The sequence below is a fragment of the Hylobates moloch genome, unplaced genomic scaffold (genome assembly GCF_009828535.3).
Source record: "Hylobates moloch isolate HMO894 unplaced genomic scaffold, HMol_V3 SCAFFOLD_21, whole genome shotgun sequence".
Classification (NCBI taxonomy): Eukaryota; Metazoa; Chordata; class Mammalia; order Primates; family Hylobatidae; genus Hylobates; species Hylobates moloch.
The window spans coordinates 39,736,954-39,808,680 of NW_026652296.1; the positions used below are offsets into that span (position 1 = coordinate 39,736,954).

The following is a 71,727-nucleotide window of genomic DNA, read 5'->3' on the forward strand; positions in this document are numbered from 1 at the left end:
GGTGGGTTCATCTTAGGTTGGGTCCCCAGCACAATGCTGGCACCTCCATGAACATAGAAGCCTCATAAGGCCCCAAAGGGGGCTGCAAGAGTAAACAGAATATTCAACCTTAAAAAGGAAGGAAATTCTGATGCATGCTACAACACGCATGAACTTTGAACACATGAGTGAAATAAGCCCATGACAAAAGGACAAATCCTGTAGGATCCCACTTATATGAGGTACCTAGAGTGGCCACATTCATGGAGACAGAGCCTCCATTCATAGCATGGAGTTTGCCAAGGGCTGAATGGACCAGCGAATGGGGAGTGATTGTTCAATGCACTCGGAGTTTCCATTCTGGAGGATGAAAGATTCTGGAGATGGACGGTGGCGATGGTTGCACAATATGGATGTGCTTGGTGCCACTAGACTGTACCCTTAGTAATGGTTAAGATGGGAAATTTTATATTATATGTATTCTACCACACACACAAAAAAAATTTTTTGAGCAATCAGGAGTAGCAGACAGCCACTAGGCAGTGTTATCACTGTACTTCCCAAGGCATCTGAATTTCCAACCATGACCATTTGTTCCTGTGGGGTGGCCCATAGATCCAGCTTCAGAAGTCACCCACACCTTTATAGGAGCCAAAGCCTGGAAAATGCCACCTCTGTGGAAGAGGCTGGATGGTGCTGTCTGTCCCACCATGGTCTCTCTCAGCCCTCGATGGCCCCTCCAAGACTCCAAGGGAGACCCTCCTTCCTAGATGTCATTTCAAGCTTCTCTCTGGATCTGCCAAAGCCCACAGCTTCCTTCTCATCCACTCATGAGAACCATGATCCAACAAGTACAAGAAAGAGACAGGACAATATTCTTTTACGCTTGGTTTTGCTGTGGGCGCTTTATACAAAATGCTAATTTAATATGATTATAATAGTAAAATACATTAAGCACATTTTTTAAAAATCCAGTTGCATTAACAACAAAATAAATGAAAATTAAAATAATAAACCAAGACAGCACAAAAATTTCAAATGATGCCCTGTGTTGTCAAAAGGGCAGAAAAACCAACACTTCTCATAAATTATGAAAGAGTAAGCTCTTTCTGGAAAACAATTTGGTTAATACACATAAAAAAATCTTTAAAATTTTCACTTACTTTAACCCAATAACTTTAACTTTTAAATTATTTTATTTTATTTTACTTTAAGTTCTGGGATACACGTGCTGAACATGCAGGCTTATTACATAGGTATACATGTGTCATGGTGGTTTACTGCACCTATCAACCTGTCATCTAGGTTTTAAGTGCTGCATGCATTACATATTTGTCCTAATGCTCTCTCTCCCCTTGCCCCCACCCCCTGACAGGCCCCGGTGTGTGATGTTCCCCTCCCTGTGTCCATGTGTTCTCATTGTTCAACTCCCACTTATGAGTGAGAACATGCGGTGTTTGGTTTTCTGTTCCTGTGTTAGTTTGCTGAGGATGATGGTTTCCAGCTTCACTGGTGTCCCTGCAAAGGACATGAACTCATTTTTTATGGCTGCATAGTATTCCATGTAAACCCAATAATTTTAAAGAAATAACTTTTAGGGGCTGGGCGTGGTGGATCATGCCTGTAATCCCAGCACTTTAGGAGGCCAAGGCAGGTAAATTGCTTGAGCCCAGGAGTTCGAGAGAAGCCTGGGCAACATGGCACAACCACGTCTACAAAAAATGCAAAAATTAGCTTGGCATGGTTGCTACTTGCAGGTGCTGAGAGAAGAGAATCACTTGAGCCCAGGAGGTTGAGGCTTCGGTAAGCTATGATTGCGCCACTGCACTCCAGCCTGGGTGACAGAGTAAGACCCTGTCACAGAAAAAAAGAAGAAAAAAAATGAAAGAAAAGGAAAGAAAGAAAAAGAAAGAAAGAGACAAAAGAAAGAAAGAAAGAAAAAGAAAGAAAGAAGAAAGAAAGAAAGAAAAAAAGAAAGAAAGAAAGAAAGAAAGAAAGAAAGAAAGAAAGAAAGAAGAAAGAAAGAAAGAGAAAGAAAGAAAGAGAAAGAAAGAAAGCAAGCTTGTAGGAATTTACGGTGAGAAAATTATCACTGGATTTATATCTCTGCCACCAAGCACAGTGCATGGCACACAGAGGTGCTCAATAAATGTTTGCACAATGAATATTATTTACAAATAATATAAATTTTATATATGTAACTTACAACTTCTAATAGCTGTGTTAGAAGTTGAAAATGGTTTGCAAAGGAGGAACATCTACTATCTTTACTTAGCAAATATTATTCATCCAAAGAAAAGCAGCTGCATAATGCATCACAGTTTTGTTTTTCTTGTGTTGTTTTTTGAGACAGGGTCTCTCAATGTTGCCCGGGTTGGCCTCAAACTCCTGGACTCAAGCGATCCTCCAGCCTCAGTCTCCCACGTAGCTGAGTACATCACAGTTTTCAAAGCAGTTTCATATGCATCACTTCCTTGGCCCTCACAGCAACAATGAGGATATTACCATCCCATTTTATAGGCAAGGAAACTAAGGCCTCGGAGCGATTAAGTGACTTGTGAAAGACATTTGAAAATGAAGAGTCCTTGAAGGAACGCGTTCATTCAGTCCAAGCTCCCCAGCTTCCTGACAGCCTGGGTGGTAGGTTTTCTCCACCTCTTCCTTAAGTCAGCTGCAGCTCTCTAGATTAAACTAGCAAGCACCTAATTTCCATTCTGACTCCCAGCCATTGTCTCTTCTTTGCTTCTTGTGGAAATAATGTAGGAGTGGCTCCCTTGAGCACTCACTGTAGCTTTAGATGTGCTTCCCCTCTGCAGCACGAGCTGCTCGGCCTTACTATTCCCCATACTTAATTTGAGAATATTTGTTCAATTTGAGTGTGTTTTTGACCTGCCAGGTATCTGTGAAACAAAATAACTCCTACTGATAGCTTCTTATCAAGAGTAATTTAAAACATCCATCATCTACTGCTGAATGTCAAAATAAAGGTTGAGAGAAATTCCCGTTTCCCTAAATATGTTTTCTTTTCACTCTTGTCAGCATCATTGTCAATCCTGAAATTATAGTGTGCCATGGAAGACCTCAGAAATTGAGGCTTCAGAAACTGTTACAATGAGAACATACAAATCAGCCCGTGGTTCCCAGAGGCCCTGGACATAGTCGCCCCGGCAGAGGAGCCTGGGACCCACCTGTGCCAGGATCCGAAAACAAAATGAGCACCCTGGGGGGGCAACTGTCCCTCCTTGTAATCCTGGCTGGAAGTTTATAGCACTCAATTAGTTATTCCAGAGCCTTGTCGGTGTGCAGACTATTCTACTACCACCCTCCTGACAATGATTAAGCAGAAGGAGGGAGAAAAAGACAAATCTCTATTAATAGCCCCCTCTATTTAAACAACCCTGTGATTTTCATCATGTGGAGGTTGGAGATTGTGTTTTTTCAGTTCTTTCTGTCACCAACTCAGCTACTGGATGTACCTGGGTACACACCTGCCAACAGAGACCCAGCAAGAGATGGAGGCTGGAGGGAGAGGCATGAGCTTAAAGCACCAGCCGTAACAGAGAACTTACAGAAAGATAATGTCATTCTGTGTTATCTGGTAGAAAACTCCAATGTTCCTAAGATCCAGCTGAAGTGCTCCCATTCTCCATTCCCAAGGTGCACCCCTGGAACGGTCTGGAATTGTCTTTAGAGGAAAAGAATTCAATCACTTCAGAAAGTCAGTAAATATGTATCAAGCACAAACAAAATTCAAGGTATGGTATATACCTGCAAAAAGATTGAGATATGTGAATTTTCCCATCTTTAAGGAATTTATCGTTGTAAAGGAAGCTATTAGGAGTAGGACCTGGGATGTGGATGGTAGGCATGGGCTGGCTGTTCAGAGGGCTACGCACAAGCATTCTCTGCCACAAGGGTGGAGCTCCATTTCCAGCTTGTGACTGCTGGAGAGACAGTGGTGTGTGGAGGGGGGGCATTAGGTGGATGTGCGCCCCTTTAAGAAGGTTTTGATGGGTGGGGTGTGGTGGCTCACACTTGTAATCCCAGCACTTTGGGAGGCCAAGAAGGGTAGATCACTTGAGGTCAGGAGTTCAAGACCAGCCCGGCAGACATGGTGAAACCCCGTCTCTACTAAAAATACAAAAACTAGCTGGCCGGGGTGGCAGGCGCCTGTAATCCCAGCTACTCGGGAGGCTGAGGCAGGAGAATTGCTTGAACCAGGGAGGCAGAGGTTGCAGTGAGTGGAGATCGCACCACTGCACTCCAGCCTGGGTGACAAAGTGAGAATCTGTCTGAAAAAAAAAAAAAGAAGGTTTTGATGACTAACTGCAGTAGCTTTGTTACCTGCCTGAGCAAGCCCACTCCAAAAATACCCTCTTGTCCCCCTGCAGGGATGGGGGACAGTAGCCATTTAGCCATCACGAGGCAATATGAATGCATTCATATTCCAAAGCCCTAGGGATGGTGGAATTGAAACAGAAGTATCCTCTACCCAACCTCAACTACCTACTCAAGACTTCTTGTTATGCAGGAGGAAAAAAGTCCCTATTAATACCTTCCCCAGCAGTCAGGTGTTTTGTGGTTTGCAGCCGACTTCACCACTAACAGAGATACCAACACGCTTAAGTTCTGCGACCAATAGACACAGAAGAAGAAAGTCGTTGCAAGAAATTTCCACTGTCTTGATCTTGAACTGACCTCATCAAGAATATTATGTATCTCTTCAGCTGTGAAACTTCTGACCAATGCAAGGGGATTTGCAGATTCTCAGGGCAAAACCAGATGAAATGGTTGGCAACTGCAAGGTTTTGATTTTATGGCAGGTGGCATTTAAGGCCCTGAGCTGAGTGGGTGCCTACGCGGCAACGTAGTTGAAACAAATGACATAAAGCAAGTCTTCTGGTCACCGTGGAGTGGCTTACTAACTCAACTGCTCTAACCAACAGGCTGCGTTTGGGCTTTTCTAAGACAGGAACCCTATCATCTCCAGATATTATTTACTTTCCTCCTTTTTTTTTTTTTTTTTTTTTTTTAATGAGACGGAGTCTCACTCTGTCGCCAGGCTGGAGTGCAGTGGCGCGATCTTGGCTCACTGCACCCTCCATCCCCCGAGTTCAAGCGATTCTCCTGCCTCAGCCTCCGTAGTAGCTGGGACTATAGGTGCGTGCCACCACACCCAGCTAATTTTTGTATTTTTAGTAGAGACAGGGTTTCACCACGTTGGCCAGGATGGTCTCGATCTCTTGACCTCATGATCCACCCGCCTCAGCCTCCCAAAGTGCTCAGATTACAGGCGTGAGCCACTGCGCCCGGCCTTACTTTCCTCTTTCAAAGCATCTCCTGATTCTGTTCTCACTAGGAAGCAAGGCTTCCCAAACTAAAGGCACAGAAGTAGACCATGGCTGGGAACCGTACTCTGGGATAAGACCTCTGAATGAATGCACTACGTTTTTTTGTTTTTTTGGTTTTTTTTCTCTTCATCAGGGTTTTTTTTTTTTTTTTAATTTTTAACTGTGGTTTAAAAAAACATAAAAATTTACCATTTTAACCATTTTTAAGTATACAGTTTGTAGGGTTAAGTATATCTACATTATTGTGCAGGTTTCCAGAGATCTTTCATCTTGCAAAGCTGAAACTCTGTGCCCACTGAACAACAGCTCCCCATTCTCCCTCCCCAGCCCCTGGCAACCATGATTCTACCTTCTGTTTTCATGAATTTGTGACTCTAGGTAGCTCGTATAAGCAGAGTCATAGAGTATTTGTCTTTCAGTAACTGATGTATTTCATTTAGCATAATGTCCTCAAGGTTCATCTATGTTGCAGCATGTGACAGAATTTCCTTTCTTCTTTAGGCTGAATCATATTTCACTGTATGTGTCTATATATCACACTTCCTTATCCATTCATCTGTTGGTAAACATTTGGGTTTGCTTCCCTGATCATGTTTTTATTTCTTTTATCTTCCAATCATCAATCCCTCCTGAAAATATCATTTAGAGTGCCTTCACTTGGATAAAAACTATTGGTTTCCATCTATTATTTCTACTTTAGCATAATCACTCAAAATGGAAAAGCCTAGGCATTTGAGTGTTCAGGATTATATTTTAGCCACCACAGGCCAAAAATAGGATGTATACAGAGGTAAGAATACCATGAATAGCAGCTATAAACATTCTAAAGAAATTATCCACAGACCAGCAAAAAATTAATCCAACATTTCAAGATGGTATTTGAGACAATCCCTAGACTATTCTCTGCCCTGTTCTGTGAGGTTAAATGCATGCTTTACAATAAATGGAAGGTTTTTAAAAACATAGCTGTAATGTCCTGCAGCTCCTTCCATCAAAAAGTTAAGTCTATTTCCCCATCCCTCAAGTCAGTTGGCTTTGAGCCACAGAACGTGGCATGGTCCAGAGCTTAGGCTGCAAGGGAACTTACAGCTTTCACCCTTGCCCCTTGGAACACTCTTGAATGATGTTGAAAGCTACTCTGTAAGGAAGTAGGTGAAACATCCTGGAGGGCAAGGGCCACATGAAAAGCCTACCCCAGCTGACAGTTCCAAGTGCCAGCACTGAGTGAGGCCATGTAGACCTTCCAGTCCCACCCACTTCAAGCTGAATACAACTGCAGAGGAAAGCCCTGGAGAAGCCAACAAAGGAAACACCCGGCCAACCCACACCATCACGAGAAGTAATAAACCACTGCTGTTTTAAGTCACTATGTTTTGGGGGTGCATTCTTACGCAGCAACAGTTGATTGATACTCTGTGTAGGCACTAAGTTATCTCAGGGCCCATATTACATTCTTAAGTTGTTTGTTTGTTTTGTTGAGTAAACAACAATTTAAAAAAAAAGGACAAACAGGAAAAAAATACCTTTAATTCTACCAAGAACTATTAACTGATGTTAATGTTTTATTATTAATATCCTTTCTTCTGTACATAATTTATTTTTCCTTTCATTGAGATATAAACCACCCAAAAAAGTGTTTGTTTTTTTAGAAACTAACATGTGCTTGAGGCAATTTGTTCAATCAACTAGTATTTACTGAGCATAATTTTTAAAAATCAAAATTAAATTGTCCCAGTTACAAGCTTTGGAATCTGACAACCTGGATCCATTGATTCACTGCACTTACCGGAACCTGAACAACTTACCTGGCTGAGTCTCAGTTTCCTTATCTGTAAAAAGGGGGATAATATTATCTGACTTGCAGAATTGCAATGAAACGATACATGTGATTGTGCAGGGAAGGCATGGAGCTGCGCCCCTGGAACAGAAGAGGCATGTGATAAAGAACATCTTCCACACCACGGAGAATCCTCCAGAGGAGAAAGGCCAGCCCCAGCAACCATACAGAGCATCTCAGCCAGAAGACCCTGAGCTGAATTCTTAGAGTAACAGGGGATTTACTGCCTGCAGGCGTCTCTGGACAGCTATTTCTGCTCAGAAGTTTTTCCTAATACAAAGTTAAAATCTATTCTGCTCTAATTTTCAGGAATCTATCATCATTATTTCAACCCTCACATCTAAATAAAGCATGGAGATAATGAATTATCTCCCAGGTGGGAGCCTTTCCAGCACTTTCCAGTAGAACTTCCGGTGACGATGGAAATATTCCACATCTGTGCATCCAGTATTAGGCACCTGTGGCAATTGATCACTGAGAATGTGACTACTACAACTAAGAAACTGAATTTTTATTTTATTTTATTTTAATTAGTTTTAAATAGTCCCATATGGCTAGTGGCTGTCAGATTGATCATAAGTATTGGACATAAAAAAAGCAACAAGAGTCCCCTCTCTTTTATTCACTAAATCAAACATCGTCCATTCCTTTACACATCATCTATGTGTGATCATCTGAGTCCTTCACATCCCAGTTCTGTCCTCAGGGATTCACTCTAATTTTCTACATACCTATGCAAGGGTAGCATCAGAACTGAACCCCTCTGCAGGTATCCCACAAAGGAATACCAAATTCTGATTAATAGAGACAGAGCAGCATCCCCGGGGCTGGCCTTGTATCCTTCGTTTCTGTATTCCTAGCATCCACCCCAGGAGATAGCTCATTCATAATTGATGAGTGGATGAATACATTTTCTCAGCAGGGTGGAATACAGTGGAACTCTCACTTCCTTTGTTCCAGATATGAATTTCCATGACCGGAATCTAAGAACACATTCTCTCTTTTTTTAAGTTAATTTGGTGGGGGGAGACATCTTGACCTATATTGACCTTACTGTCAACTAAAGCCCCTCTTTTCCATGTCATCTCTCCTCCAACCTTGTGCTGTTGGGTGTGGCTTTCCAAATGCAAGCCTTTAGGTTTAACTCTGTGATATGGTTTGGATATTTGTCCCTGCCAGAATCTCATGTTGAATTATAATCCCAGTACTGGAGGCAGGGCCTGGTGGGAGGTGATTGGACCATGGTTTAGCACCATCCCCTTGTTGCTGTTCTCACGATAGTGAGTGAGTTCTCCCGAGATCTTGTTGCTCAACAGTGTGTGGCACCTCCCTACTCTCTCTCTTGCTCCTGCTGTCACCATGTGAAGTGCCTGATCCCCCTTTGCCTTCTGCCAAGATTGTAAGCTTCCTGAGGCCTCCCTAGAAGCCAAGCAGATGCCATCACCATGCTTCCTGTAAAGCCTCCAGAACTGTGGGCCAATTAAACCTTTTATGTATACATTACCCAGTCTATAATTGCTCATTATAAAATATATCAACGCAAGAACAGCCTAACACACTCTGAATATCTTTTTCTCTGATGTCCCACTTATGAAGACCATGAGGACTCTGATTCACATGGCCACAAGTATCTTTGGGCCTCCATGCCAACTGGAGATGGCTGCCCCTCTGGCTGGACAGCTCATGGCTTGACCATGGATAGCCATCTCTCTGGGAGGATTTCGAAAAAGCACTTACTCTGCTGGGGAACAGCCATGCAGGTTTGCTGAGCAAATCCCATGTCTGTGAGAATAAACAGTTATCCCTATTCTGAATGGACGCCCAGGTCCTAGACAGCTGGGCTTGGGAATAGGAGCAGGGGCTGAGTCCTGGCTCCCTCCCCACTGCCTCCTGTTCCAATCCATCTGATAGTCCATCCAGTATAGATGGTCCCTGACATATGATCGTTGGACTTATGACTTTTCAACTTTACAATGGGTTTGTTGTGGGGTAGCCCCATGATAAGGGGGGAAGCATGTGTACATTGCTCCCTAATTTAACACTCTTATCTTCTATAATCGCACTATGCAAACTATCTGAGGGTAAGAACCAGGGTTTTCTAAATTTTTTATCATCCTCAGATTCATACTTTTGTAAAATACAATAAAAATAAACTATAAGAAAAATAAAATTTTAAAAATACAAGCCCAAACTTTATTTTTAGGTTAATCAGAAGGAACATTACATTTCAATAAATATAATAAAAACAAACATAATGAGAGAAAAATGTAAAAACTGGACATGCACCTTTGAGAAGTTGTGTATAGGCAATTAACATATACAATTGCAATTACACTCTTAGCTTTTTGCTGCTCAGCAGTTACAATTGTGGGACAGTTAATCTGGGCAATACCTCCTTTAACAGTCCTCCCATGGGAGGTGGGATGTGTCCCCTCCCGTTGAATCTGGACAGGTTCTGTGACCACATTGACCAGTGAAATGTGGGAGAAGTCATGCTTTACCACTTTCTGGACCTGAACCTCAAGAGGCTGGGAATTTCTACTTCCTGTCTCTTGGAACTCTACAACATCAAGTGGAAAATCTAGTGACCTTGTTGGAGGGATCACAAAGAGAAACCCTGATTCTATCTGGGGTATAGCCCAATCTTCCAGCCATCCCCTCCAAGGCCCCAGGCAGGTGAGCAAAAATGTCTTAGACCCTCCAGACCAGAGTAGCCACTGGCTGAATAATACTCAAGGATCCCAGCCAATGCCAGGTAAAGCAGAATTGCCCGTTGAGCCATGTCTGAATTCCTAACATAAAAAATCACTAGATATAATAAAATGGGCCAGGCCTGATGGCTCACATCTGTAATCTCAGCACTTTGGGGGGCCAAGGTGGGAGGATCACTTGAGCCCAGGCATTCAAGACTAGCCTGGGCAACATAGCAAGACCCTGTCTCTACAAAAAGTACAAAAATTAGCCAGGCATGGTGGTATGTGCTTGTAGTTCCAGTTACTCAGGAGGCTGAGGATGGAGGATTGCTTGAGCCCAGGAGGTTGAAGCTGCAGTGAGCCATAAGCCATGATTGCACGACCGTACTAGCTTGGGTAACAAACTGAGACCCTGTATCAAAAAAAAAAAAAAGATAATAAAATGGTTCTTGTATTTAAGCCATTAAGTATTGAGGGTAGTTTGTTCTATAACAATGCATAACTAAAAAGAGAACTAAAGAAAAATATGTAAAGTTTTTAACACAACAAACAAGCATTCTCCTCGCTTGTTAACATATATAACCCAGATTGCACTGACAACAGTTCTGCTCACAGGGCATAATATACAGCTAAACCTTTCTTGTTTGGCTTGAATAACACTCACAGTAGAGAAACCCATTCACAAAGGTACCTTTTTAGGAACCTCTTTAAACAATTTCAAGAAATTTATAATATTCACTTTAAATTTTTTTCCAAGTGAAGTAAGACTGTATTTTCAAATTCATCTTCAACTCTTCATCAGAGGCCAGTTACAAAACTTTATCCTGTAAAGTTACAGGATATAGCAAAGATGATGAGATGCTTCTTCCATGATTAGATTACATAAGGTTGTGACTCCGTTTTGCTAGTAGACTCTTTTCCTTGTCAGTTCTGATGAAGCAAATTGCCATGTTGAGGAGGCCCACATGGTGAGAACTGTGGGTGGCCTCCAGCCAATAGCCAGCTAGGAGCTGGAGCCATCAATTCAACAATCCAGAAGGAACTGAATCCTACTATGTGCCAGGATGTGGACTCTCCCCTGGTAGAACCTTCAGATGAGACCCCAGCCCTGGTCTGCACTTTGATTCAGCTCTGTGAGAAACCTTAGAACAGATAATCCAGCTAGGCCATGCCTGAATTCCCAACCTTCAAAAACTGTGAACAGGCTGGGCATGGTGGCTCATGCCTGTAATTCCAGCATTTTGGGAGGCTGAGGAGTGTGGATTGCTTGAGACCAGAAGTTCGAGACCAGCCTGAGCAACAATGTAATACCCTCCCTATCTTTACAAAAAAAAGAAAATTAGCTGGGTGTGGTGACATGTACCTGTACTGCCAGCTACTTGGGAGGTTGAGGCAGGAGGATTGTTTGAGCCCAGGAGATTGAGACCAGCCTGGGCAACAAAGTGAAACCCTGTCTCCATACAATACGATACTATACTATATGATAATACAATACAATACAATACAGTACAGTACAGTACAGTACAGTACAGTGCAGTGCAGTGCAGAGCAATGCAGTGTAGTGCAGTGCAGTGCAGAGCAATGCAGTGCAGTGCAATGCAGTGCAATGCAATACAAAAAGCAAAAAGCTGTGAGGAAATAAACGTGTGTTCTTTTAGGCTGCTGAGTTTACTATAATTGGTTGTGCAGCAGTGGATAACTAGTATAGATTTTGGTACCTGAAAGTGGGATGCTTCCATAACAAATTAAAATGTGAGAGTGGCTCTGGAACTAGGCAGTGAACAGCAGCGGGAAGGATTTCGAATGGCATCATAGAAAAGTTCTGAAGATTGGTTAGTAGAAATCTGGGCTTTGAGGGTGCCGCCAGTGAGGGCTCAAAAGGAAGTAAGGAGCATGTTCTTAGAAGCTGGAGGAAAGGGATCCTTGTTATGTAGTGGCAGAAAGCTTAGCAAAGTTGTCATCTGCAGTTACATAGAAAGCATAATATGCTTCTGATGAAACTGTTTGTCTAAAGAGATTTCCAAGAAAAGAGCTGAAGGTATCATTTGGTCTCTTCTTGCAATTTACAGTAAAATGTAAGGAGAGAGATAAACTGAGAGAAGGATGATAGCAAAACACACCTAACTTTTATCTCCCACTGGCCCTGTTCACTTTATTCAGTGGGGTGGGGGGATCCTTCCTTGCCGCAGATGGAAACTCCGCCAGAGCCTCTGATTTTTCACTTCATTCCTGGGAAGCAGAAGTCTTATGAACACTTAAGCCAAAGTCTCAGTGTCATAAATCAGGGTGTCCAGTTAGTTATCAAAAGGCTTCCCTCAGTCAAGAGTAAGACTTCTCCCCACCTTTCTCATCTTCGTCTTCATGTCCCCTTCAGGCACAGGTGTGGGTAGCCTCTGCTCTCCACCTGTCTATGCCCACCTCCTCCTCCATTTCCTGGTCGTTGTTTTGGGCCAAGCTTCCTCCCCGGAACACACCTGGGTGAATATGGCTGGCATGTGGGGAAGAGGCCAGGCACTCAGCAATCCTTACTCAGCTAGAAGTTGCTCCCCTCCTTCCGGCAGGTATGCACTGGACATTTTCTCCTGGACACTGCCTTGAGTCCTGTGGAGATTCCCGCAGCCACTCTGTCCTGCACATCCCTTAGCTGAGGCAAGCGCAACTCTATGCTAGGCAGCCACTTGAATTGTCCCCGCAGGACCCTGGGATCCAGAGGCGAAGTTCAGTGGATTTTGCACACAGCTAAAGAAGCTTAGGCCTGAAGGGCCCCCCACCACATCGAGCATTACAATTTATTAAATGACTTTGGGCAACTCTTGAGATTCTAGTATAATTTTTCTTCATTGCTTTATTAATAGGTTGAACTACATGAGTAGGTTTTGCACAACTCTCCATAACAATGTATTTTTAAATTAAACCAGTGATGGTTTATTTACATCACTGATTATTTCAAAGAACCAGTGCTTGGGTTTTTTCTTCAGTATGATTGTTTTTCTGTTTACAAATTCACTTATTTCTGATTTTTTATCTACTTTAATCCCACCCTTCTGCTTTATTTAGATGTTTTGTTGATCGTTTTCTTAACTTCTTGAATAGAATACTCTTTATTTTCATTATTTCTTGTTTAATAATGAAACTGTTTACTTTCTTTCTGAAATTTATAGAAGTTTTGTTGTAGCTTAAAATGTGGTCCCTTCCTCTGACATGGGTGTCTGAATAAAAGTATAGAGATTTCAACATAGATGCATGATGTGGCTAGTCTGTCGTATGTAAAATTTATCTGTCTTATTAGTTATCAATACTTTTACTTTTTATTTTGAAGCGATTCAAAACTACAGGAAAATTATAAGAATAATGTCAATGAACTGCCATATATGCTTCACCAGCTACTCACACTTTGCCATTTGTATGTGTGTACAGGTGTGTATGTGTATGTGTATGTGTGTACGTGTGTATATGTGTGCATCTATGTATGTGAATGTGTATGTATGGATATGTGTATTGTGTACATGTGTATATGCAGATGAGTATATGTGGATGTATATGGATGTGAATGTATGGGTGTGTATATGTACACATGTGGATGCCTGCATACATATATGTATGTGAATGTGTGTATGCGGATGTGTGTGGATGGATGTGTGTATGTATGTATGTGAATATGTGGATGTGTATATGTGTGGATGTGGATGTGCAGCTGTGTGCACGTGTGTGTATATGTATGTATATGAATGTGTGTATGCATATATGTAGATGTATGTGAATGTGTGGATATGTGGATGTGTGGACATGTGGAGGTGTATATGTGGAGGTGCATGTATGTGTGTGTGTGGATGTGAATATGTGGATGTGGATGTGTATGTGTGTGGATGTCTATGTATGGATATGTGGATTGTGTGTATATATATGTATGTGAATGTGTGTATATGTAGATGTGTGTGGATGTGTGTATATGTCTGTGCGTGTGTGTGAACCATTTGAGAGTAAGTTGCAAATATAATGACCCTTCACCCCTAGATTCTCTACCATGTGTCTCCTAAGAACAAGAACCATCTCTGTAAACCACAGAGCAAATATTTAATTCAGGAAATTGAATACTGATACAATGCCATTATATAATATCAAATATATTTAATGTTATCTTTATTCACATTTCACCAGTTTTCCCAATATTCTCCTCCAAAGCAACATTTTTTCAATCCATATTCCAATCCAGGATACTTATTTTTTTGTTTCCCTTAACCTGTATGATTGAGAGAGATTTGACAGACTTGTGTTGTGTACATTTCTGTTTGTGTTTTTTGCTTGCTGTCTATACTTTGATGCTACATCCATGTATGTGCACTGGGGCACTGTGTTTGGTAAGCAGATGTCATCCATTCAAGGATGCGTCCTTCCACCATAAGGACTTTCCTGGAGATGAGGACACTTCTTCAGCTCACTCCTCCTAGATTTTCATACTGAGTAGACGGGCTTGGAGAACTTGTGCTGAAGCAGCTGAGAGCCACCACATTTTCCCTAGAGGATGCCATTTAAGATCAAGAGGATCCCTGCATCTAAAACTCAGTTTCTGGGGCAAAAAGGACTTCTGAAGATAAACTCTTATTGAGATATTTCCTGCTCATTAAGGAAAAAAAAAAAAAAAAAGGCTGAATGCCGTGGCTCATGCCTGTAATTCTAGACTTTGGGAGGTTGAGGTGGGAGGATGACTTGAGGCCAAGAGTTTGAGAACAGCCTGAGCAACATAGCAAGACCCCATCTCTTAAGGAAAAATAAAATAAAATAAAATGGGTAATTAAAAAGGGATAAAAAAGAAAATTAAGCTAGGCGCGGTGGCTCATGCCTGTAATCCCAGCACTTTGGGAAGCTGAAGCGGGCAGATCACGAGGTCAGGAGATTGAGACCATCCTGGCTAACACGGTGAAACCCTGTCTCTACTAAAAATACAAAAAACTAGCCAGGTTTGGCGGTGGGCACCTGTAGTCCCAGCTACTCAGGAGGCTGAGGCAGGAGAATGGCGTGAACCCAGGAGGCAGAGCTTGCCGTGAGCCGAGATTGCACCTCTGCACTCCAGCCTGGGTGACATAGCAAGACTGTGTTTCAAAAAAAAAAAGAAAAGAAAATTAAAATAGGATAAACCAAACAGAAACAAATGAATCTAATATTACTACAAATGAGTAACATATCCATACTGGAGAAAAGAAAAAAAATGTTTAATTAATTTAAAAAACCTATTCCAAGTAATTTTGAATACAGTACTCTATTTCTCCTCAGCTTAAAACTAATAAGAACTAAATAGATATTGAACTTCAATTAGAATGTTTGTTTATCTCAACAGTATGTGTTTGCAACACTGAAGCTTTTTCTATATTATGTGGGATTGAGCACATGAATAAATAATCAGAGCCAGGTTTCCCACCATTAAAAAAGGGAGTTAGAAATAGTGAATTTGGCCAGGCATGGTGGTGTGTACCTGTGGTCCCAGCTACTCAGGAGGCTGGGGTGGGAGGTCACTTAAGCTCAGGAGGTCCAGGTTGCAGTGAGCTATGATTGCACCAGTGTACTCCAGCCTGGGTGACAGAGTAAGACCCTTCCTCAAACAAAAAGAGAGAGAGAGAAACAAAGAAAGAGGGAAAAGAAAAAGAAAGAGAGAAAGAAAGAAAGAAAAGAAAAAGAAAGAAAGAAAGAAAGAAAGAGAAAGGAAGGGAGGGGAAAAAAGAAAGAAAGAAGGAAAGAAAGAAAGGAAGAAAGAAAGAAAGGAAAGAAAGAAAGAAAAAGAAAGAAAGAAAGAAGAAAGAAAGAAAGAAGGGAGGGGAGAAGAGAGGGGAGGAGAGGAGAGGAGAGGAGAGGAGAGGAGAGGAGAGGAGAGGAGAGGAGATGAGATCCATGGAAAGTACCAGACAAGTCTAGAGAAAGGAAAGGATCCATGGAAAGTACCACATGAGTCTAGAATACATTGTTGTGCCAGAACACATAAAGAAGTGCTCAAAAAATAATGAGATGGGCCAGAAGGACACTGGGGCCAGCTTAATGGAGCACCCTCTGGAAAAACCCAGGACCACCTGAGCATCAAAATGATAAGATGGTAGTAGGTCATAATCCTTGTAAGAAAATAAGAATCAATAGATAATACCAGTATTAATTAGTTATTTATCTCTTGAGAAAAGGTAAAGTCAATTAAATAATTTAAACCTGCTAGAGTAACAAAAGTCACTAAGAAAGGCCTTTTAGTTAGCTGACCTAAGTTCTAAGAACTGAGAAGACGAAGTTGGATTATTCTTATATGGAGAAATCCTCCTGAGGGCAAGACTATGGTGTCTAGAAAGAAGGCTATGGCCACAGAGCCTCGGGCTCACCCCTAGAGCTGGCTACCACATTCTCTGTAGGATAGGTGCTAGGGAAGGGTTCACTTCCCCAGGTATGATAGTTGGAGAAAACCCAGAACATGCTGGAAGCACCCTGCCTCTGTTTGCTGTCACATTTATTTTCTATTGCTGTGTGATAAATTACCACTAAGTTAGGAACTTAACTAAGGCAAAGTTAGCCTCGGTACATGTTAATGGGGGTCCTCTGCTCAGGGACTTCACGAAGTCGGTTGGGGCTGTTATCTCGTATGAGGCTCAGTGTTCTCACGAGTTGTTGATGGAATCCATTTCCCTGTGGTTGTAGGACACAGGTCTCTGGCCAGGGACTCCTCTCACCTTCAAGGGGGTGCTCTGGTTCCCGGCCATTAGGCCGTTAGGTAATTCTCAAAGTGGCTGTTTGCTTCCTTTCTGGCAAGCACCAGGTAACCCTGGATGTTTTACCCTCTTCAAAATGGCTCCCATGACTAGGTCAGACCCACCCAGATAATATCCCCTGTGATTAACTCAAAGTTAACTGGTGAGTAACCCAGTCACAAAAGTGATATCCTGTCATATTTGCAGAAGGGAAGGGTTCATACCGGTTTGTACACAAGAGGGCTGGAACCTCAGGGGCCTCCTTAGAATTCCATCTCCCATGACTGCTGGTAACAGGAGAAATTCAGCCAGGAATTCAGTCTCACTGTGGATAATAAATCACTTTGTAGATAATGAGAGGGGCTTATACCCTAAAACCTAGGTATTTTGCTTAAAAATTTAGGAGAAAAAAAGCTGCAACCGCACTTGTGGTAATTCATCCTAAGAATATAATTGAAAAACTATACTCTAAGATATGTACAAAATAATGCCTGCAACATTGATTATAAAAGTGAAAAATTTAAAACCAACTAAATACCTGTCGGTAGACTAGTGAAATAAATTACGGAACATCTTTATAAATGTTAGATCTATATTTACTGACATGGAAAAGTGTCCTAGAGATCCAGACAAATGAAAAAGTAGCTTATGGAGCAGTGGATTCCAAATAACCTCAATTATTTTATTTATACATATTTGCTTATACCTATGCATTTAGAAATCAAGAAATACATGTATCAAACTGTTAACAGTTGTAATCTTGGTGGGGTGGGATTACAGAGATACCTTCACCTTTCACTTTATACTTCTGCGCTACTCAAATTACTTTTAACAAGAACTTAATTTTCTTATAATTAGCAGCAAAAAGTTAAGTTACTTCCACTTTGACAAAAAAGAGTAAGGAATCTTAGAGGAGGATGTTATTTTCTCTTTGGGTCACTAAAGTTACAATCCAGCCTTTTTTCTCTCCACCTTCAACTTTTCATACCATCTTGTCAAACAACACTAAATTGAGTGTTTTTAAAGAAAAGAAAATTTGAGGCCGGGTGCGGTGGCTCACGCTTGTAATCCCAGCACTTTGGGAGGCCAAGGCGGGCGGATCACGAGGTCAGGAGATCGAGACCACGGTGAAACCCCGTCTCTACTAAAAATACAAAAAATTAGCCGGGCGTGGTGGCGGGCGCCTGTAGTCCCAGCTACTCGGAGAGGCTGAGGCAGGAGAATGGCGTGAACCCGGGAGGTGGAGCTTGCAGTGAGCCGAGATTGCGCCACTGCACTCCAGCCTGGGCGACAGAGCGAGACTCCGTCTCAAAAAAAAAAAAAAAGAAAAGAAAAAAAAAGAAAAGAAAATTTGAGTTCCTTGCTTATGAATGACAAATATATAAAATGCATACCACTATAGGACATGTGGAGTAATTGGAACACAAAGTAAAAGGCCGTACTATATATTTCTAGTACAATATGGTGGTAATTGCAAGCTCAAACAAAATCATTTATGTACTACAAATGTATTACTTGCTTATCAGCTTCTGATTCATTTACTTTTGAAATGTGCTTATTCCTTCTGTTAAAACATTGCTAAAACCATCAACCAGTTCATCTTTAAGAAAATGCGCACTGGCTCTCGTGTCATATTGATTTCTCAATGTGTCATTATGGTTAAGTTATTCTACACCAAACAAGGCTAATACTCTGAAATAATAATAGATTTCAGCCTTGCTGCAGTATTAGCTTCCAACATATGGCTGTTTTGCATGTTGAGAATTAATACAACCTGCCAGGAGCCTCTCGTCAGTTTGCCTCCCAAGTTCTCACACACAGGCTGCGTGCTTTCCCATCAGACGTATTTTATCCAAATAATTTTGCAAAGCAGTCATATTTGGGAAATGTCAAAATTTAAAATATATGTTCTGTATGTGCACAGATGGCAACTCTGGCTGCTGTAAGCAACAGAAACTCAAGACCCAGACAAGCAGAAGTTCTTTTCCAGGAAGCTGCTAACAGAAACCTCAAGCAATATGACACTGCAGACAATGCCTGGAAATAATTCATTAAGGGTCATTATATAATCTAAATCACTTCTCCTGGAAAATCTCAGCTGTCCTCACTTCCCCTGTGAAGAGGAGCTATACTTAACTCCACCGAGATGGTGGAATCCTTTCTTGGGAGACACAATCCCCTGTTTAACTGCAATAGTCTACACATTGTCCTTGACAGTTCAGTTTGCCATTCAGCCAGACTGTAAAATAACAATAGCACCGGGGCGCCATCTGTTCCACCCAGGTGTGTGTGTTCTGTGACTCTGCTCAGCTTGCTGAGTGTGATGGGGGTGGGGAGGTTGGTCTCTCAGCTTCTGTTTGGTTTTCATCATCTAAAGTGCCTTCTGAGTGGCTTGAGAGCATGGTTTTGTGCCTGGTACTCTTGTGTCATTATGTTCCATCTTAGAACCTGACGAGTCACCTGTATATGTTTGTGCCTGGAACAAACACAGTGTTTTCACCTGAAATAACAAAGGCCCGGTGAGTTTAGATTTGGCAAGGGCTGTCTCTGCTCTTGGTGAAAGGACTTCCGTGCCCAAGAAGTAAGAGGTTCATCCAAAGCACAACTTCCCTGCAGGTTTTGGCACTCTTCGTAGGAGCCATGCCATAGTAACAAGCAGGAATGAGTGTGTCTTAGTCCCTTTTGTGCTGCTAGAACAGAATACCACAGACTGGGTAATTTATAAAGAAGAGAAAATCATTTTCTCCCAGTTCTGGAGGCTGGAAAATCTAAGATCTAGGTGCTGGTATCCAGCGAGAACCTTCTTGCTGTGTTATAATATGGAGGAAGGCAAGAGGGTGAGAAGAGAGACAGCCTACTCTCCAAAGCCTCTTTGTAAAGGCAGTAAGCCCACCCAAGAGAGTGGAGCCCTCATGGCCTAATCATGTTTTAAAACCCCACTTCCTAATACCATTACATTGGCAATTAAATTTCAACATGAGTTTTAGAGGGGTGAGCATTCAAACTATGACAGAGAGTAAATATCTGCCTAACTTCAGAAACCATTTGAAAGCCAACAGTTCTCCAAGGTTCTCAGGCTGGCCAGTCTTCTCCTGGTTTTCTTTAAAGTAACCTATCTGGGCCAGCCAATGAACTGAAGTGGGATAGGATGAATTTCATAAAACATGCATAGATCCTCATTTTAAAATGGCAAAGATAGGCCCTTCAATGATTACGTAGACTATTAGAGAAAGATAGTCTGGTTGTCCCCACCTAACAGTCCAGATGGAAAAGGTGATGAAATCAGAGTTCAAAGTACATGAAAATAAATGTTTTGATTTATTTGAATAGTACAGCCTGAAGCAACCAGCAGCAGGTTTGAAATTTCCTTGGCCACTCATGTTTTATCATAAAAATTCATGTAAATTCTGTTTTCTCCTCCACAATATATCTATATTGTTCATGTCAAAAAATAGCATTACCAACATTTCAACACAAGGGGAAAGGGGCCATATCTTACCTGTTTTGCTGCATAACTTGCAAGATGCTATATTTATACCCTTCTTTGTATTCTGGAAAACAGGTCCCTGTTGAAGAGAACTGCCACTGCACCTCAGAGTTGGCAATGAGCAACTTCTTCTCTCTGTTTTGGCATTGCCACGTTTTGAGAATCCAAACTTACTCACAAATCATGCATTAAAATAGCCCTCAAGGAAAATGCACATGTTCACACACACACACACACACACACACACACACTCACACACTGCACTGCATATGTCAGACAAAGTATTGAAAAGTCTGGCAAGAAATAACACCAGAGAGCAGCATTTGAATGAAGGACAAGTGAACACAAAGCAAACACACCATATTGATCTCAGATCATACCTAATTATGGAATTATTATTGTCTTGTCCCCTGGTGTTGTCGCTCACTTTGTCTTTTGGCATTCTTTCAGCCTGCTTATTTCCTCAATATCATTTTCCAAACTCACTGCTTTCAAATAAACACCCTCTCCCTCAGGTTCTTCTCTGTTTCCTGTAGCACACACAAAGCCCAGTGCCACCATCTCAGGTCCACTTTATGTGCTCCAGCCCTGCTCTTGTCTATTCCCAGTGCCACTTGCATGCCTTCCCCATGGTCCAGAGGATCCCCACCACTGGAAAATTCTGTCGTCACCTCAGTTTAAGCCTGGTGGGATCCTTGCCCACCACCACCCACCTTGAGATCCTGTTCTTTTCAGGACAACTCAAAGAAACGACTTTGCAAGGGCAGTGAAAGTTACTAGCATAAAAATATGAGAAGACTGGTTGTTGTAGGACAAGTGCCAAGAAGTATAGAAAGTAGACAGCAACTACCTTCCTCTTCTGCAAGTAAAGAGACTGATTGGCATGGTTATGGGAAGTAGAGAAGGGAGTTATAATTTGGAATGCTATGAAGAGATATTTGAAACACTTGCAGATTTAATTATTCGTCTCTTTTAAGATCCACTTTCTCCAGGAACTATGTTATTGACCAGCAGGTAGACACATAGACTGATGCCTTAGGTTGGCAGTATGTAGAAAAGTGTTAAATTCAGCCTTTTAATCCAGAAATTCTTCTAGGAAACTAAATAAATACTCTCTTATGGGTTCAAAGATTAGTACATTCGAGGATTGTTTTGGTGCAGTATTAATTGGAGTTAAACTTGGAAACAACTTAATGTCCATTAGGAGGTAAGTTAAAGAAATTGTGATGCATTGATACTGTGGAATATTATGCAGCCATTAGGAAGGATTAGAGACCTGCAGAGATCTTCAAAATACATTGATAAGTGAAAAAAAGGCAGACAGAGCAATGCATATTATATGATAATATTATATGTTTGTGTGTGTACATGAATATATGTACATTGCATGTGTGTACACGTAGGCAATGTACATATGCTATCCACATAAGGTTATATGCAAATTAGAATTCTCCTGCAAAGCACTTCATTTCTATTTGTTGTGGAAAAAAAGTTATAATAAATAAACAAATCTTTAAAAACCTAAACAGAAAAAATGAACTTTCCTCCCAAGACCCTCTGGGAAGTTATATTCTAAATACCAGAGCTTTAATTGACTAGGAATGAACTAATCAGAACCCCAACCAATTTTTGACATGCTACCTGTTAGAGAAAGGTCAAAGTCCATCATTAGAATAAACTTGCTCATACCAGGGATAAAGCATCTACTTCTCCCACCCCAAAAGGAAAAACCCAGGTCACTCTCTAGCATTAGGACCCAGTCTAATCACCCACACTCTTCTTATCTTCAGAAATTGTGCAATAACTCCAGAAATCACAAGATCCTCTTAAAATGCTCAATTATCTTTAGAATACTTTAATCACATTGGAAGAATTGTGGACAGATACATTCTAGAAATACTTCCAACAACAGATTAAAACAAAACAATTATATTAGCTCTAAATTAAATTTTAACTGTTTTACACATAAAAATCCCACTCTTCAAGCACTTATTGTAGTTTAAATTTTTACTGTTAAAATGATGTCAGCTAGAAGGGAATGAAATAAACATTTGACCCAAAATCTCACTAATGATTTGTAGTTTTGGTTAAAAAAAGAAAACTTTTTTTTTAACTCAAAATATTTTAGGAAGTAGTTGATACTAATGAACTTCACACCATCTTCCCTCAAGGAAAATAGCAAGTGGGTGTTTGTTTGTTTGTTTGTTTGTTTGTTTTTGAGACAGTCTCACTCAGTCACCCAGGCTGGAAGGCTGGAGCACAATGGCGAAATCCCGGCTTACTGCAACCTCCGCCTCCCGTATTCAAGCGATTCTCCCACCTCAGCCTCCCGAGTAGCTGGGATTACAGGCACCCACCATCACGCCCAGCTAATTTTTGTATTTTTGTAGAGATGGGGTTTCACCATGTTGGCCAGCCTGGTCTTGAACTCCTGACCTCAGGCGATCCACCCACTTTGGCCTCCCAAAGTGTTGAGATTACAGGTGTGAGCCACTGCACCCAGCTGCAGGTAGGTTTTAAAGACTCGTAATTCAGAAACCATCACACAGGGTCTCCCACCCCACCCCTTCATCCCACATTTCCATCATCTGAGATTCTTCAGACACCATTTTCTGATTCACTATTAACCACTGGAGAGGAAAAGGCCTTGGGCACACTTTTGAACACTTATCAATCTTGGCTGTTGGAACAGTTTGTTACCTCCACCTCCGTATGGCCCCAAGTTTCCTTTCCTTCTGACCTCACCAGAGGCAGGGAGCAGGAGTCCCACTCTCTCCTTGCAGATGGTCTTTCCTATCATTCAAAAACCATGGGTAAGTTTTCCTTCTGCCTGAGGAAAGAAACACCCACCGTGTGAAAGGGAACATGGATAAATTTTTTAAGTTTTTGGAGCATCCTCAAAAGCACAAGGTGGGAAGAGTAATCCACCACCACCCTCCATAAAACAAGAAAGGAGCATCTGCCGTGTCCTGCTTGAACGAACAGTACGGGATGTTCACCTGGACAGTCGGTCCCTGCAAATCCCGAGCGATGTCCTGCATATGCATCCTTTGGAGTCTATCAATATTGATGCTGTGTTTATGAACTGAGTCGCCATCAACCAAGATCTCTCTTGTCCCCTCCAGCCTGCCCTATGTAAACACTTCTGTGATTCGAAGTGTGCGGTTTCTGGAAAAACAATACATCTAATTTTCTCCTCGTTCACAGAAATCATCTGTTTCTGCCATAAGGGCCTGTGAGAGGTAGAAGATTGTCATCCTACCTTTTCCAAGTAAAAACCTTGGCCCTGCATATAAACGACCTTCCGGTTCTGCAGACGTGGACCAAGAGAAAAGGTGTGCTCAACATCTGGCCACAGACAACTCCACTGTTCAACAATGAAGTGGTATTTCCCCCAGGATGGAAACACGTGCTCAGGAGAATAAACAAACCTCTGAATGCTATCTGTAACAGCTCCATCTGCTGGTTCCCAGATAATGTTACAGATCTGACAGGTGGTCATCGATCATATTGATCCAATAATAAACAGTGCATTATAATAGAAGTTTTGTCGTTTTTCTTCTCAATTCATCCAGAACTGCTCCTGCCCCAGACACCAGCTAGCATATGCAAACAGCAACTGGGGAGGCTAAAATGGAGAACAAGGATAGCTTTGGAAGACAATCTAGCTAAATGGAGAACTCTCCAGAATAAAGGAACAGTGGGGCCCTGTCTGTCTGTCTTTGCAGCATCAGACAATAGATCTTGCTGTCCTGTTCCTTGGGTTTTCCTCCCCTAAGGTGGAGGTAGTGATACTTGTAACTGGGTCCAAGTGATGTTAAGAGGATTACAGTAATGAGGCCATGCTTGGTATGCTGTGAGCTCCTAAAAGTCATGAGTCATGTAAAGACAGAGGCATTATAATTACATCTTTATATTCACTGGAAGTTATTATTAAGCCTAAAATCTCCCATTAATTCAGCGAGAATTAGATGTCTATCAGAGACATACAGTTGGATATTGCAATATCCAAAAGAAGTAGGTTTGGTGAAAAAAAACATGTGAAAGGGCCGTAGTAGGCAGAGCTCAAACAGGCCAAGTTCATCATTGTTTTACCGGCAGGAAAAACAGATCCAGGAAACTTTCTTGTCTTTTTTGTTTAATACACATATGCCCACTTTCCTAATGGGATTGCTATCCCAAATTATTTTCATCTGCTTAAAAGTCATATACCATCAAATCCCAGAGGCCCGCCACCGCACTGAACACCCAAGCCCAAGGCATTTGTGCTCAGAGGCAGGCACTAGAATTGGACTAAGTTTTGGCATCACGAGGGTACAATGGCTTGGAGCTTTTGGGCCTTCCATGATCTTCATCATCCCCACCCTAAACCCATCCAAAGTGTCCTGGGTTAAATTGTGCCCCCTCCTGTCCAGAAAGAGGTATGTTGGAGTCCTAATCTGCAGTACCTCAGAAGATGATCTAATTTGAAGATAGGGTCTTTACAAACATAATCAAGTTAAATTTAAGTCATTACGGTGGTGTCTAATTCCAATATGACTGGCATCCTTGTAAAAAGAGAAACTTTAGAAACATGGACAGATGGGTAGAGACACAGAGAGAAGATGGTCATCTACAAGGTAAGGAGAGAGGTCTGGAACAGACCCTTCCTTCACTACCCTCAGAGGGAACCACTGCTGCCAACCCCTTGACTTTGGACTTCTGGCCTCCAGAAATGGGAGACGATAAGATTCTGCTGTTTAAGCCACCCAGTTTGTGGTACTTGTTACTGTGCCCCCAGCAAACAAATACATCCAGTAAACACACCGTTTACATAAAAACAGTTCGCTTGTTAATGTATCAATTGAATTATTTTAGAACAAGTCTAGAGTCATTTCATTCCCTCGTGGCAGGCAGAATGGCCATGCCATTTTCTCTGAAGTGAAATCCTTACAATATAAAAAGTTGATCTGCAAACAATTTTACGTGTTAAACCCAAGAAGATTTATAAATTCTCAGATGATCTCTAAATTGACAAGAGGAAAAAAAAAGGAAACCTTTTCCTCATTGCCAAGTCCTTTATCAAGCTCACTTCTATGATGCTTCCCATTGAAATTGAAAACTGTCAAAGAATTGCTGAGATTTATGATGAGTTGTTTCTATCCACAACAGAACGTCAACACCAGTTAAAATTTGACAACCATAATCTAGATGACAATTTTGTGATTGGGTCCAAATGTAATTTTTTCTTCCCCTGCTGCTGCAATTGACCAGGCCTTATCATTTACTTTATTGTGATATCAGCCATGGTACCTTTTTTCCCAAAAGATCACCTAAAGCGCATAAACTCACCAGGGTCAGATAAATATTAACTTCTCAAAGAAAACCCTAGAGGGCTCAAAAGCAAACCTTGTAATTCAGCCGATGGATTGTGCATCACCTATGGAAAGCTGTTCAGGATGGGAAAAGTATAACTAAGTATAATTTCCTGACTTCGCTCTCCCACTCCTAACATGTTAGACGTGTCAGAGAGTCGGAGACCATGAATCTAGAATAATTCCATGAAATGCCAATCCACTCTCTCTGTATATCTTTTTCTAAGTGTTTTACTTCCAATATTTACATTTGCATGATGCCTTCGAGGAAAAACCTAGGCTCATTATTTATTCTCCATGTTGTACCTGCCAGAGCAATATGCCCTGCCTTGACATTCCCTTTCTTGGTGGGGTACTCATAACCCCCAAAGGGATGAAGGACAAAGGAAAAGGAGGGGGCACTGACTGTGATCCATGCAGTGCGAGAGAGAAAGAGCTAACCTATGGTGAACCCGCTGTGATGAGACAACTGCCCCACCCTCTAGACTGCCTTGAGCCTGGAGCCCTCCTAACCGCAGGACTCAGTGCAATTCAGTCCTATTCCAGCCTAGGGGCTTTGCATCTGTAAGATAAATACATCACAAATACAAACCCTCCAACCAAACACCAAAGGATCAGATTTACGTGTCAAATTTAATACTTCTCTAAACCAGTGTTACTGGAAAGTGACATGATTTTCCACTGCAAACCTCTAGACTTCTGCTGCATCTTTTTACTGGAAAGCAATAACAGGATGCCTGAGTCAATCATTTATTTAGTCTTGAATGCCAGCAGCTGAGATAAATAGTGTCCCTCATTGCCACCAGTAGAATGGACCGAAGAGAAGGAAAACACTACAAGGGAAAACAAAATTAAAAGAAATGGAAATGGAGGAGAAAAACCAAGTACATGTAGAAAAAAAACAGGAGAATTCAGACAATGAATGCTACAAGCCTCTAGGTGAAAAGTTGTTGGAGAATATGGGGATATTTACTCAGTGACAAAGAATATTGAAACAATGCCAAAGGTCACTTATCCCTCAGTGACTTCTTAATCACTTACTAATTCACATGAGGTGATTTGGTGGTCACTACCTTAACCAAGTGATCAAACTTAGCCTGTCTAATAGAAGAATATGATTTGCCTCCTAATGAGATACAATGTGACACAATACAATATGACATTCTTCCCACAAATGTGTAGCATATGCCTCATCATGACTCCAGATCTGGCATCCAGTTTCCGGTTATGCAGGGGTAGGGGAACAAGGCAGATAACACCAGGAGAAAGCAATCTGGCATATCCAGAATGTAGGGTGTTCTAAAAATGCCTTGGGTTCTCAAAAGTCAATGTCAGGGAGGGATGGAGGAAAGGAGGGAGGGAGTAAGATAAGGAAGACTGTTGTACATCAAAAGAGCATAAGGACATTAAAATATGTTGTAAACCAAATATAGTACATGAGCCTTGAATAAGTCCTGGATCTGGAAAAAATAGACTGGCTATAAAAATACATTTTGTTTTTGGTAAAATGTGAGAAATGTAAATAAGGAATTAATATCACACAGTAATATGTAACTATTGTTAATTTTTAAGGTGTGGTAATGGTGTTGTGATTATATTGAAGAATTGTATTCTTAGGAGATTCCTGCTGAAATATTCCATGGGGAAGTTTCTGCGATCTTCATTCCAAACAGTTCGCAAAATGAAAGTGCACTTATATAGAGTGATAAAGTATATGTGGCAAAATACTAACAAATATTGAATCTAGGTGGAAGATACCCAAATGTTCACTATTCTTTCAACTTTTCTGTGTGCTTGAAAATACTCAGAATAAAAATTGGGAAGATGGAAAACAACTTTCAGGATCACCTGTCTTCCCCCAGTGCCTCCCTCCCCTCCTAGCTTCTATCCCAGCACCTTCTAGCCCAGATAAACAAGAGATGCATTGGCTTTTTAAATAGCTTTATTTTACTGAGATGTAATTCATACACCATACAATTTACCAAGAGATGCATTGGCTTTTTAAATAGCTTTATTTTATTGAGATGTAATTCATACACCATACAATTTACCCATTTAATGTGTACATTAATTTACCCATTTAATGTCTGCTGAATATGGCTTTTAGTGTGTTCACAGATTTGTGTTCACAGATTTGTGCAACATCACCAAAATCAATCTCAGAGCATTTCCCTCACCCCAAAAAGAAACCCCACACCCCTCAGCCCTTACTCCCCAGCCCCCCAGCCCCTATCTTCCAAGCCTAGGCCACCGCTAGTCTAGTTTCTGTCCCTAGATGAATTTGATTGTTGCTTCTTGAAGATTTTATACATGTTGCCAAATTCTTTGGCTGTGGCCAACTCTTTAACAAAACAATCTGTGTCCTGCAATGTCTCTTATCCCAGTTCTCTGGTTCTCTGCAGGAGATAAGAAGGAACTGGTATTACTCTTGGCTTCTGAAAGCCCAGGAGCCTCATAAGACCATGCCTCTTGCCTTCTGCCTATGCTGCTGAAGGAACTGAAGGAAAAGCATCAAGTCTGCTGGAGAGCACATTCAACCTTTCACTTGCTGAGGGCACACGGAGAGGCATTGCCCATCTTCAGCTCCCCATTGTGCACTGGGATCTTTGCAGATGCACATTGCTTCCTGACAGCCCTTTGTGGTCTGGGGTTGGGGTACTTACTTCCTTCAGACTCCATCTCAGCTCTCACCTCCATGGTGCCTCTCTGGAGGCCACATCTGAGGCTCAGGTAAGGTGTGAGCAAGGCACTTAGCTTCCTTAATTGAATCAACTGCATAGCAGTGCCAACAGCTATAACAAGCAAAGAACTTCTCCATAAGAGGACCTTTGAGTAACTCTTTTCAAGACAATTCCATTATATCCTATTTCAAGTCAAAAGACGCTAGAGTATTTATTTCAGCTGATGGTGTGTTGACTTGCAAGTGAGAACTGATCACTCCCAGAGGGGAATAACTATAGCTGATGGTGCCTTTTGGAGGGGGCTTCGTGGAGGAAGGTTTTTCCAGTGTGAAAAGTCTGTGAATTTTGAGTCCATGAGTAGGACAGGAAGGTTTCTGAAGTAAGAATAGCATAAAAGATGGTGGAACTAAGAACCGCATGCAATCTGTTGAGGTTGGAGGGTGTAGTGTATGAAGTTCAGCACCAGATTACTGAATAAGCCCAAAGAGAAGAAATGGGAGTTGTATCTAAGCAGTCGTATTTCATTGATGCTTGCTCCCCACTGCATCTTCTTTGTCATGGATTTTTAGTATCAGTTACCTAGTAGATGCCCTGCTACATTTGCTGGTTTAAAATGGGTTTACCTAACCAGGGAATGATGTAAAGCCTGCCTTGATGTACTCTTTGCTTCATGTATCTCAGTTTTCCACCCTGGGAGCACCAGACCCTGACTTTCTAAGCTCCTTGTCTGCGTCTCAGTCCTCTGCCTAGCACATATCTGTGGTACATGCAGGAAGAAAGCATGAGCCTCTTCACAGGGCACTTGTGAGACAAAGACACCCATTCCCACGAAGACTACATATGTGAAGGCCTGCCTTCAATCCCCTTGTCTAATTTTGGCCATGAAGCAATATTTTCATCCAAAGAAGCAATTGATCTGTGATCTCAGCGCTTCCACTTGGAGGTAGTGTAAACCCAGAAATAGACCCTATAGTTTGGTTTTTAACCATAAATAAAGATGTAAAAATCCAAGAAAAAAGAGTGAAAAATAGTATAATTTCCCAAGATCAACCACTCCTGCAGGCCTGAAGGTAGCCCCAGGTTTTTCTGCAGTTAACTAAAGCTTTCTAGGAGCTCATCTAAAGCCCAAGAGAGCAAACCCAGAGAGTCACTGTTCCTGCTCAGCACTTCAGGTTAAGAGGTTCATTTTATAGCTCTTTTTGCCCCTATCAAATGGGTCTCTCCTCCCCACCCCCAGCCCATGTTGGTTCTCCCCTTCTCTCCCACCCTCTTTCAACAGCATCATTTTTCCACCCTTAACAGCCATCTAAGGATAGTTATCCAGTGAACACAGACCTGGGGTAACTGGTAATAGTAAAGTCAAAGGCTTATGTTTTTCCCTGCAGTAGGGCAACATTTTTCATCTCTTATTTTCCTTGGCCAGAAGGAAGATGTCATTCAGGGAACCCCAGGTGTTTTGAAGATGAAAAGGAAGGTAGGGGGCCTGGCTCAGTGCTTATTAACCACAGAGAGAATTTGGTTCACTTCAAGAAATAGTAAAATAATGGCAATGGAGAGACAATGCCTCTTAATGAATTCATGTGAGTAAAGTACGAGGTGACCAGTTTGGGGACATGCAGTCCTGAGGCGGCCTTCTGAAGAAGGAAAGCAAAACGATTGTTTTCTATTAGAACAGAGTATTTACTTCCCTTTCCTGCAGCACCCAGGGCCACCGGATTCCATATTCCGAGGCCAGGGCTGCCTCTCCCAGTGCTCTGGCTGCCTTTCAATTTAAGTAAGGCAGGTGACATGCGACCACCGGCCCGAGGCAAGAATAATTTCAGGTGCTCCCTCAGCCAGGTGAACTGCTCCACTTCCCAAAATCCTTCCCTCAGGGCTCAGGAGACCCCACCCTCAAATCCCACCCACCCACAGAGTTGGGCATCTCTAGCACACTACCCTTGCTGTGTCAGACCGGGTCCCATGAAACGTATCAACCGCCTGGAAAATAAAACAACCTCCCAGGGGCCCGTAATAAAAGGAAGGCAAGAGCAGGGGAAACAGGAAAGCTACGGAAATAAATCCCAGAGACTGCCTTTAATCCTGGACAGGTGGCATTTTGGCACAAGCGCACTGAAATCACTTTCCTCCCCTGGGCTGCAGGGGTGAATCCCTTTCCCGGGAAGACTGATACCCCTCAACCTGGAGAGAATATCGTGCCGGGGGAGGAGCCTGGAGCCGGGGCGAGAGGTCTGTGACCTCCCGCGAAGTCGTGCTATCTGCCTTGGATCCGCGTATCTAGTGTAAACGCGGTTTCACACATAAATAACGTGCCACATCTGGCCCTTTGGTTTTATGGCGTCTTAGCGACCGAGCAATTTATAGATGGCGACCTTGTTAACCAGCAGTCCGGGCTCGCCAGGAGCTGCGGAGTCCAAGGCACTGCTGGGGAGGGAGGAGGGGCGAGGGTCAGGAGAAACCTGGGGTCCCAGGTCTCCAGCTCAGAGGGGCGCTGGAGGGAGGGAATCTACCGGCGCGTTTGGGGGCAGGGGGCCGAGGCGAGGTGGAAGCCCCCTCCCCGCAAAGCCGACCATGTGGCAGCTGAAAGAGCCATCGAAGCCCAAGTGTGTTTGCGCTCATACCCAATTTATTACCGCTGAACATATGGCCAATATTTTGACTCACGTCAGTCCGGCAAGGAAAACAAACAGAGCGCGCGCGGCGCGGGGGAGCTGCCCCCTCCACTGGGGCTGCGCGGTGGCCGCGGGGCCGGAGCTGGGAGGGTGGGGCCGCTGGGCCGGGAGCCTGGAGCCAGGAGCCCGGAGCCGGGAGGGGGAGCGCTCGCCCGCCGCGTCGAGCCGCCGCCCGAGCGCCCGCGACTCCGCAGCCGCCCGCGACTCGGGATAAAGAACGGCCGGGACCTGCGCGCTCGCCCAGCCGAGGCTCCAGCGGCGCAGCCGCGCTCCAGGTGAGCCTCCAGCTGGCGCGCGTTTCCGGTGGACGCGGGATGGGGGTGGCGCGGGGCACCCGGCGGAGCCCGGGAGGCGCAGCGGAGCCCGGCGGTGGCGATGGAGGAAGCCCGGCGTCGCCCTCGCTGCCAGGCGCTGACTGTCTGGTCCTCCTGCCACAGCCGCCCGGCGCGGGAACGCGCTCCGGGCACGGTCACCGCGGCCTGCCAGCAGAGAGGGGTTTCGGGGCACCGTCGTCGCCGCCGAGCGGCGCCGGAGCTCGGGTTCACGGCGGACCCCGGTTATGAGCCCCTCGCTCTCCCGGGTCCTGACTCGGCTCAGTCCCCAAGCCGCGTAGTCCGGACGCAGCAGGTGGGCAAGTGCGGGGCCTCTGAAGTTCTCCCCGACTTTGCGGATCACGGCAGGAGTGGGGAGCACTCGAGGACAGGCAGAGCCCCTCTGTAGCGCCTGCAGTCAGGAAAAGTTTTACCTGCCGCCGAGGCCAGGTGCTCCCGCCGCTGCGCACTTTCCGGTGCGGTCAGGGAAAGCGGGATTGTCCCAGGGGCTGGGAAGGTGCGGGGCTGGGGGGTGGAGGAGGAGGGAGGGGCGCGGCACCCGCGGCGGTCCCCGCCTGCGGTCCCCTGAGCCCCGCCTGGTAGGGCGCGCGGTGGGGGAAGGGCGCAGAGCGAGGGGGGTCCGGGTAGGTGGAGTACTAGATAAAGACGCGCCTTGAAATGCGGCGGGGCTGTCGCCGCAGCTCCGGGAGTAGGAGGCGGAGCGGGCGCGCGGAGCGCCTGGCTAGCTCCCTCCGGATTGCTCGGGGCCGGTTGCGCCTCGGCTGGCGGGGCCGCGGTGAGGAAGGGGCGGCCGCTGCACCCACCTCCACCGGGTAAGTCGCCCCCTGTGCGTCGCAGGGGGCTCGGGATCGGGGATTGAAACAGAGGAAGAAGTCCCGAAGGTAATTTGGAGATGGCGCCCAGTGGAGACAGGGGCTTCTCCTCAGGCGGAACTGGGACGTGAGGGGACGGTGGTGATGAGCAGGAGGGCAAGTGGTGGGAGTCGCAGACAGGAGGAGCCGGGGCTGAGGGCCCGCGCCGTGGACTGAGGTCTCTGGAGAGGCGACTGAAGACTGGAGTTTGGGAGGCGAGTGTCGCCTGGGCCGCGGCCGGCTCCGGACAGTTCTCGTTTGTGTCAGTAGAGATCGCCAGAGGATCAGAAATGAACCTCGGTGAGGTCCTTGTCTCCGAGGGGCGCCCCCTCCGCCCCAACCTCCTCCCACAGCACACACGCACACACTACCAGGAGGCTCTTTGGAGCTCCTCTGGCGCCTTCTCGACTTTAGTGGCTCTTGGGGCTGGAAAGGGGACGTTGCGTCTAGGGGAAGGTTGTGAACCTCTGGTGCTCACACCGGAGAGAGAGAGACAGAGCCCTAGGAACCCCCTCTCTGTGCCCGAGGGCCCAAGGGTGCATTCCCTGTCCTTCCCGGACCCAGCCCTTAGCTCTAGCTAAGAGCGTGCCTTCCCCGCGCCACCGACAACTACTTTTCACATCAGCCTGCCCGACCCAGCTTTAAGTGTTGAATGCTAACCCGTTAGGAGAGCCGCTTGTTTTCCAAAGTCTTGTGGTAATGATTTTGTCACGTGTTAAGAAGTAAATTCAGATAAGAGAGTGCTTTCAGCGCGCGTTTCCTGGAGAAACCCAGATCTCCCGTATTGAAATCGCCCTCATCCGGGGAAGGTCGGGCTTGGCTGAAAGAACGTTCCTGAAGGCAACACTGACGATGCGTAATCTCATTGTAACATATTTAATCATTAGAGCAGCGCGAACGAATAAAGCGAAGGAGTTCGCCCAGGGGGACGTGGCATTTGGTTCCCCAATAAACCGGTGATAATGGATTGGCTGGGACAGGCTCGTTTGGCCCGAGGGGGGCTTAAAGCTAGGTTTTTAAAGAAAATATTGGAGAGAGGCCGGTTCCATTTTGTAGCGTGCCCGGAGCCACAGTTCGTGTTCAATTTAACATCCATGAAAGTTAAACGGCTTTCCTCGCCTTTTATTTTATTGGATGCATTTTTAAAGATCTCATTAAAGTGCATTTATCAAAGTCCTAACATATGCCCGCAGGGTCTTATGCCCACACAATGAGGCTGATTAATAGAAAGACAAATACTAATTTCTATTACTATTTACATCCTCGGGAGATATTTGCCCCTTTTGTGGTGGGAGGGAGGCAGATTAATTGGGAAAATGTTGTATATTTCGCCTTGAAAAAGAATAGGGAGAAGGGAGCTCACCTAGATGCCTTCCTCCTGCACCCACAGTTAATCGCAGGGAGACTCCAGGCTCTAGGTCCCAGGATCAGTTCTGTCCGTGGCATCAGTGGGGTTCCCGCCACTCTGTAGGAACGGGGTGGGGATTTTCCCCCAGACACAGAATCTGAACTCAGTCTCTAGGCCTGGAGAACTTAGCTACCCAACTCCTTCTTAGTTGACTTGGGAGGATTGTCCATCTGGGAGGCATCCACTCATTCTTCCCTTCCTGGGGCAATTTAAAGAGTTAATATAATATGGACCAAAGGAAAAAAAAAAACTCACCTTAGGCTTGAACCCAAAGTTGGCTGAGATTTCCTTTCTTTTCACACTAGTGCCCACTTTCTTGTCCACCTGTCCAATGGCTGTGAGTCTCTCCTGCCAGAGATCTGCCGGGCACGGTCTGGCCTCTCCAAAGTTGCAGGCTCACACAGCTTTAGGCCTCCCCAACCCAGAGACTCCACTCTGCCACCCCACAGATAGAAGGGATTTCCTATGACCCTCTTTCCTTCTCCGGGGGCAGAAGGTGAGGGCAATTGGAGCTGGGACTGATTTTCATATTCTGGTTAGCAAAGGTCCCAGCACGGAGTAGTATTCCTGGGGTGCATTCCCCGATTTCTTTCATCCAGGACGTGAGAGCTGACACCTCTGCTTCCTGCAGCCCCTGCTCCCGCATTGGAAGGCGAAGCCAAAGTGGGGCTGTTTTGGAGATGCCATCCTTAAGGTGAACGTCTTTATCGCCACACTCAGGGACCAGATTGGGTGACATTTTCCTTCCCCATTGATTTCAAGTGCATGCCACGCTCTGAGTCTCCAACCCAAGATAAAATAAACCTTCCCCCTCCGACAAAACCTTTGTGTCCGCGCCGTTAATCCTTGCTGGAGCAGGAAGGTGCAACGCGCTTTGTTTCCGGAGTGAATGAAGACAAACGCTTGCACCTTGGCGCTAACCAGACAATAAACTAATCCACTTGAAGGTTGTTATCTGAGATGGGATGTGCGAGGGCCTGAGAGCTCAGCCACATACTGTACCAGGAAAGGAGTTTCTTTTCAACCCTTTTTCATTCCAAAAAAAAAGACGAAGAAATGAAGTGAAGTCAAACAAATTAGTGTTTCCAAATAAAGGGAAAAGACCTTGTGTGTTTAATGATTGGAAGCGCTTTTGTGGGTGGGGAGTGTGAGGTGTGCCGCCTAGAGCTGCTGAAGCTTTGGGCTCCTCAAGGTCGCCCCCTCTTTAGAGCAGTCCCCAAGACCCCATCCCCCATCCCCGAAGACTTTTTCTGCCCTTAACTCCCCTGGAGGACAGGGGGCAGGTACCTGCACTGCAAGCTTTCACCACCAGCTTGAACGGGGAAGGATGCGAACCGAGTGCCGTCTCCCAAGAGGTGCCCAGAACAGAGATGGGGGGAGGGTCGAATGCCGTCCACGGAGCCCACTTCTTCCACAGGCACAAGAAAGGCTCCCCTCCGTGGGGTGTGCCGAGGCCTCGCCTGCTCTCCTGTATCCTCCTTTCTTGCCTGGTTTGCTGTTGTTTAGGGCTCACCCCCACAACAGGGGGCGTAAAGCTGAGGCGTGGGCGGACAGGAGCCGGGAAAGCAGGGTGCCTCTGGGCGGCCCCCGTGCCCTGGAGCGCAGAAAAGGCGCTCGTGTTTGAGCTACCTGGGAAAGTAAACAGGTAAACACTGGGCCGACTTAGAGGGCCACTTGTCCTGGAGTGGGGCCACTTAGCCTGTGTACTTTCGCCTCCCCTCCTGGGCCTCCGGCGATTGTTCAGCCTCCCCGCGCCCGCTCCAACCGCCTGAGCCCGAACTCAATTTGTTGCGGAACCCAGAGCAGCAGAGCGAGCGAGTCACTCCTCTAGCTTCCAGGGGCACAGGTTCTCTTCCTCCCCTCTCCTGCCTTTCCCCCGGGCCTAGGACTCCCAATGAGTCCGTTCTCAACCTAGGAAGAATGAATAGAGCTAGAAATGTGTACGGCACCTGGAGCCCCAATGCTGATAATAAAGATGGAGTTGGGGGGTCCAGCTGTTCAGGTTACCCCAGCAGGGGTGCACGGTGTTCTGGACCCTAAGGAGACACCAAGCAAATCTCCTCCGGCCCGGGGCACGCTGGGTTCAAAACTTCCAGCACCCGCCTCAACTTCCTCCCCAAGTATGCAGCAGAACGAGGCATCTTGCAGAGTGCCTACGAGGTCTCCAGACCACGGCAGCTCAGCCCAAAGCTCAAACCCAAACTTGACGGAATGGAGGACGTTGAACTCGCTTGGGTGCAAGATGGTACCTGGAAAGAATTTCTAAAGAATGCCGAGTGGGGGAGACGAGGAGCTGAAACTGGTGCAGGCAGACGCTGACAGGGGACAGAAGCTCCCGGGCTCTAGAAGGCCTAGCTGTGATACTCGCGGGGATGCCTCTTGGGGAGTCCTCAGGATGCAATCACCTGTTTAATTGGGACAGAAAAGGTGCGTTTGGCGCCTGGCCCCTAGGCTCTTTGGGCGCAAGCCGGGCTCAAGAAATTGAGGAGACACTGGACTGTGCTCTGGGCACCGGACTTGCCCTGGCCGCCAGCTGGGCCTGCGCAGGCCTCCCGGCGTCCACAGGCCGCTCCTGGGGGACTTACATTTTATGATCTTCCACTAACAAGCCCAGTTTCTCCCCTTCAATTACCGGCCTCCCAGCGGTCTCCCTGCGCCTTTTCAATTGCAAATGTTAACGCTCTGGAAACGGACGCGGGAACCACACGGACGAGAAGTGATGGGGAAATGGAGTCTCAAGGTCCCAGGAGAGGCTGAGTGCTGTGGACCCGGCAGCACCGATCGTGGAGGAGGCAAGGCGGAAGCTCTCTCCAGTTCTCTCCCTCCCTGTCCAGCTGCCCCCAGGCCAGGGGAAAGAAAAACTGGAAGACTAGCTGGGGTGAAAGTGTAGGAGGGGCCGGAGTCCAGGCGGCGTCCTGCGAGGGCAGGGGACTTGGGCGCCTCAGGTGCTCCGGCAGGAGGACACCGCAAGCTGAGACCCAGAAGGATTCGGCTGGTCTTTGAGGCTAAGGGGCAGGAGCAAAGGCAAACCCGACCTTTGAGAACTGGGCTAAGGGCCTCCTTCTCTAGGCGCCTAAGGCAGCACTCCCTCCCCATGATTAATTCCAGAAGCCAGGATTCCCCTAGAAAGGCAGTCCTCTCTCAGGTGCTCTGCGGACCTTGCAGGCTCCCACGGGTGAAGGGAGGGGACTTGATCAATAGCAGCGGTGCTGATTTAGATCCTTGGAAGAAAGGCCCACTATGCTGGGGAAGAGGGAGAGAAGTTGGGAACTACATGGAACTTCAGCGAGGTGGTTCCCAGCTGAAGAAATGAACACGCTTTGGGAGGCCTCTGCGGGCACTCCCCCACCTAAGATGGCTCTGGGAATATGCCAGAAACGACACTTGCTGCCAAAGACCCCTTTGCCACCTGACCCAAGAATTTGCCTGGCCCAACCAGGCCCTATTCTGGGTCCCCATCCTGGTGGCTGTCCTGGACCCCAAGAGAGCCTCCACCCCCTTAGGACTGAGGAATAAGAGGAGGAACAAAAGGAGGGTCTTCGCTGCAACGCTTGGGTTGAGGAACTTTTTTTCTCACCAGTTATGTATTTAGCAGCTGAGTAACAATAGCAGTGGCAGGCCCACTCCCGCCCCTGGATCCAAACTCGGCGCTTCCCCGACTCCTGGAGAACCAACTTCCCTCCTCCGACGGGGCAGAGCGACGAGCTCCCACGTGAAAGGGAGGGGGAGGGGGGGGGCTGAGAAAGAGACGGAAAGCGAGCAAAAAAAAAAAAAAAAAAAGCACGAAAAGTAATGGGTTCGAGGAAGACGATTCAAACAAGTTTCTATTTCTTCCAGTGGAAAAAAGGGGGGAAGGAGGGGGAGAAAGGAGAAAAGAAAAAGTAGGAGGAGAAAGAGGAATCGGGGAGCGTCGACATGAAGGGGTTTCCTTAATATTGTGGAGGGATTCAGAAATGAATGAAGAGATAGTCCATTGAAAAGGGTTGAATGCCATGACAACTAGGAACAACCTTAGATTTATTCCAAACAGTTAGGACACATTGAAAGAGAGCGTCAATCATGTATTATTTCGCCACTGAAATAAATGCAAAAACCGAGCCGGGACAAAGGCTTCCAACGGGAGCGGGACATTTGTCTACATTTCGCTCATTGTCCGCAGCTTAGCAATCGGTTTGTATTTGTGTTTGCCCGGGTCCGACCACCCAGGACGCGCCGACGAGGGGCTCGCTCTAACCTGGGCCATTGTCACCCACGTCACATACTGGGGGCGAGGCAGCGAGGGCTGCAGAAAGCCGCCGAGCGGCTCGGGGAGAGGTGCCCTCACCCGGCGCTGGCAACCCGGGGGCAGCTGGGGCGCGGCGGCGGCCGCGGCAGCTGCGCGCGAGGAGGACCCGGCGCCCGCGCTCTGCTTGGCCCGCGCGGAGGCAGCCCAGGTTGTGGGAAGACTAGACCTGGCCCCCGCAGGAGTGGCCTTCTGTACCCCTCCCCGCCCCCAGACAAAGCTCCTTCCTGACACTCCTCTGGGGTGAACGAACATCAGGTAGCCAATCTACCCCGCTGCTCCCCCCAAAAAATTTTTAACTAGAAGGAGTGGTAAGTGCGGCGTGGTCTTTTCCTACCCCAGCGCCGAGGAGGAAGTGCAAGTCCCGGGAAAGTTCAGTTCCCAGAGCCGAGAGTGGTTGGAAACTTCACACTAACCTGACTTAACCTGGAAACGTGGAGCGCGTACTCCGAACGCGCCCAGGGAGTCCAAAAGGAGACCATACTAAAGAACTCGAGTGGGAGAAGAAAACTGGGGAGAAAACGCAGCATCGTCGAGCCACCCAGCGACCCCCCTCCCTCGCAGCTTTCTGGGTCCTCACCCAGGCTGGAGATACAACCCCCACCCCCACCCCCGCAATCCCGCCCCGCCGCCTTCCCGCTGCTCCACCTCTAGCCGGAGGCTGGAGAGGGAGGGGGCCGGAGAGGGAGGGATAATAGAGGGCAGGAAAGAGCAGGGCCGTCTGCCCTTTCCTCCACCCGGGGAAAGAGGCCCGCAGAGCCCAGAGGCACCAAGGCCAGGGTCCGACCCCAGCCGAAGTTGGAGCTCCTCGCTCTTACCCCGCCCTCCCCGGGACCGCCCGCAAAGCAGAAAGTGAACTGCGCGTCCTCCTTGGCCGCAGAGAGGTGGAGGCGGGGGGTTGGGGGTGGGAGGTGGGGGGAGGCGGAGTGAAGGAAATAAATGAGTCTTTAGCAAATAAAGGGCGGCTGGAAGGGGGCGGGTCGCTAGGTGGTGGCTCTGGCCGGCCCGGAGCGGAGCTCTCTCCTGGGTTTCGGGCTCTCTCGCGGTTAACTGGAATCAATTACTTGCCTTGTCATTTCTAGCACTCATCCTTAAGCCTCAACCAAAATATTGACCTAGGAGGCTTACAGAAGTTGGGCTCTTGCCATTTGAACCGGATCTTGTTTAGGGAACCACCAGCGATGGAAAGGAGAGATTTCCGCAGCTCGGCCTTCGCCCCCTCCCCCTTTTCCAAAGGCGCCACAAATCGCCAATTTTCCGGCTTGCCGGGGGTGGGCGCGCGGGGGCAGGGAGGTAGGAACCCGTGAATGTTAAAGAGGATTTTTTTCCTCCTCCTGGTTTCTGTTTTGTTTTCTCTCCTCCTCCTCCCCACCCCCACCTTTTTTAAGATGCAATTTGTTAAAACGGCCCTTTCAAGTGTGTGGACTCGCGAGCGACGCGGTGGCCCTTTGTATGTAAATACTGGGTTTAAAAAAAAAGGCTCGCCCCGTCTTTGCAATTAATTGACACGTTACACCTCTCATCTTGCTCTAGAGGGCCGTTGGCTGGGAGCGCGGAGCTCCCCAAAACCCACAATTTCACATCTGCAAATACTGTCTTCATCCACTTGACTCCCAAGACCCGCCCACACGTGGCCAACCTTTGCGTTTTTAATGTCTCTTCCCCCTTTTTTCCACCCTTCTCCCGCTCCCTCTCTCGCTCCCCCTCCCTCCCTCTTTCTTTCCCTCCCTCCCTCTCTTTCTCCCCCTCTCCCCCCCTCCCCAGGTTCGTGAGTGGAGCCCAGCCTTATATGGACTGATCGCTCGGGCAATGGCCCATTTTTTCCTCGCCACCAGCCGCCACCGCGCGCCGAGCGGCCGCCGGAGCCCGAGCTGACGCCGCCTTGGCACCCCTCCTGGAGTTAGAAACTAAGGCCGGGGCCCGCGGCGCTCCGCGCGCAGGCCGCCCGGCTCCCTGAGTCCATTTCCGCGTGCTTTCAAAGAAGACAGAGAGGCACTGTGTTGGGCTTCATTTTTTTCCTCCCCATCCCCAGTTTCTTTCTCTTTTTAAAAATAATAATTATCCCAATAATTAAAGCCAATTTCCCCCTCCCCTCCCCCAGTCCCTCCCCCCAACTCCCCCCTCCCCCGCCCGCCGGGGCAGAGGAGCGCCACGAATTGACCAAGTGAAGCTACAACTTTGCGACATAAATTTTGGGGTCTCGAACCATGTCGCTGACCAACACAAAGACGGGGTTTTCGGTCAAGGACATCTTAGACCTGCCGGACACCAACGATGAGGAGGACTCTGTGGCCGAAGGGCCGGAGGAAGAGAACGAGGGGCCCGAGCCAGCCAAGAGGGCCGGGCCGCTGGGGCAGGGCGCCCTGGACGCGGTGCAGAGCCTGCCCCTGAAGAACCCCTTCTACGACAGCAGCGACAACCCGTACACGCGCTGGCTGGCCAGCACCGAGGGCCTTCAGTACTCCCGTAAGTAGCAAAACTTGGCTGCTGAGGCCGTGGTCCCCTCCATTCCTGCGGCCGCAGCCCGGGATGGACGCTGGGAGTGAAAGGGGAATGGCCCATGTAAGCCCGGACCCCCTCACTAGGATCCGTAGAAAGATTTTTAACACTTGTATAGGTTGTCCTCTGCCCTCCTCTTCAAGCCCCCTTAGTTCCGGGAAAGAACTTGGTCTCCAAAATTTTTTTCAGTGCGAGAAATTAAGGAGAAAGAGGGAGAAGGGCTATACCTCCCAGGGGCTGGTATATGATGTCAACCGGGACTGATGGCTCCAGCTGCAGCCCCCGGACTCCGGCCGCTGGGAGGGACTGGCCTGGAGCCCTGTAGGTAGCCAGCGAGCCTCGTCCGGGTACGGGTGGAGGGTGGGGAGGCTTCGGGTGGCCCGGGTATAAATAGCTCACCCTGCCCCCTGCGCGATCACAGAGGACGCTTTGTGCGGTGCAGGGGGTGTCTAGAAGGCCCGAAAGCAGAAACGAAAGCCCCCAAAAACCTGCCTTAAATGGCCGAGCCGATCAATGCTGGGATTGTGGGGTTTTTCTTTTAAAAATCTGCCCACGTCTCGCCAGAGAGGAAACCGCTTAAGGGCGCCGGAGCCCTTAACCTGCGATGATCTTCAGTGCCACTCCCCCCCCACCAAATTCTCACCCACACTATGTGAGCCCCTTGAAACGCGAGCCCCTAGCCCCCACTCCTGCGGATTTCCCTCTTTACCCTGGGAGGCCCCGACGTCTTCGTCAGGCGTAGAGCAAGGCAGGGGTCATGGTAAAGGCAGCGGGACTGGGCTGCCAGGCGCGGAGGTCCAGGGTCGCACGGAGGATCCAGAGTGCTCCGAGTCTGGTGCAGGCTGCGCGCGGCCTCCAGACGCCTGAAGCGCTTCTCTCTCCCCCTCCCCCCAGTGCACGGTCTGGCTGCGGGCGCGCCCCCTCAGGACTCAAGCTCCAAGTCCCCGGAGCCCTCGGCTGACGAGTCACCGGACAATGACAAGGAGACCCCGGGCGGCGGGGGGGACGCCGGCAAGAAGCGGAAGCGGCGGGTGCTTTTCTCCAAGGCGCAGACCTACGAGCTGGAGCGGCGGTTTCGGCAGCAGCGGTACCTGTCGGCGCCCGAGCGCGAGCACCTGGCTAGCCTCATCCGCCTCACGCCCACGCAGGTCAAGATCTGGTTCCAGAACCACCGCTACAAGATGAAGCGCGCCCGGGCCGAGAAAGGTATGGAGGTGACGCCCCTGCCCTCGCCGCGCCGGGTGGCCGTGCCCGTCTTGGTCAGGGACGGCAAACCGTGCCACGCGCTCAAAGCCCAGGACCTGGCAGCCGCCACCTTCCAGGCGGGCATTCCCTTTTCGGCCTACAGTGCGCAGTCGCTGCAGCACATGCAGTACAACGCCCAGTACAGCTCGGCCAGCACCCCCCAGTACCCGACAGCACACCCCCTGGTCCAGGCCCAGCAGTGGACTTGGTGAGCGCCGCCCCAACGAGACTCGCGGCCCCAGGCCCAGGCCCCAGCCCGGCGGCGGTGGCGGCGAGGAGGCCTGGGTCCTTATGGTGGTTATTATTATTATTATTATTATAATTATTATTATGGAGTCGAGTTGACTCTGGGCTCCACTAGGGAGGCGCTGGGAGGTGGCCTGCGTCTCCTTGGAGTAGCAGATTACACCCACCCAGCTCTGCCCATGCCTCTCCTGCTGAACCTTTGGAGAGGGCGGAACTCTACGCCGTGTTTACAGAATGTTTGCGCAGCTTCGCTTCTTTGCCTCTCCCCGGGGGGACCAAACCGTCCCAGCGTTAATGTCGTCACTTGAAAACGAGAAAAAGACAGACCCCCCACCCCTGCTTTCGTGAATTTTGTAAAATATGTTTGTGTGAGTAGCGATATTGTCAGCCGTCTTCTTCTAAAGCAAGTGGAGAACACTTTAAAAATATGGAGAATTTCTTCCTTTTTTTAAAAAAATAAGAAAATGCTAAATATTTATGGCCATGTAAACGTTCTGACAACTGGTGGCAGATTTCGCTTTTCGTTGTAAATATCGGTGGTGATTGTTGCCAAAATGACCTTCAGGATGGGCCTGTTTCCCGTCTGGGTCCAACTCCTTTCTTTGTGGTTTGTTTGGGTTTGGTGGGTTTTTTTGTTTTTTGTTTGTTTGTTTGTTTGTTTGTTTTTGTTTTTTTGCGTTTTCCCCTGCTTTCTTCCTTTCTCTTTTTATTTTATTGTGCAAACATTTCTCAAATAAGGAAAAGAAAACCCTGTAGGCAGAAAACCCTCTGCCCTGTCCTCCGGGCCTTGAGCCCCGAACTTGGAGCTCCGCTATTCGGCGCGGTTCCCCAAGAGCGCCGGGCGCAGAAAGCTTTCGATTTTTTAAATAAGAATTTTAATAAAAATCCTGTGTTTAAAAAAGAAAAAAAGAAAAAATCCCTGCCCTCCCGTTTGTCTTACTGCGCCGGGCCAGAGGCCTGGGCCTGGGAGCCGGGCCCGGACGCCCGCGGGGCTCCCACAGGCGGTTCTTCTCGGGCGGGGAGGCCGGGGGCACCGGGGCCCTGGGGCCAGCGGGGCTCCCGGTGCAGGCCCCTCCGACCACAGGCTACACCCCGCGCCTAGGATTGGGGCGGTGACGGGAACGCTCGGCCTCCGGCCTGCGAGCGGTCGGCCGGAAGCCCAGGGTCGCCCACCCTCCCCGGCCTCTCCCCGGGTCTCGCGCGCTGTCTGAACCCCGGGCGGCAGCGTCCGGCTGCGGGAGGAAAAGTGACTTCGGGAGCCGCAAAGGCGAGGAGAGCAAACCCCCCTCGCTGGCCCAAATCTACGAGTGGCTCCTTCAGCCGGAGAAGCTGTTGAAGCCACTACACTCGATGACTTTCACTTTGTTGCATTTGACTTGCCTCACGCTAAGAAAGTGGGTGGGTGGGGGTCTGAGGTTAAGACTGGCTGCCTTCTCCCCACTCCCCACCCCTTTTCAAAATCTGCGGGCTGGTGCTGACCTAGGAGACCGCTAAGGCTGGGGGTGGGAGCGGTCAGGGCGCGCTAGGCTTTGGCTTAGGGGGCGTGGGGGGAGTACGCGGGGTCCTGGGCTCGGGGGAGGGAGGGGATACTGCAGCCCTCTCTAGGATCTTTGGCCCCAGGAAGCCAGGGAGCGAGAGTCTTTGGCAATCCCAGCAAACCGTGCCTCCCCCTTCCCTTCCGCTCCCATCCTTTCCAGCCTTCCAGGCCTCTCTCCGGGGACTGGATCCCGGGCCACCTCCCCTCCAGCGTTCGGCGGTGTGCGGTCCCCCCAAGTCAGCCCTTGAGCGTGGGACTGAGTGGATTGCTAGGAAGTAGAGGTTTGGGGGTGGGGTGAGCGCCCGGGACGGGAAGTGGGCACACAGCCCCGGGCTCGCCCGGGAAGGGCGCATCCATCTTTCCGGCGGGGAACTGATTCCGTCCCACCCTTGTTGCTGGGGGCAGATCTCCTTGGCGGATGCTGGCGCACACTTGGCCACGCGGGGGAGCGTCTTAGGAAGCCTGGCGAATTGGAGGATGAGCCTTTCTCCTCTATCTCGGGGGTTTCTAAAATTACTTGGGGCTCTGTAGCTCAGAGCCCAGCGGGTGCTGCGAGACGCTGGGGGACTGAAAGTCGGCGCATTTAGAAATTGTATCTCTGTTCTCTCTGAAGCTGCACCACCAAGGCTGGGGGGTGGGGTGGCAGTGAGGAGGCCGGGCAAAAGGAGCGGTCCCAGCTGACTTTCTCGCTCCCTCTAGTTGATGATCAGGTTTAATTCAATATCTAAAGCAAACATGATTATCCGTGCGACCAAATCTGTGCGTCGATAGCACTCAGCGCAGCAGCGCAGGGACGCGATGACACTTTATTCCCACGTTCCACACCGCCCCTGGATAATTGAGGGCTCGGAAGTCTTTCTAACACCCCAGTAAAGGTCCTTTCCCATCTCCAGGCTCATCCTCCGGGAAAGGGCAGTTTTTCTAAATGCTAAAAGGTCTCCCTTTGTTCTCCACACTAGCTTGGCAATGTTTGGGGCTTATGTCTTACTGTTTTTAAAGGCCAACGAATTTCTCCCAAATAGTTTGTTGTGCAATAATTGAATGCCCAACGTGCCCTGGTACTAACCACTCAACATCCACTTACAACTTCCCCTAGTCCCAAAATCCTCTGGGAGGAAAGGTGAGGGTTTCAAGTCTCTTGGAGCGGAGCTGTCAGAAGGCCTGAGGCCATTTTGACTCTTCCACGCCCCAGGGTTTCCAGGGTGAGAATGATCACAAGAGACCCTCAGGTTTCCAGAGAGGAAGGGGAAAGCGTGGAAGGTCCTCACCCTGGCAGGCTTCCACCACTTGCCCATTGAGGACACATTTGGAGCGGTGGCCAGGACCGCGGGTCTGCAATCTGGGTGTGCGCTCCTGCGGCCGTCCGGGAGCCCGGGAGGTGGGCCCGGCGCCCGCCTCTCTCTGTCCTCGGGTCCCCATGGAGTCAATAAAAGCGCCTGTGGAGCCCTGTGTGGCCCTAACCCCAGCGCCCTGGGAGCACACCCGGCGCGGGGTCCGCTTCAGCAGTCTATCTTCGCCCAATCTACAGCGGGCGGTACAAAACCTCACAATGGGAAAGCTGGGAGCCGGAGATGTTAGAGGCGTGCATATTAAAAAGGGACAGAGAAAGGATCGCGGGGACAGAGAGAGGGGAAGAAGGAGAAGGGGCCCGCCCCCCACCCCCCGCCCCACCCTGCACCATTCAGCGCGCTTATCGCGGGCAGTGAATCCCGGAGTCAGGCAGAAGTCTCCTTGGGGTTTTGTTGGGCTTGTCACTGGGTCCCTTTGTCATCCGCGGGCTCCATGCTGGATTCCATATGGCCAGCTGGACCGAGGGAGCGCGAGGAGGGACCCGCACAAAACCTAAATTGTGTCCGGCTTTCAAACCCTGTATTGTTGTCTGTGAAAGGAAGACGCATTAAAAATTCGTGCTATATCTATTGGGGAGGAGGCTGGAGGAGGGGAGAAAAAGCCACCCCTGTCTTTGATGGCTTCGGAGGGCGCTTGCCCCGCCTAGGCCCCGTGACACTGAAAGCTGGATCTCTCTCATTCTGTCTCTCTCTCTCAAAATCTCTCTTTTTCTCTCCTCTCATAATCTCGCTCTCATAATCTCTTTCTCTACTTTCATAATCTCTTTCTCTCATAATCTCTCTCTCTTCCTCACTTCTCTCCTTCCTCTCTTCTGTCTCCTTGACTCTAACGCTGGGACGGGAGTCCGCGAACCTGCGCCTTCAGGGTTTGGGCTCACTTATGCGCACTTTGCTCACTCCTGTGTGTGTATCAGGAAACTAACTTCTGCCTGGGAGCTCTGCACCATCGGACCGTCCTGGGACTCAGGAGGCAACTCAGGGTACCCAGGGCCTGGGTGATGCTTGGTCCCCTACGGGCTTAGCGGCTCCTGGGTAGATGAAAATCCACCCCCCTGATTTCGCAACCGACAGGCCCCGAAGCGACAGCGCGCGGAGCCGCCCTTCCACTCACCGCGACAAAGGTTCTGAGAGGACAAGGGTGCCGCTCAGTCCCGGTCCCAGCTAGACTTGGGCTGCAGCCGGTTCCAAGGCGACTTGCGCCCTGCTGGGCCACTTGGTTACCAACCCCGAAGAGCTAAAGACGCGCGCGTTCATTTGAATTACGCGCGGGGATCCATCCCACTGGCCTCTTGGTGCGATCGGAAACCACTTCAGAAACTTCTTCCAACAGCGTCTCTCCCCAGTTTGGAGGAGGGAGATACTTCCTCTAATTTGCAATGTCTCCTGTATTGCGTGCTTACAAAATTCAGTACCAGGGAGACACAGCAGGGCTTCCAAGGAATTTGCCCATTTTTTGCCTCCTCTAAGCGGTCCAAATTGGCGCGAGGCAGTCGGAAATAATTTGGGTCATGCCTTCTCCCCTGCAATTGCCAGGTCAAAACTCCCATAAGCAGTCCCCAAATAAACCATATGTACTAAACAAAAATAGTTTATGCTGAGCTCTGTGGAAATAAAAAATGGAACCCAGATAAGTTCCCCACAAAGTCACTCAGCCCGTAATGAGCAGAACTGAGTTGGTGGAAATTCCGACTAATGGGAAACTTGGATGCGCCCCCTTTCCTATTTAGTACAACGATCATATTTAGTAGAATCAGATAATTTAGTAAGAGTAGAAGCCCCCCTTCTCAACATTCCCCACCTCAGATAGGGAAATAACTTATTTCCTTACCTATTGACTGTTGGGCTTAGTTGAGACCTGGTGTGGATTTCTCGAGCCTTTTCAAGAGCCTGGTCATTGAAAAGCTAATCCAATATTTACCAAGCATAAGGACAGTTCTCAGACGTATTTATTAAGGCCCATCGCTAAGTGATTACTTGGACTGAAGACAAAGGCCAGGGGAGGGGGCGTCTAGGCGCACCAGATCCTTCCCGGCTGGGCTCTCCCCACCCAGAACCAGGAAGCCGGGAGCGCGCTTGTGCGGTGCCGAAGTTCCCCTCCCGGTGTTAAGTGGCGGGCGGATTAGATACTGTGCTGGGCGGTATTTCAGGAAATATGTACTTGTGGCTTCCTGAGAGGCTAGGCGCAGTGACACTCTAAACCGTGTCGATATATCATCTTTTATCCAGGATCTGCAAATAAACCCCTGATCCTCCCGGCGCATTATAGCCGCCGCTATCTAGCCAAGGAAGCGATCTGAGTTTTATTGCTTTCACCAACGCCCCAAGACACACAAACACACACACACACACACACACACACACACACACACTCTCTCTCTCTCTCTCTCTCTCTCCTCTCTCGCACTCTGATTTTTAAAGGCTCTATTTTTTTCCTCCCGAGGCATCGTTATTAATAAAGAGGGGAATAGGCCTCAGCGCCGCCATCCGAGCAAGCGGGGAAATGCGGGCCCGCAGCCCAGGCCCGCGCGCCGATCCCGCCTGAGCTCCACGCGCCCCCTCGGGCCGCAGAACCATGCGTGTGCCGCGTGCTGCCGCCGCCAGGAGGCGCCCAAGACGCGCGTTCCCGAGCGTCTCTGCGCGCGGGTCCGGGCCGGGTCCTGGCCGAGCCCGGGAGCCGCCGGGAGGCAGCTGCGCATCAGCGGACTGGCGGCCCGGGTCGGAGCCCGGTGAGTGGTGCCAGGAGGCGGCGGCGACTCGGAACCTTAGGGAGACCCGCGAGTCAGACGGCGGCGGGTGCGCGGCTGCCTGGGAGGTGCGAGTGGACCTGTCTTCAGCTGTGGTTTTCCCGCCATGCCTCTTCTCCACGTGCGTACCACCGCCCGTCCCAGCCTCGGTTTCCATCGTGTTTGGGCACAGACCACAGCCGACTGGTCCAGGAGAGCTCTGGCCACTGGGAGGGCCCCACCAGGCGCCAGGGCGCGCGGTCTCCGCGATCTCAGGGCCCCTGGCGGCGTCGGCCGCGCAGGTGGACGCGGGGACGGCGGTGCTGCGAGGGCCCGGAGGGTGGGTGCCCACGTGGGGAGGCGGCCTGGGGAGGGCGGCAGCGATGCGGAGGAGGGACCCGGTTTGGGTGCAGGTTTGCGGGGCAGGGGTTCTGGGAAGGAGAGACCCTCGCCTTCCGCCCGCCCTGGATCCGGGTCCCGCCGGACCCCCGGCTCCTGCCGTTCGCCGCCTGGAAGCGGAGCAGGCGCACAGTCCAGACGCCAGGGGGAGACGCTGAGCCGACCCGGACCGTGAGGTCCGGGCCCGGGAGGCCAGAACGCACCCACCCAGCAGAGCACCCCGGGCAACCCTCACTCCGTGCTGAGACCTCGGCTAGGGTGCAAAGGTGTCCGGGAATGGAAAGGACACGAGGATGTAGACGCCTCGCACTCTACTCACGCCTGGTGCCTTTCTGAGAGGCTGGGCGTGGGGCAGCGGGTAGGGGACAAGGGGGTGACATTCCTCAAGGTCCTCCCCCCAACAAAAGTAGGGCCTGCAGTTCCAGCTTGATTCGTTGATTATTGGGTGCAACCGCCTCAGATCAAAGGCATCGTGGCTCCAAACACTGACCCCTTTACTTTCCTAAGCCCCCGCTTCAAAACCAGCTGTCGGTGGGCCGGTGAGGGCGTCTGCAGTACCCAGGCTTTCCGCGGGGCGGCGCGGTTGGATAAGAAAAGGCTTCCCGGCTGGGGCGCGGAGCGCAGCTCAGACACCTGCGGGATTCGAGATGTCCCCGCGAGGTGTCCTCTACACCAGGGCTGCATTCCCTAAATAATGAAAACTCCCTGCCCTTGCACTTGGTGCCTGGAGTGCGATGAAGAGGCTGAAGGTATCCAGCCCGGCCCTTCTCCCCTCCCTCCTCAGGTTGCTGATGTGACATGCGTGTAACTGTCACCCCACGCAGGACGTGGAAGACTTCCACCACCCCAAAATGTTCCCTTCTAATGGAATAACGTGTTCTGTCCTAACAAAAGAATAGCTCAATACTTAAAGGTATCAATTCAAAGCTGCAGATAAATCCCGTCCGCCCTTTGTTGCTTGTTCTCGCCTGTAGTATTTTTACCTTTCTTCATAAAATGATACAAAGAAAGCCCCAGGTCGCTGACCCCAGCCTCTCTCGCATCTGAAGACGATGACCATCACCGCTGCCACGTATTGGGCACCTTCTAGGCCGGGCTCCTTCTCCTTATCGTCTAATCAGATCATCATAGCCAATCTGTCCTTCTGCAGAGGAGCCTGTTTCAGAGAAGTTAAGCACCCGATCTTATAATCAAGCCAGTGTTCTGACAAAGAAAAGCATTCTGGGAGTGCAGGTGAGATCTACCAGGGCGTCTTCTCCTATTCCAGAAGAGTGGGCAGGGGTGGGGGAGGACAAAGATGCCCTCCCTCTCTGCAGAAGGCAGTTGGGTGACTTCTCCACGGGGCAGGGTTCTGCCAGTTCTCCTCTGGCAGCCAGTGCCCAGGTCCCATCCTGGTTGGTGGGGGCTGGGCCAACCCCTTGGCATCCTCAGGGAAGCCTGTATGTACACCAGCACCTCCACTGGTGTAGAGTGGCCATCCCGGCCAGCGAGTGTCCCCCGAGAACTGAGGGGGAGTAGGCTGAGGGTCCACCTGAGGGGTACACTCCAGAGCCTGTTCTCTCTCCTGGGCCTGGGCCTTCCATGGTTTCGATGACATGAGCAACTCCCCTCTCCCCCCAGGATGATAAAGTGCACAAAAAAAAAAAAAAAATAAGAGTTTTCACTAGCCAATTGATCTTACTGCTTTAATTAAATGATTACTTTTTTGCCTAATGTGGGGAAAAGGTAAAATAAGTTAACATGTTTTTCTGGGCATAGTGTTGGGCTCCCTAATCTGAGAGATTTGCAAGTTTTTGTTTTGTTTTGTTTTGTTTTGTTTTGTTTTGTTTTGTTTGTGAGACCGGATCTCACTCTGACACCCAGGCTGTAGTTCAGTGATGCTATCATAGCTCATTGCAGCCTTGAACTCCTGGGCTCAAAAGAGCCTCCTGTCTCAGCCTTCCCAAGAGCTGGGACCACAGGCATGCACCACCATGCCCAGCTATTTTTTATTTTTGTGTAGAGATATCATCTCACTGTGTTTCCAAGGTTGGTCTCAAACTCCTGGCCTCAAGCTGTCCTCCCACCTTGGCCTCCCAAAGCACTGGGATTACAAATGTGAGCTACTGTGTCCAACCACAAGAATTATTAAAAGAAATTTTATTTAAGTATCTACTTCCAGATCTCTCCATGTTTCTTTAACTCTACTAGCTACAAAATAAAAGAATTACCTCATCAGCCTCTGTAGGGTAAGATGAATTGTGTGGAATGGGCATGAAATGAAGGATAGTTAGATGTAGAAGGTAAAACAAAAGGAATCAGCTTTTTGTGTCTGTGACAGAGGATCTGATACTTGATGGTCTGACCACAAGGCATCTCTCAGAAATTGGCAGTCCTTTTCACCCAGTGAACAGCCAGCTGCTTTGAGCAGAGAGAGCTGTGGTTGGAACTCCTGCTTCATGACTCGGGAGGAGGCAGAGCTTGCTTCAGAGTGCAGCCACTGCCCACAGCCCCAGCGCACTCCCTCTTCCCTTGTGCTGGCTTCCTGCTGCCAGCATCTGCAAGTCTCTTCCTGGAGGTGAGCAGGAGGGTGCTGGGCCCATTAGACAGGTGGCTAGGGCTGAGGAGTTTATGGTCTTCACCCAGTTTCAGGTGGAGGTTGCAGGATATACGGCCCAGCTTCCTGGCCCCAGGTAGAACATGGAGACATGTTGCCATCTCCCACAGGCCCCCAGTGGGACTGAGCCCTAGTTGTCTTCAGTGGCAATCTGCTCATTACCACCTCTCGTGTTGATTTTTTTTTCCTTCACTTTCTCATTTTTCCATTTCCTTGTTGGTCCCAATTAAACTACTTGCACATGAATCTTTGTCTCAGGGTCTGCATCTGGGGGACCCCAAAGACACAGACACTTGAGCTCTTACTCTGCCTTTATCCTAGACCTAGCATTGGTCTCTAGAGGTCACTCATGACTTAATGGCCCATCTTAATGGCCTCTTTCCCCATGTGTTCCTTGGGAATGTCCATTTTTGATGCGTCTTTCTGTACTAAGTAGAGTTTTTGGGCTGCAAGGAGGCAGTTAGCACAGGGAACTATGTAGTGAGGGACATGGAGACTAAACAGCAGCGGGCCCATCTCTCTGGCTTCTCATGGCCAAGGCTGGGACACACAGCTGCCCTCGTGCAGGTCCAGAACTATGGCACTTATTCCCTCAGGACCCATCCTCAAAGCCAGTGACTTGGTCTTTTCCTGTGACAAAGGAGCTCCCAGAATGTGGCAGTCCCCCTTCCTAGAGGGAGAATCTGACTGGGTCAGGGAGGCACCCCCGGTTTGCAGAGCCCCCATTGGTCAGGTTCAGTATCCAAAACACCTGAGGGGCAAGTGGCTTCTCGAAGTCCAGCCCATATGGTTACTTTTGACTTGGACACTCAAGGCACAGGGACACGTGACACAGGCACAGGGTGTGACAACTGCATGCAGAAAGAGCCACTCTCATTCCTCAGAAGAGACTGTGGAGATGAGTGGCTGAGCCATGTGCCCCAAAATTCATGTTGAAGTCCTAACCCCCAGTATCTTAAAATGTGACCATATTTAGAGATAGAACCTTTAAAGAGCTAACTGGGTTAAAATGAATTCATTAGGGTAGGCCCTACTTCAGTATGACTGGTGTCCTTAGAAGAAGAAATCAGGGTACAGACACGCAGAGGGGAGGGCATGTGAGGACATGGGGAGGAAATGCCGCTTGGAAGCCAAGGAGAGAGGCCTCAGAAGAAACCAGCCCTCCTGACACCTTGATCCTAGACTTCCAGCCTCCAGAACTGTAAGAAAATACATTTCTGTTGTTTAAGCCACCTGGTCTTAGAGTTCTATCTTGAATTTCTCTCTGCTTCAGACTTTTCTGTTTTGTTTTTTAGCCTAAGTGCTATTGAAAAGAGCAGAGAAGATAGAGTGCAGGCCCCTAGAGACAGGATGGAACGAAACACACAGTGTGCGTCTGTGTCCTGCTCAGCATACGCTCTTGGTCCCCACTGGGCCATCTGGCTGCTGACTGGCATCCCGAAGAACAGGCAGATTGCACAGGGGTAGCTTTTTCCTCCAAAGCTGCAATGTGGTGCATGAAGTCCTCAGATTTGGGAACTCATCCAGGCACTTGAGCTCAAACATATAGTTCTGATCTAACACATCACAGGTAAGAATATCCAAAAAGGTGAGCTTTCCCCCTGGAAACCATGACTTCCTCAGAAACAAGGAGAAATATTTCAGCTGCCCAGGTTGCAGTTCCGAGTATGGAGGCTTCCATGTTTCATGGTCAGGGTCATGGTGGAGCTGCTTCAGCTGCAGGTGATATTCCACCATCTGGTCCTCCCTGATGTGTCCTGGCACCTTTCCTTCTTCAGTCTCACCACTCTGAAGAAGCGTGCTTGCAAGCGCCGCGGGATGATCCAGGACGTCCAGAATTGTGGACGATCCTGTTCTTCCCATCTATGAGGTAAGGCAGATTAGGAACGTCCAGGTCTAGCTTGAATTTCACATCCAGCCATTGGCTGCCACCATGGCCAGGGGCTCCTGCAGATGGATCACCGTTTCCCCTCCCAGGAGCAGGCAGGTGTCCAGTGCCAGCCCCAGAACATCCCGGTCACCCATCTCCATAGGGCTTGGATGACATGGTGATGCTCTCTGTGCCTTTGAGGACGGCGCCTTGGGTCTTTGTACACTAAATCCCACCTTGTCCTCTCCTCTATTTGAAACAGCCATTTCCCAAATCCCAATCTGATGAAATCCTGTTCTTCCTTCCCTCATGTTTCTTTAGGCCTCCTGTGGACTCCCAGAACGTAGTCAGCATTCCCTTGAGCCTTTTGGGGACTTATAAGCACATGGCCCAAGGTCCACCTAACTCCAGATGTATCCTATAGAACCAGTATTCTAATCCTAATTTTAAAGGTCTTACACACAGGGTATGTGTAAAAAGCCTGCTGCAAATCAGAGTGCTTCAATTGAGTATTAATGAGATGGAGGAAAGAGGCTGTGAGTGCAGACAATGAGTCCCTGAGTAAATAGACTCCAGAGCCAAAGGTGTTCTCCACACCGAAAGAATGACTGTACCCAGAGAAGGAGCTCAGACTCACCTGGACAAACCCTGAGGGGATAGCCATGTCCCAGTGTGGCTTGGAGGGTCTGGAGCTGGGCACGTCCCCCATGTCTGCTTGATTCCCCTCCGGCCGAGTTCTACTCAGGTAAGTTGTGCTCATTCTTGCTTCCCCAGGGCCTGGATCACAGTTCCTCAAGCTTTGGGATACAAACGAATCATCTGGGATTTGGATAAAATGCAGATTCACATTCAGCAGCCCTGGCATTCTGCATTTCTCATGAGCTCCAGGGAGACGCTGGCGCTGCTGGGGCAGGACCACACTTTGGATGGCAAGGGCTTGGCAGGCAATTCCAGGTGTCACCCTAGAGATAGCCTGCTATTGCACTGTCAGTAGGTAGCTGCCACAGTGACGGCCGCTCCAGAGCAAGGGGAGAACCTTTTGAAAAGGGTCCTTGAATCATTTGGGAAATAAATCAAACCATATGAGTAAAAAGTAATCAAAAAATATGTTGAATATTGGAACCAGAGGAAATCTTAGCATCATTTTGTAATGACTCCCTCCATGCATTTTCCAGATGAGGAAACTGACAAAGCCAGGTGGCCTGTGGCTGAGGAGTGAGACAGTCAGCGAGGTCTCCCTGCTGCACTCCCGTGCACTTCCACAGTGAAACCCTGCTGAGAGACACAGGAAATGTTGAACATAGTATCTTTAAAATTAAGACCATGACTGCCCTAAACATTTACAAAGCACAAACCATGAGAAAAAAGCCTGTACCAGAAATCAGAAGATGGCTTTTGTCCACGTGCAACCTTGGACAAGTTAGTTACTTATCACTGCTCTCTGAGCCTGTTTCCCCACTGGTTACCAAAAAAATAGAAAAGGATATGCCTGTCCTTCCTACTTCGCAGGGCATCGCAGGGAGGTAGGTAGTTAATATGCTGAACCACTTCAAAACGGTGGAGCTGAACTCACAGTAGGAACCCTGTCACACACACCTTTCCATGACAAGGATATTGGTGGGGTGAGGGAGATGGGGAGAGGCATGAGGATGGGAGACAAAGGGGGTGGGGTGGGGGGCGGGGGAAGAAGGAAGCCAGAAGGACAGGCCCAGGCTAGGCTCTGAAGTCAGCAGGTGAGCGAGGTAGAGAACTAGCAGCATACTGTCCGTGGATATTTGCGGTGATGGAAATGTACTGTATCCATGCTCTCCAGTATGGCAGCCACTAGCCACGTGTGGCTATCAAGCACTGGAAATGTAACTAGTGTGACTGAGGAACTGATCTTTAATTTTTCTTTAATTGTTATTAATTTCCGTTTAAATAGCCACATGTGGCCAGTGGCTTATGTAGCAAAGATCTAGATCATTTGTTTGAAGCAGTAAAAAGAGAGATGTGAATCTGCTCTTCTTACCTCCTATAACATGCTAATTAACATCACTGCAATTAACCACCATTCACAGCTCTTCAGCTGCTCTGTGGAACCTCAGCCCACTCTGAAATGAACAGCCGCAGTGGCAGGGGTTACAGAATGGGCTGGGAGTGGCAATGCAGATTCATCTCTTCACACACTCTTTATGCCCTCAATCAAAAATGCCTCAGGCTGTGTAAAATTCCATAAATAATAAAGAGATTTTAAAAATATGAGTCTTGATTGATTCCTTACTATGTATCTGGCTGGAATTGGGGTGGGAGGAGGCAAAGAGAGTGGCTGAGCACTCAGAAATGGCCATTACTGCTCAGCTGGAGGGAAGAATGGTGCCACCTTCCAGAGGTTCTTAACACTTTGTGTCCCACAGGCCCCTTTGCCAGGCTGAAGACTCCTATAGAACCCTTCTCAGAGGAATGAGTTTAGGTTATAAAGTAAATTAGATTAAGAGGTAATTCTACCCCTTGGGGATGAGGGACTGCAGATTAAGGACTCTTACCCTGCAAAGACTGACAGAGTCTCTTTGCTCCGGCACCTCTGCCCCTCCCCGACCAGCTGCCCTTTTTGCCAACCCTGGGTGAGTCAAGGAAAGGAAAGGACCAGCCAGGACTTCGCCCTCCCCTGGGAGGGGTGCCATGGAAGGCAGAGGACTGCTCTCTGTGTCAGAGCACCTGCGATCACCATGGGCTACAACACGGTGAGACAACAGAAGGAACAGTATTGAAGGGCAGCTCTGCCCTGAGGTAGAATTTTGGTCTTAATGGACATGTAGGCTGGGTGGGGGGCTGAGATGGGCTGCAGCATTTGCTCTTATGTTAACCCTTCCCCACTCCCATCTCCTTTCTGTGAACATAATGGCATTTCATAAAATTAGGCATGCTATCTATCAGCGAAAGGAGAAAATAATTTAACAGGGCAAATTGAGATACCACTCTTGATGCAAACACCCTTTTCAAGTTTATCACCCTGATCCTATGCAATTAGACAAAGGAATTATGAACACTGCTGTCCAGCGCCTTCCCCAGACTCCCTGGGTGAAATGAAAGAGGCTCTAGTGGAGACTTGGTGGGCCAGGCCGGAGAGGCGCCTGTGCAGGGGCTGCTGAAGCAATGACCGAAGCGGGTTAATTAATCAAATGAGGAAGCAGATGAAAATCCGTGTTGCAGCAGTAACCCAGAGGGTTCACATGCAGAGGCCACAGCATAAACAAGGCAATCCACATTTGTCTGAATCCTTACTGTTAATGAATATAAAGTTGGAGGATCATGTTCTGATTTGAGTTCAACTATGTGGCTGAAAAGTACGAGAAGACAATACTAAAGACTGCTTTAATAAAAATCCCAAAACAAAAAACTGGTAATATATTCAACAGGAAGTTATCCATTCTTACATGATTTTTTCTTTTTGTTTCCCCAACATTTATAATATATACATTTATGCCACAATATAGCCTTCACGAATTCTGATAAGGCTGGTCTTAAAAGCAAATTTATTTCTTTAAACATTCTACTACCCCATCAATTTAAACGGTTCTTCAGATTTTACAAGGCATGAAAGTTATTCAAATAGAATTTGGATGAATATTTTAATGACTGTTTGGTAATGGAATGAAGCTGTTCATGGTTGTGGCATGTACTAAAAACATACTTTTAATGTCGACATTTTAGAGCTCTCTGCTGAAAATTTCAATAAAGTCTGTGTCTAAAATGTATTATGGGCCATTGCCTCTTCATAAAAGTGACACAATATGCTATACCATTTTGTACACAATGAAACTCTTAATAAGCATTAAAACTATGTGTCCTTTCTAAGTTAAATAAACAATTTAAATGCAGTGTGAATAACCACCAGAATTAAAAGCAGTCTCTGCGGAGTAGGACGAGGCGATTTAAACTGCTCATTTTGTGCCTCCTACATTGTTTGAATGTATATTTCTATATGCATAAGTCCAGCAATAATAACAAGAATAGCTAAAAATGTATCTTTTCTCAAACACAGTTAATCACAAAAATAAAAGTCAGTAATTTGAGACATAAAATTCTGAAACCATTCCAGATGACTTTTTAATATGAACAAAAATTCCTGCCTTTTATACTAGACTTCAGAAAATAAAGGACATTACTAACTAAAACCTACCCATCTTTTAAAAATTGGACTACTTGGCCAGGCACAGTGTCTCACGCCTGTAATCCCAGCACTTTGGGAGGCCGAGGCAGGTGGATCACTTGAGGTCAGGAGTTCGAGACCAGCCTGGCCAACATAGTGAAACCCTGTCTCTACTAAAAATACAAAAATTAGCCAGATATGGTGGCTCATGCCTGTAATCCCAGCTACTCGGGAAGCTGATGCAGGAGAATTGCTTGAACTCGGGAGATGGAGGTTGCAATGTGCCGAGATCATGCCACTGCATTCCAGCCTGGGTGACAGAGCAAGACTCCCTCTGAAAGAAAGAAAAAAGAAAGAAAGAAAAGAAAGAAAGAAAGAAAGAAAGAAAGAAAGAAAGAAAGAAAGAAAAAAGAAAGAAAGAAAGAAAGAAAGAAAGAAAGAAAGAAAGAAAGAAAGAAAGAAAGAAAGAAGAAGGAAAGAAGGAAGGAAGGAAGGAAGGAAGAAAGAAAGAAGAAAGAAAGAAAGAACGAAGAAAGAAAGAAAAGAAAGAAAGAAAGAAGAAAGAAGAAAGAAAAGAAAGAAAGAAAGAAAGAAGAAAGAAAGAAAGAAAGAAGAAAGAAAGAAAGAAAGAAAGGGTTATTTATTCTTAATAATTCCAAACTCACTAAGACCACCCAATAATTGATTATACTCTTGAAAAATCGTAGTTTGCACTATTTCGGTGAAATTTAAGGAGACTGGCCCTTTTTTCTTCTTTTACTGCGTATCATCATTTTCCCCCCAACATAAGGAAGTGGTCCCCAGCTTACTTAAAGCAAAACAGTGCCCCTTCTCCCTCTCCACCAGCTGCCCTCTTGGTCTTTCCTGATACATTAGCACAGCCTTATCTTCAGGCTCACAAGCTGACAAACTATTTCAAGGATGTCTGCATTCAGAGTGCTGATTCATTTCTTCCCCTGCCCATTCTCCCAACAAGTCGAGGCAAAGCACTGGGCTGCAAAGCACTGAGTACAGCACCTGTCTGTTGTGGGTGTTTAGTACAAAGTCATCTCCCTCATTATCTTCCTATTACTACCATTACAATTATTTGAATGTGAAGTAATGGTTTAACAGTCCCAGCCAGCTGGGCGTGGTGGCTCACGTCTATAAATCGCAGCACGGGTGGATCCCCTGAGGTCAGAAGTTCGAGACCGGCCTGGCCAACACGGTGAAACCCCGTCTCTACTAAAAATACAAAAGTAGCTGGGCATGGTGGCATGCACCTGTAATCCCAGCTACGTCACGAGAGTCACTTGAACCTGGCAGACAGAGGTTGCAGTGAGCTGAGATCGCACCACTGCACACCAGCCTGGGCGACAGAGGGAGACTCCGTCTCAAAAAAAAATAATAATGATAAAATAAAATAAAGTCCCAGTTCTGTGATCAACTAACCCGAGTTTACATTCTGAGGAATACTGGACTATATTAAATGTGATTATTCACATAAAGCCTTTAGCATGGGCTCTGGTTAAGTGACCTCTTAATGAGTATCAGCTAATTTTATTAATAACAGGTACCAGTTAGTCTTCTTTCTTCAGTTTTTTCCACCAGTCTTGACTGCTTCTACATATTGTTTCAAATAAACCATTGTCGGCCGGGCGCGGTGGCTCACGCCCGTAATCCCAGCACTTTGGGAGGCCGAGGCGGGCGGATCACAAGGTCAGGAGATCGAGACCATCCTGGCTAACACGGTGAAACTCCGTCTCTACTAAAAATACAAAAAATTAGCCAGGCGAGGTGGCAGGCGCCTGTAGTCCCAGCTACGCGGGAGGCTAAGGCAGGAGAATGGCGTAAACCCCGGGGGGCGGAGCCTGCAGTGAGCCGAGATCGCGCCACTGCACTCCAACCTGGGTGAAAGAGCGAGACTCCATCTCAAAAAAACAAACAAACAAACCAACAAAACAAATAAACCTTTGTAAATGTGGTTTTGTACATTCTTGCTTTAAAACATGGCATGGGGCTTCACTACCATTCACTTCCCTGGCTGGGTGTCTGCCCCTGCCACCTACTTCCCCACTGCAGGCCTAGAATAGCCTTCTGACCTATACCAGAAAGTCTTTCCATCTACCCTAAACGGCTGCATCTCTTTCCTACCTTGGTGCCCAATTTCTAGGTTTTCTTTCAACTGATGAAGGGGTTTAGTCCTGTGCATCCACCGCACTCCTCAGCTTGGCTGGCAGTGACTCAAGGGCAGAATCTGAGTCCCACTCCTGGTAGGTACTCAATGTTCGCGGTTGTTGAAATAAAATGAGGAAATGCTATAAAGCCCACAAAGCATGGTAGAAATGAAAGGTGTTCATTAAAATGTCACGTTTACATAGATTACTAATCATCATGATCAGGGAACTCTGAAGGGCATTAACAATCCAGGATCCTTCCAGATGATCCGTCTTTCTTCCTGGCATTTGTCACCTAATGAATCTCGAATGTGGAGACTGTGAGAGCTCTAGTTTAATAAAGATCCAAGTAATGGGCTGTGCTCAGCTCTCCTGAAAAAGTTAATACAGAGGGAAAGTGCACTCCAAAAAGCCCTGGGCCGAGGCTGTGAAAAGCAAAGGGGTTTCTCAAAGAAAAATAGACACCTGTACCAGTCTCCCCAATGTCAGTACCTTAGTGAATCTTAAAACTTCTTAATCAGGTTGTATGAGCCTTTGCTTATTTTTCTCTCTGGAGTTAAGACAGGTTTATTTTTAATTTTTTTAAAATACATGTTTCTTTTTCTTTTCTCACCTATAATGCCAAATTTGATAACAAAGACAGCTTTAACCAAAGAAAAACACCACTAGGTTTTCTATGATGCTTTTAGAAGTCAGGATTTGGGACGTGCTGTGAAAAGATGTTAGTTGGACAAATATAAAGTTCTTTTCCACATATTCATAAATACATTTTATAATATGCTAGTGAATGTTTACTTTCACAATATCAATGGCATATTTTGTCAACAGGACAAGCTTTGATTTTTTTATTTTTTATTTTTGGTATTTCAATTATTCCCTTAAGGTAAGGAGAATCTGCTTTGAATAGTTCTGTATTATAATTCCTTTTTTTTAAAAGCCAGTTTATGGCTTCACATCTGCCAGGCCAATTAAACCTGCCAAAACAATTTATATTTGGAGATTTCCTGCTGAAAAGGACACTTTTAAATTTTTTTCTTTAACTTTGTATTTTGAAGTTATTTTAGACTTATACAAAATTACAAAAATAGTTCAGAGAGTTTCCATCCACCCGTCACCCAGACTCCTCAGATATTAACATATTGACATAACCATTGTGTGACTATCAAAACCAAGAGATTAACTCTGGTGTGAGCTTCCTAGCTACAGACTTTACTTGGATTTCCCCGGTTTCCCCACTGCTGTCCTTCTGGCCGAGGACCAACTCCAGGACTTTCCATTCAGTTGTATCTTCTTAGTTCCTCTCCAATCTAGGACAGTCCCTCAGTCTTCCCTTATCTTTCATGACCCTGAAACTTGTAAAGAGTACTGGTCAGTTACCTTGTAAGTGTCTTTCAATTTGGGTTTATCTGGTGTTTTCTCATGATTGAGAGTAGACTGTGCATTTTTTTTTTTTTTTTGCAAGAATACCACTGAAGTGATGTTGGGCTTCTCTCAGTACATGATATCAGGGGTATACGATGTTAATGTTGTATCACTGGTGATATTAACCTTAATCTGTTGGATAAAGTGCTATCTGTCTGGTTTCTCCACCATAAGTTTACTATTTTTCCTCTTTGTAATTAGCATATATCTTGGGATGGGGTACTTAGACCATGAAAATATCCTGTTCCTCTTCAAACTTTTGACCCCTGGTTTTAGCATCTATCGATGGATTTTGGCTGCAGCAATTATTAGTGTGGCATTGGCCTACTGGTAGTTTTGTATTTCTCTCCTTTGCAAGCACACTTCTGAATAGACCAGATGCTTTTCAAAATAGGGGTCATGTTCTTGGAGATTTCTTCTTAATGGTAACTTCTAAAGATGTTAAAAGCTATCTCCAAGGTCATCTCAGGGCATCTACTTTCTTCCCCATACCCCAACAATTGTTCACAGTTGAGTTTTGTCTTCATACTTAAAGTGTGCTCTCTGTGTCTCTATGGGTGTTTTAGTGTTCATTAACTGGAATCTTCTTCCAAAGGATACAGCAACTTGTCCTCGAAACAAATAAGACCATGCCAAATGTGGCCACAGACCTCTGCTTTGTCCTGTTTCCAGGACAGCACAGACCATCCATGTTCAATAAGAGTACCTTATTCTCTTTGGTTTCCCAAAAGAAACATGGCCCAGGCATGATGAAGGTTGTTTACCCAAGAGATGGAGGACTGAGCAATCTTCCACCCTAAAATATAAGAGGCTTTATTAGAAAAAACTTCCTGTGAAAGGGTCAAGGCTGCCTAAGAACTATGAGTTTTTCAAAATCCACAAGGAAAATAACGATGGCCCTGATTTTCTTAAGAAGACATTTGGAAACAGGATTGAGAAAAGTGTTGCTCAGAACAGGAGCTGCCCAATGCAGCTGAAATCTGAAGTCTTAATTCTGAAGTAATCCTCTTGCTGTCTAAGTTATCCATACCTAGCCAGGTAAGCTCTCAATACCGAAGACGGGGAGTGCTGTTGATGCCGATTTAACTCCCAGTATTGCAAAATGAGGCTATGTTTTTATTGCCTTTGTAATGCATTATATTGCATTATAAAGTTGCCTTTATAATGAAGAGTGCTGAGATCACAACAAGTCAATTTTAGTGATAACTGCTCATCACTCATTAAAAGAAAATGATTTTTAATAATCATAGTTCACATTTGCTGAGTATTTACTATGTTCAGGTACTGTTGCAAGTGCTTTCTATGTATTAACTCATTCAATCCTGACACTATCCCTATGTGATATTACTACTTACTGCAACCATTTCATAGATGGAAAAACAGCATCGTGGAAAGGATTAAGTTACTTGCTTGAAATTACACAGTAAATAGCAGACCTGGAATTCAAATCCATGCTGTCTAAAGCCCAAGCTAGTATCTTAACCTTCTTGCTCTACTGGCTGCAAAATAAATGGCTAATTTAGTAGCACCAAATAAAAGGCAAATGCCATCTTTTGTAATGTGAAATGTCAGAGAGGATGCTTAGAAAAATCACCACCAGACACCATCTGTCAATCCATAGTCCAACCTTAGCTGTTATAATTACATCTCACAGATATCATATGTGTCTGTCATGGAGCAGGCAGCTCATCTGGGCCACAATGAAGGCAGGAAGCAAAGGTACCTCTCATACCTGAGTGCATACTTACCTGAAACCCAACTCCCTTCCCCTCCTTCCCCACCTGCCTTCCATCGGGAAAACGAATGGGGATCAGAATGAATCCACTTATCATCAGCACTCTATGTGCTGGGCAGCTCCAGAGAAAGCTAATCTCAGCTAACATGAGAACTCTATTCTTCATTTCTTTTTCTTTTTTCAAAGATGGGGAAGTCCTCTGTCTCCCAGGCTAGAGTTCAGCGGCTATTCACAGGTGCAATCATAGCTCACTGCAGCCTAGAACTCCTGGGCTCAAGTGATCCTTCTGCCCCTCAGCCTCTGGTATATTTGGGACTACAGGTGTGACCCACTGTGCCTACTCATGAGGATTCTTTTGGCGAAAGTAAGCCTCAAAGCAAAGAAGAGATCTTTTAGGATCGTCTCTGGGTAATTCTAGAAAAAAACAAGCTGGTCAAAGTAATGCTACTAGAAGAAATAGGTTTTCTTTATGTCACAACTGGAGTCTTTGGAAGAAAGTGAATAGCCCCTGGCTGTGGCTGGTGTGTTTTTGAGAATGCATTCGAGCAGCTGCAACAGCGCTGTCAGGGAGTGCAAATGGGAAGGGCAGTGCCCACAGCACATCCCAGCCCATAGAACCACAGCTGGTGCAGCCATCATTCTCAGAGCAACAGAACCCCGGGCAGGGAGAGCTCCTCTAACATCCAAATGAAGAAAGAGCCACTAGAGTTCGTAAGAAAGAAAGAGGAATTGAAATCTGGGACTGCTTTCCTTCTAAGAAGGAGGCAAGTGTCCTAAGGGAGGTGGTGGAGAAAAGGAGAGACTTAAAAGTGTCAGAGGAGAAAAGGGGGCTGGGGAGACAGTGGCACTCTGCCCTATTCTTCAAAGGGTTTCGTAGAACTGTCACCTAGATTTCCACTCCTGCTTCTTTCAAATTTTTTATTCCTCCCAGAATAGCAGCTCTCTGAGGTGTCAGGAAGAAAGCAGTATTGAATTACTTGACATTAAAATGTAAATAGCTGCAGGACTCAGTCTCCTACAGATCTTGGCATTTCAGAAGGAGGATAAAGAGTCTCTATTTGGTTGGATTCCAGGCATGGTCATTAGTGAAGACCATATACACGATGTATAGGTGGCTAGGGGCAGAATACGCCAACACAGAGAGACACCAGTTCTGTGCAAGTACCTTTCCTCAGACTCCAGCTTCCTATCCCTAGTTGTTACTGCTTTTCTTGGGCTTCTTTTCATCTCCACTGCATTGACTGAGATCCCTTCACTTTCTCTCACACACACAGGGGCACCAGTAGCTTTTGGGTTTGGGTTTGGAGGCATGGAGGTAGAGCAGCACAGTGACATTCTTTGTACGGTTGACAGATTTTTAATTCAGGTGTTCTGGCTATATATTGATGCTTAACAAATCACCACAACATTTCATGGCATAAAACACCATTTGATTCTGTGCACAGATTGTGCAGGCCAGGAATTCAGGCAGGGCAGAGTAGAGACAGTTTATCTTTGATTCTCAGTGTCTGGGTCCTCAGATAATCTAAGCTGGAGGCTAGAGCCAGAGTGCTGGAGGAATCACCTCCAAGAAGGCTTCTTTATTCCCATGTGTGGTCCCCGGGCTGGGAAAGCTAAAAGTGGGCTCAGCTCAGACTGTCATGGACTATCAACCAGATGACTACATGTGCCCTTGCCAGCATGGTGGTCTTAGAGTAATTGAACTTCTTACCTGGGCATCTTAGAGTTCCAAAAGCCAAGATTCCCTAAGGAAAAGACAGAAGCTTTATGACTTTTTATGACTTGGTCTCGGTCGCAATGTAATTCTTCTGCCACACTGTATTGGTCAAAGCAGTCCACCCAGATTTAAAGGGAGAAGATAGGTCCCACCTTGTTATGGTCTTAATATGGCCCCCAAAATTTGTACATTGGAGCCTAAAATCCAAAGTGATAGTATTAAGAAGTGGAGCCTTTAGAAGTTTAACTCATGTGGGCAGAGCTCTTGTGGATGAGATTCTGGTCCTTACAAAAGGGCTTGAGGAATGGGTATGCACCCTTCCACTCTTCCACTGCACAAGGACACAGCATTCATCCCCTCAGGAGGATACAGCAACACGGCACCATCTCAGAAGCAGAAACAGTGCTCTCACCAGACACCAAACCTGCTGGTGCCTTGGTTTTGGGCTTCCCAGCCTCCCAAACTGTGAGAAATAAATTTCTGTTCTTTATAAATTACCCAGTCTCAGATTTTTTTTAATAGCAACACAAGCAGACTAAGTCACAACTCTTGATAAAAAGAGGTTTAAAGAATTTGCAGCTGCATTTTAAAGCTGCCACAAGGAGGTGCTTTTTGAAACCAAAGACTGCTTCTGCCACATGTTTATTTCCCATGAAAATTTTCCAGGAAGCCATTGAGAATGTTGCTCTGGCTATATTCAAGTGGTTCCTAAACTATAGGATGTGTAAGAATCGCTGAGGAGCTTGTGAAAAGTGCACATGCCTAGGCTCACCCCCACAGCTTCTCTCTTATTGCTCTACTTATCTCCTGTAACCTGCACCCAGGTCAATCTGATACTTCTCTTTATTATTTGTTTTTCTTTTTGTAACTTTTTCTTTGCCCCTCTTAACTGATTTAGAAGTTATACAATCTATTTCTATTCTTTTAGTGGAAACTTTGAAATTTTACCTTGCACATTTACTTTAATAGTCTTATACGAATATCTTAACATTTCTCCTTTAATACTTTAGAACACTTAACTCTGATCACCCATTTCTCAAATGAAGGCCTGCTGATGTTTAATATTTTAGTGCTATACATTTTGGATTCCAGTCCTGCCACAGACACTGTTGAGTGCCCTGCCATATCTCCCCAGTCGAGCCTGGAAGTCACCAGCAGCTTCAGTGGACAGTTCTTACACACATTGATGGCTGCCTGTCTCAAGCACCTGCATATCTCTTCTGAGGGTTTTCACTGATTGCAGGAGCATATTCTGCAGGCCAGAAAAGCTGACACCAAAAGGGAATTCTCAGCCAATACAGAACAGCAGTTAGTAGATAAATGCCCCAACTTCATCACCCTTTGGTGAGAAAATTCTAAAATGTGCTACACACAGATTTTCAGAGGATTCCCAGTGGGGTTGAGCCCTGTTGTCAACAGCAAGCAGTCACTTGCTCATTGATGCACCTTCTCTTGGCTTCCTTTCTGTTATGGACCAAATGTTTGTGTGTCCCTCTGAAATTTATATGTTGAGATCCCAACTCCCAGTGTGATGCTGTTAGGAAGTGGAGACTTTAGAAGGTGATTAGGTGAATAGGATTGGTCCCCTTATAAAAAGACACAAGAAAGCTCTCTCTCCTTCTCTCTGCTCTCTGCCACATTAGGAACAACCAGAAGTCAGCTGTCTGCAATTCAGAAGTGGGTCCCCACCAAAACCTGGTCATGCTGGCCCTGTAATCTTAAACTTCCAGCCTTTAGAAAAGTGAGAAATAAATTTCTGTTGTTTATAAACTACCCAGTCTATGGTACTTTGTTACAACAGCCTAAAACTTAATATTTTTCTTGAATAATACTTTAGAATATTTAACTCTGATCACCGACTTCTCAACTGAAACCCTACTTTGTTTAATATTTTAGTGTTATACATTTTGAATTCCAGTCCTACCACAGATGCTATTGAGTGACCTGCTGTATCTCTCCAGGCGAGCCTGGAAGTCACCAGCAGCTTCAGTGGAGGGTTCTTACACACACTGTTGGCTTCCTGTCTCAAGACTAAGACACTTCACTCCCCTATTGATGCTTCCTGGCATCATTTCCCAAATAAAGGATTTGTACCTAAATAGTTGTCTTAGGTCTGCTCGGGGAATAGCCTGAACTAAGACAGGCCCCACATATTAGAACTTTGTATTTTATGTAGAACAAACTTTAGATATACCATGCTTACTAAATCCTTTGCTCATCTTTCCTTCTTCTAGCTCTGACATTTCTTCTCATTTCATTTTCCTTCTTAAAGAATATGCTTTGGCGGAAAGATCTAAAGGGGCGATTCTGAACCTCTCATCTGGCAGTGGCATGTTCCCTGTCCCACTGTTGACCATGTATTCTGCAACCAAGACTTTTGTAGATTTCTTCTCTCGGTGCCTCCAGGAGGAGTATAGGAGCAAGGGCATCTTTGTGCAGAGTGTCCTGCCATACTTCTTAGCTACAAAACTGGCTAAAATCCAAAGCCAACTTTGGATAAGTCCTCTTTGGAGACGTTTGTGAAATCTGCAATCAAAACAGGAGGCCTGCAAATCCTGAACCAATGGATACCTGGACCATGCTCTTCTGGGCTCCATAATCTCAATCCTGCCTTCTTGGATTTACTTTAAAATAACCATGGATATGAACAAGTCTACACGGGCTCACTATCTGAAGAAAACCAAGAATAACTAAGCATTGATAACTACATTTTAACTTGGCCAGATGCTCCAGACTATGCATGTTCACTGCAAGGCACACTACTGGTCTTGAAAATCTGAACTTGTCATTTGACCAAATGTTAATTAAGAGGAAAACAGAAGTTGCTTTTAGGGGTCTCTGACATATATTCTGTATACTACCAGAAGTAATTTTGAAGTTTAATATAAATGCTCATGTCAAATGAATATAGAACTAATATTGTCGAGAACAGCTAATAGGAAGGAATACTATTATAGCAAATCACAGAATGATAGACTCAAACATAAAACTCAGCAGTTTTATCTGCTCCAAAATGCCATTGATCATTATTCCTGTATTTTCTCTGAAGCTGATTATAAAAAGTAATGTCCAGCTATTCTTTTGTTTTTGACACTTTGAAGAAATGGTGATTAATTGATTTGATTTGTTTATAAGCAGACACACTGCAGTTTACAAAGATCTCTTTAAGGTCTTACAAAATTATGTTCCAGTTTGTACATTTATATAGAATTGTTCTTTATCAAGGGTAGCTAATGACATAAAAATAATTATGAAATATGGAGTTATTTCTGACACATGAAACCCACTAAACTATGCTTTCTTGTAATGCATATTCCTTCTCAGTTTAAATGTATGTAAATATCGAAGCTATATGGCATGATTTATAAAGATAAATGGGCCAAAGTGTACATTGAGACTGGCACCCATCTACGGTACCACTGAAACCCTGACACAGAAAAGTGGCCTGCTTGGACACCCAGCCTTCTTTGTTTCTGCATTGCACCAATCTCACACATGTGACACAGGCTAGTCCTATAAAAGTAATGATATCATAGAAATGGCATTATAATTTTTAAATTGATATTCTATAGGTAGTTACTAATAAAATTAGTTTTAATAAAATATGCTGTAACCGTGGTATACAACACAAATATATTTCTTTGGTGATTGAAATTAATTCATATTTACACTGACTTAATGCAAGACTGAGTTTTATCCTGCTTCATAACTTGTATGGAGAACTCACCAAGAAAGAATTCAATACTGTGAAATATGCAACAAAAAGATTGGCCTTTACATAGGCTGTGGTTCCTAAGCTCTGAGATTTAAGCACCAGTAGATTTGTATTAAAAAAAAATTGGGGCCTTAGTTGCTGGCTTTAATTTTGCCAGCTAAGGACATAAAACAAAAACAAACAAATAATAAAAAAAAAACATCTGCTATCAACATCATTATGTAAAAGAAAACATATTTTAGCCCCTAAAATTAGGAAGAATATAATTTCAGAATAAAGGTTGTCATTTAAATTGAATAAATATAGCTTTATGAAAAACAAAGAATATGCTTTAGAAATTTATTTGCCGGGCACGGTGGCTCACACCTGTAATCCCAGCACTTTGGGAGGCTGAGGTGGGTGGATCATAAGGTCAAGAAATTGAGACCATCCTGGCTAACACAGTGAAACCCTGTCTCTACTAAAAATACAAAAAATCAGCTGGGCGTGGTGGTGGGCGCCTGTAGTCCCAGCTACTCAGGAGGCTGAGGCAGGAGAATGGCATGAACTTGGGAGGCGGAGCTTGCAGTGAGCCAAGATCACACCACTGCACGCCAGCCTGGGTGACACAGCGAGACTCCATCTCAAATAATGATAATAATAATAATAATAAGTATATGGCTTGATGCATTTTCACAAAGTGAGCACACCTATGAAACCAGCATCTAGATCAAGCTTGTCCAACCCACAGCCCAAGGGCTGTAGGCCGCCCAGGATGGCTTTGAATGCAGCCCAACACAAATTCACAAACTTTCTGAAAACATTCTGAGAATTTTTTGCTGGTTTTTTTTTTTTTTTTTTTGGTTCATCAGCTATTGTTAGTGTATTTTATGTGTAGCCCAAGATAATTCTTCTTCTTTCAATGTGGCCCAGGGAAGCCAAAAGACTGGACACTCCTGCATGAAACAGAACATTCCCAGCACCTCCAGAAGCCCCCATATTGTGCCTCCTCTCAGTCACTACCCACCCAAGAATAACCGCTATCCTGACCTCTAACAGCGTAGATTCGTCTTGCTGGGGTTTATACTTTATATAAATGGAATTATACAGTATATATTTTCTTGTGTCTAGCTGAAATTCATGATTGTAATTATGAGATTCTCCTGTATAATTCCATGTAGTTGTCATTCATGGCATTCTCATTGCTAAATTCCTTATGTGAATACAGTACAATTTATTTACCCATTTTACTGTAGATGGGCATTTAGATAGATTCCAGTTTGGGGCTTCTGAACTGCTTTTACTCACAACACTACTGACACCAAATGTGTTGGCTCTTGTCATACCACCACCACGTTCTCCAATTCTCTGGCACCAGTTGGGTGTCCTACAATTCAATTCTGACACTACTTAGAGTGTTAGTGTCAGATTCTGCAGGTTTAAGCACTCAGTCCCATAAGACTGTCCTTACTTCAGATGCCAGTCACAAGTATTATGTGCCCAGGCTACCCATGCTTCTGTCTGACTTGGCTACAAAGTTGGGGATTCCCAGAACACCCAGTCCTTTTCAGGTTCAATAATTTGCCAGAACTCACAGTACTCAGGAAATCACCTTGCTTACTACTATCAGCTTATTATAAAGGATACAACTCAAGAACAGCCATATGGAAGAGATGCATAGGGCAAGGTATGAAAGAAGCAGGTGCATGGAGATTCCATGCCCTCTCCAGACATACCACCATACCAGCACTTCAATGTGTTCACCAACCTGGAAGCTCTCCAAATCTTGTTGTTTAAGGGATTCTATAGAGGCTTCATTACATAGATATGATTGATTAAGTCATTGGCCATTGGTGATGGACCTGAATCTCCAGCTCCTCTCCCCTCCTCAGAAGTCTGGGGGTGTGGCTGAAAGTTCCAGTTCTGTAATCATATGGTTGGTTGCTCTGGCCACCAGCCCTCATCATGAAGCTGTCTAGGGCTCCCACCAAAAATCACTTTATTAACATAAACTTAGTTATGGTTGAAAGGGGTATGTTATGAATAACAGAAGATAGTCCTACCACCCCTATCACACAGAAAAGTTCAAGGTTTTTAGAAGCTCTGTGTCAGGAACTAAGGACAAAGACCAAATACATATTTCTTACTGTAGCACAAGACTATTATGAATATTGTCTTTTGGGTGTTTTGTTTTCTGTTTTTTGTTTTTTGTTTTGTTTGAGACAGAGTCTTGCTCTATCACCCAGGGTGGAGTGCAGTGGCAGTAGCGTGGTTTTGGTTCACTGCAGCCTCAACCTCCCGGGCTCAAGCGATCCTCCCACCTCAGCCTCCTGAGTAGCTGGAACTACAGCCACGTGCCTCATGCCTAGCTAACTTTTGTGTTTCTTGTAGAAATGGAGTTTTGCCATATTGCCCATGCTGGTCTCGAACTCCTGGGCTCAAGCAATCCACTTGCTTTGGCCTCCCAAAGTGCTGGGATTTGACCATGCCCGGTCGAATATTGTTTTTATAAACATTCTAGTTTATGTATATTGTTGAACAGATGTATACTTTTCAGTTGTATATATACCTAGGAGTGAAATTGCTGGATTTGCTTAGGTTTTAAAATATCACCTACTTCCAAAATAAATTTGTGACTGATTAAAACAAAAATAAGTCATACATATAACAAAATTCAAAAGTATTTGAAAAATTAAAGGTCCTAAAGAAGGAAGTGTATTTTTATATGTTCCAACAAGAACTTAACTATTGTCCCCAAATGCAGTTCATCTTGCTTATCTTCTTTTTGTCAAACAACTAAAACAAACTCTATCTCTAAATGATGGATTAAAATATATTTCTGAATTGCCAACTTACTCTATGTGCAACTTTTACTTCTAATTACTAAAGAGCTGGGGAGCAATCTATTATAGGGTGTGTTTTATGGCTTAGTATGTGATCTATCTTTAATGTTCCATGTGAGTTTGAGAAGAATGTATATCCTACTGCTGTTGAATGAAGTAGTCTATAGATGTTCATTATATGCAGTTGATTAACAGTGTTGTTATGTTCAACTGTGTCCTTTTGATTTTCTGTCTGCTGGACCTGTCCATTTCTATTAGATGAGTATGGGAGTCTCCATCTACATTAATGGGTTCCTCTATTTCTCCTTGAAATTCTATAAGTTTTTGCCTTGTACATTTTGATGCTCAGTTGGTAGGTGCATATAAGTTAAGGATTGTTATGTATTCTTGTAGAATTGACACCTTTATCATTTTGTAATGCTCCTCTTTACCCCTGATAACTTGCCTTGCTCTGAGGTCTCTGTCTAAAATTAGTATAGCTACTCTCACTTTAGTTTTTACATTTTTAGTTTTATTTTTTATTTTTCCTCTGTCCATAGCACCTCCATAGTCTCATTTTCTTTTGATTAATGTTAGCATAATATATCTTTCTCCATCCACTTATTTTTCATCTATCTGTCTTCATATTTAAGGTGTATTTCTTTTTTTTTTTTTTTTTTTTTGAGACGGAGTCTTGCTCTGTTACCCAGGCTGGAGTGCAGTGGCGCGATCTCGGCTCACTGCAAGCTTCGCCTCCCGGGTTCACGCCATTCTCCTGGCTCAGCCTCCCGAGTAGCTGGGACTACAGGCGCCCGCCAACATGCCCGGCTAATTTTTTGTATTTTTAGTAGAGACGGGGTTTCACCGTGTTAGCCAGGATGGCCTCGATCTCCTGACCTCGTGATCCGCCCGCCTCGGCCTCCCAAAGTGCTGGGATTACAGGCTTGAGCCACCACGCCAGGCCTAAGGTGCATTTCTTGTAGATAATACATAGTTGGTTCTTGTTTCATGGTACAGTCTTTTAATTGGTGCATTTAGACCTTTGATGTGCAGAGATTGCTGATACAGTTGGATTCGTATCTATTAAATTTGTTACTGTTTCAATTGTTGTCTGTGATGGCTAATTTTAGGTGTCAAGTTGACTGATCTAAGGGATACCCAGATAATTGGCAAAGCATTATTTCTGTGTATGTCTCTGAGGATGTTTCCAGAAGAGAAGGGCATTTAAATCAGTGAATTAAATAAGGAAGATCTGCCCTCACCAATGTTGGCTGGTGCCATCCAATTCGTTGAGGGCCCAGATAGAATAAAAAGGCACAGGAAGGGAGAATTTTCTCTCTCTTCTGGAACGAGGCAGGACACCCATCTTCTCCTGTACGTGAACATTAGAACTCTAGGTTCTCTGGCCTTTGGACTCCAGGGCTTCCACCAGTGGCCCACCAGCTTCTCAGGCCTTTGGACTCGGATTGAATTATTTTACCAGTTTCTGTGATCTTCCAGTTTACAAATGACGTATCATGGGACTTCTCAGCCTCTATAATCACATGAGCAAATTTTCATAATCAATCTTAGCTAGCTAGCTAGCTATTTGTCTATCTATATATCTACACATCCTATTTGTTCTGTTTCTCTGGAGAATCCTGACTAGTGTCCTTGTTCTTCGCTTCTGTTTTTGTCTTCCACTTTTTTTCTGCCTTTTCTTTTAATTGAGCCTTTTATGTAATTCCATTTTTTCTCCTTTCTTGTCATATCAGCTGTACTTGTTTTACTTTGTTCGTGTTTGCCCTAGAGTTTGCAATATGCATTTATAACTAATCCAATTCCACTTTCAAATAATACTATACGACTTCATGGATAGTGTGAGTACCTCATAATAGCTAAATAATCCTAGCCAGGCACAGTGACACACACCTGTAATCCTAGCACTTTGGGAGACCATGGT

General features: G+C 46.4%; 1 protein-coding gene across 2 annotated transcripts; it reads left to right on the top strand.

Annotated features, from left to right (window-relative positions):
• Positions 1-30,870: 30,870 nt before the first annotated feature.
• On the top strand, positions 30,871-53,757 carry NKX2-2 (NK2 homeobox 2). Of its 2 annotated transcripts, XM_032142546.2 has the most exons (4): positions 30,871-31,045; positions 39,408-40,109; positions 41,037-41,348; positions 52,882-53,757. In XM_032142546.2, exons 2-4 carry the CDS (start codon positions 39,851-39,853, stop codon positions 52,986-52,988), a joined length of 678 nt encoding a protein of 225 aa, XP_031998437.1. In that variant the 5' UTR covers positions 30,871-31,045; positions 39,408-39,850; the 3' UTR covers positions 52,989-53,757. The 2 variants fall into 2 exon arrangements, with proteins under 2 accessions (XP_031998437.1, XP_031998433.1); XM_032142542.2 differs by lacking the exon at positions 52,882-53,757 and having other exon boundaries at positions 41,037-42,907.
• Positions 53,758-71,727: the final 17,970 nt, after the last annotated feature.

Bases quoted from the DNA above. Each gene is read 5' to 3' on its own strand.
- NKX2-2 (XM_032142542.2), top strand. From the start codon at position 39,851: ATGTCGCTGACCAACACAAAGACGGGGTTTTCGGTCAAGGACATCTTA. The intron at 40,110-41,036 runs GTAAGTAGCAAA...CCCTCCCCCCAG, and splicing joins CGAGGGCCTTCAGTACTCCC to TGCACGGTCTGGCTGCGGGC.